The sequence below is a fragment of the Scomber japonicus genome, chromosome 3, assembly GCF_027409825.1.
Source record: "Scomber japonicus isolate fScoJap1 chromosome 3, fScoJap1.pri, whole genome shotgun sequence".
Taxonomy (NCBI): domain Eukaryota; kingdom Metazoa; phylum Chordata; class Actinopteri; order Scombriformes; family Scombridae; genus Scomber; species Scomber japonicus.
This window is the reverse complement of record NC_070580.1, coordinates 20,923,675-20,985,327: the sequence shown is the minus strand read 5'-3', so window position 1 is coordinate 20,985,327 and position 61,653 is coordinate 20,923,675. Positions and strand designations below refer to the sequence as shown.

Sequence of the window (61,653 nt, the reverse complement as noted above, 5' to 3'; positions counted from 1 at the left end):
CTTGTAAAAATGAGCTGTCTCCAAATAATTACAAACATCTGTATTTGTGTATAATTATTGTTCAAGTTTATAGTTACATACCCAGACTTGTGAGATTATTGCAGGAAAACAAGAATTCAAGAGAAAAACAACGTATGTCTCACATTAGTTAAAAGAAGAGTAATCTATCAATGCCCTTCATTTTATAATGGGATGGAGAACATAACAGGGACATCTTACAATGTAAATAGGCTACTGCAACAGAAGTAGCCTGGTCAACAATACAAACTTGCTTAATGTTGATACTGTAGAAACCACTTGGTATTAATAGGTCTGTCCTACCTATGTGTTTGATTTCTTTACATTTTAAGGAGTTACTGGCATTTTGTCCTTCAGCCTCACAATATTTACAGCATCATTTGGCTGGTCGGGCACCACCCCTCACACACCTCTGATGGGCCCCGCCCCTCACGTGTGCCAAGCAGCTCGGTAGAGTTTGGACACTGTCCCATGAGTGTGTGGGAGTGTGTGACTGTAAGCATCTCTTTACAATGACTGCAAAACAGCTTTCATTACTTACAAGTGCACATAAGGCCCATTGCTTCAAACACAGCAGTCCTCGTTCACTCTGGGCTTTGCATTTTCAGCATTCATACTGAACTGTGGGGCTTATATGGGCTGCTTGTGAGTTTCTTGTCAGTGCTGTATGATAAATTATTCACAGTGACACGTTGCGCCTGCTTGAAACCCACCTAAAATTGCACATATAGTCTTTACATCACATCTCACACACTCTGCCAAAAAGCCCTATACTGCCAGGAGCCCTCTTACCAAGCAGATGTCCTAAAAGCTGCTTCCTATATAACAGACGGCGTCTTGACTGTCATAAGTTGAATTGCAGATCACGTTGGTAAGAGAACAGTGACTGATTTTATGCTGCACTACGTCCACAGACGTCTGGTTTTCTTGACGTCAGGAGAAGTCTGAGCGCACCCAGCGCTGCGCACAAGCACAGCAACCACATCGCTCCCAGAGGGAAGGAGAACGCATCATTGCCACAGATCGCCATTTAGGTATGTTGGGTTTTTTTCTCCTGTTAAATGCTTACAAAAATGCACAACAACCGTGTAGATTATCTTTCGGTAATATAACTGTTTGTGCTGCGCTTCCATGTCGCATGTCTGCAGCCTCCTGATTTCACCTAAAGATGCTGCCTTCTTTTGACTGCCATACCCTTGAGCGCTGTAGTACACCCACACCGCCTTTTCTCTCTGTAGCTTACATATGCATGATCACCATCACGAAAATCCTACTAATTACAGTGTAGGAAACACCGTTAATACATTTTATTTCCGTTCAGCCTCATGTTTTCCATTCACGCCCTGCAGCTTTAATGCAGAGCAGGTTGCCAAATGTTCCTCAGTGGAATACCGTTTCCATTTGACCAGAGCTCTTGTTGTATTTGTTAATTTTATTTTTCCTCATTATGATCTGATTGTTTAAATCTTCAGACGTCAAATATCATCCTCTCCACTGACCATACCTTTGTCTTTGCGACAGTGAATGGGCCCATTCTTGCCTCTGTCTCTGCTGCACTGTTTGCCCTACTTTCAAGCGGTTATTTGTCGCTATTTATTGTTGCCTGCATGGCCAGTTGTCATCTAGTCTGGTTGTTATAAGTTGTGGCTTTCTTTTTGCAGCAGTGCTATCTTCTCATCAGTGAACAACTTTATCCTATGTCTTGGTCTATTCTGTATTAATACTTTTGTTCTTGTTCATAACATTCATCACTGTATTTTCTTTAACATTTATCATCTCTGATGTAATAAAGAATATAAAAAGTGCAAAGATTGATAAAATAACTTCACTATTTTTTTGTTCAACTTTGACCATGCTTAAGAGGGGGAAAGCAGCAGCTTGAGCTGTGGTGTTGACTTGTCTTCCTGTCATTCAGTGCACTAAAACTTTGTGGTCTTAAAAAAAATGCCAGCATGTGCCACAGTAACAAGTACTTTTAATCAGGACAATCAATAGAACAACGACTGAACGCTTTATGCAACAATCACACCAAACAGCCAAAATGGTAAAGGATCTATTAAACTGATGCATAAGCAGAATCAAATAGTGCAGACGAAGTGTCCATTGATTGTGGTATATCATTAAAAGACCTGTTTTATTTTTGCCTCTGTGGTCTGAGGGACAGCATCAAAATACCAGTTGTAGAAAAACTACTGTAACATGACACAAAACCACTGCTGCCTTTGAATGAACTTTTATATTTTTATCACTTTAAAATTTCATTAACAGTGACTGGTTGAATCACTATTTTCATCTGTGGTACAATTCAGAACAATCCTCCTGATGAAATCATTTATCAATGTTTCTATTACATACCCTCATGTGGTTGTAGTTAATTGTGCATGCTCTTGAGTCTAGTCACTGTTTATAATTTTGTTTTTTTTGCCCCGTAGCTGTAGTGTGGCGAATCCCATCAGCATTGTAGGATGCCTCTTGGAGAGGATGGAAATGGATGGAAAAAGAAGACATCAGACATCAAAGAAAATTATGACTTCAAAGAAGTGCTGGGAACGTAAGTTGTGCTGATAGTATTTTTAGGGCAAGGTGCCCTAGACCTATGGGGGTCCTGAAAACTCCAGATTCAGTTAGCTTGTCAATTATAGTGAGTAACTGGGGACATTGTTTCTAGAAAGACACAATGTTGCAGAGTTTTCCACAACTATATAATTTGTAAATGCTTTGGCATCGCACTGGTTCCTTTTGCCTCCATTGTACTGGGCTGCAGCAGTGGATGTCTGGAATCCCTCGGGAAGTGAAACAGAAACTATCTGCCTAATTGAACACCACATTTGGGTATGATTTTGGTGAACTGACCTGACTTTTCCATGTTGTTCAGCCTTGAAGCTCTGTGTTGTTGCACTTTTTGGAGTTCAAGGCCAAATATAATTATGCTGCCATGTGTTGTCTGCTGTGTATACTTTACCTGACGGGCACTTGCAGGGAACAGAGCACATGCACACTGTACAGAAACTAGGAGACACAGGAGGGTCAATACGGGCCTGCAGCTTATTTTTCCCTCAGGGACCAGTGTCTGCACTTTCCAAAAAACTTGACTGACATTTTGGACGTGCCTGTCACTATATTGTCTGTTTTTGACTTTGACTTGTCTTGTTTATGGCCACTGTTGGATGCTGACTCAGCCACCCACCGAAAAGTATTCAAATAGTCTTTTTTGCCCACTCTAGCCAATTTGAAGGGTCCTCTGAACAGCACAAAAACACATGAAAGTGATCACAAATATGGATTGATTGGTCAATGTCAATGCAAAATTGAAGCATCTCACTCAAGTTTATTACAGTCATAACTGAGCTGCAATGTGTTTAACATGCATGTTTTATTTTCACATGCAAACATACGTGTGCAGCAATGTGTCAGTGAAGTTATTCTTTCAGCCTTGGACATTACATTAGTAATTGTGAAAAAAGTAAAAAAGTAACTAAACTAAGATCCCACTTGCTACCCAGTGGCAGAGTCATGCTAGTGGAATTTATTCTAGCTCTGAAGTAGTTTTCCATCTGTGGGGACAGTGAGAGAATGTGTGTGAACTTGTAACTTTTGGCTTAAGATGACATGAACTGATTACTGCGACTGTTGACTGAAATCTTCCTTTTGAAGCTCAAGCTCAATTCATTGAGGTGAAATCTAGTAGGAACCTGTATTTCCTGTTGTCCTGAGACTGACCCTGATTACATTTTGTTACAGGTGCATAGTCTGGAATCCAAAATAGATTATTTACATATAGATTTGGCTCTAGTTCTGCAGAAAATTAATCTTCAACTAGCAGAGTAAAGGTTGGCTTGCAGACTGTTATGGTGAGGGATGGATTCTCACAGACCGGTGACTGTTCTCTACAGGGGGACAGGATTGGACCCAGATGGTTGGGGAGGGCACCTCTCCACCCCCCAAACTAAGTACAAGTGACCTAGCACACATCCACCTGTGATAACACCACTGTGCCATATGGAGTGTGGTTGTTTTCTTTCTTTTTGGAATCACACCTGCTTCCCTGGAGAGGATGCATAGAATCTGATATTAATGACTGCATAACTCTGGTCCACATCCAAAAAAAAGTGAAATAGCAGTGGGCAGATGATAAGACTGTCTGGTTATGTTAGTGCTGTAGGAGGACATCAGATAAGACTCCATCAGTCTGTGCAATGCATTTGGTTAAGCAAACACTATATTTGAAAATGTGTGACTGCTGCCAGCATCAAAACTTAGAACGAACTTAAAACAGTGATTGTAATTTCAAGTATGATTATTAGGGGTTATATAAGACGGATTGAGAGAGTGAATTGCTACGATCGTATGTTCTCATATTTCAGAAAGAATGGGGGAAAAGCTGTAGTAATATTCTTTTCCTCCTGTCACTGTAGCTGGACCTGGCAGAGGGCAGAATTAATGTGTTGACGGAAAGCTCCTTATGCTCGGAGAGAAGATTACAGAGGAGCTGTATTCAGGAATTCAGTGTGTGAAGTTAATTGATTTATGTTGAAATATTATATTCAATTCTGACTAATCCTCACAGTGTACCTGTGTTTGGAGTCCACTTCAGGACAAGCTGTCCTCAACGTAGGTGTAGCAGATGAAAAAAAAAATCCCCCCACTCTACATCTATCGTATCTGTCACCCTTTGGTCATATCTCTATTGACTCTTTGCTATCCTCATTAACGCTTTTTAACAATATTATTACCTCACATGGAATTGATGAGACAGGAAAATGATATGTAGCACTGATATAATTCTCTTTACAATCCTGAGCTATGAATTTAACATGGGGTGAAATGAATTGCAGAACGTGACTAGTCATGTTTCTTTTGAAGTAATGAATAATCTTGAAAACTGTTACAGGAATTTGCTTTCTTGCTGAGAGTAGGACAAAAAAAGAATTGATACCATGATATCAATAGCTTAGCACAGTAACTGGAAACAGGAGAAAAAGGTAGTTTGGCTGTTTGAAGGTAACACAGTCTACCCACCACCACTGCTAAGGCTCACTATTTAATATGATCATTTGTTTAATCTGTGCAAACATGAGAGTGGCATCTATCTTCTCATCTAACTCTCTGAAAGAAGAACAAATGTTTAATATTCACTACTACCAGGGTCTTGTTTTCTCAGTCACATCCTGTGTAAGGGCTCTGAGTGCCACTGTGACCTCCAGGGAGAAGCCAAATTCCCTGTAAACTACTCTTGAGGGGCATTACAACACTTGGGGAATAACGCTCACTAGGAAACAAGACTCCAATGTTCACCATCTAATTGGCTGTAAAACACAAAGTACAGTCAAAGTATTGGACAATTTACATTTTTGGCCCAATAGTGTCTCTAGATATAAAAGTAAGGGAATCATCAAAGTAATTACTAATCATTCTGAGAGAGACATCAATATGTGCACCAAATGTCATGCCAATCCATCCAGTAGCTGTTGAAACCATCTAAAAACTTAAAACCACAGATTAACCTCTTGGTGGAGCTATGGTAAAAGTCACCAGTGTCATTAGGATCCTACGGAGCCCCTCTGGTGACCTAGTAAAATTTTTTTAAATTGTGGCCACAATATAGCTATAATGTGCGAACGAAATACTAATTTGTGGCCAGGAAATAAGTATAACGTGCGCACGAAATACCAATTAATAATATTAATATCATTCCTGGACAGCTGGGTAAGCAAATCGAGCGTGCCTTCTCTAGAACCTGGCTCTCAATATCCTGTTTAAATGTCTCTCGGTAATGATGGTTCCTTGCAATGCCAGGCTTTTCAGAATGTCTTTGTAGCTCATTCCCAGCCTAAAATAAAACTCTCTCATACTGTCCCTGTCCATCGTGTAGCTTTAGCCCCTCTAATGTCTCTACCTTAGACCTTAGAGAAGGTGCGCTTGATTTGCTTACCCAGCTGTCCAGGAATGATATTAATATTATTAATTAGTATTTCATGCGCACGTTATACCTATTTCGTGGCCACGAATTAGTATTTCGTGTGCATGCTATAGCTATGTTGTGTCCACAATTCTTTTTTGACCATGTCACCACAGGGGCTCCGTAGGATCCACCTTCTGTGGACCATAAATGTCTGTACAGAATTTCACAGCAAACATTGCAGTAGTTGTTTAGATATTTCAGTCTGGAACAAACAGCTGGAACAGCAGATCGACTGACAGACAGACCAACATTGTTATTCCTAGAGTGATGCCGTCAGCAAGTACTGAATGACAACGCTCATCTTAATTTGATTCTTTTTTTCTTGTATTCACAGTCAGAAGCCTAGTGAGCTGGACTATATGGAGCCATACTTCTGTTGTAGTTTTTTCATCACATTTTCTAAACGTTCAGAGGAGTGATTAGAGTAGTTTGCACATCACCTAACCCTTACCCTGCAGTTGTTATGGGTTAAAGTCTGTAACCAGTGTAATGACTTTAAGTGTTGTGTACCAACTCTGTCATTCATAGATCTCTTAAATTTCATCAAACATTTGGTTTGTTTTTGCATGAAATATTATGATTTGGAGGGTTAATTAGGACTCTGGGCATGGTAGTTATTTATTGGTGATATTATTACTGCATTATTGGACATTAGCACAGTTTACAAGTTCTGTGGAGAAAGATATCAAAGCAGCTTGACTGATATAAAGGAAGAGCTTGAGGCCATTAGCAAAAAACATTTCAGACCATAGTAAAAAATGTTTTAACCATCCACAGCACAGTCTCTCAGTGCCTCTGATGCTTGATTATCCATGGCAGATCTATCTATTATGGTACAATCTAGCAAACAAAATAGTTACACTAAACAGAGCAGCCGTACAATAAAGCATGAAACATACAGTTTGCAAGGCCTGCAAGTTTTGGTTTTGATTCTCAGTGGGAGCAACAGTAATCATTTCATCCTGTCACACAAGAGCAGCTTGACTGAAAAAGATAGATATTTGACATGATGAAAGATAATAAAATGCTGCACTCAGAAACAGGATAATTACAAATTGAACTTTACATTTCACGGGGCCTCGAAAAAAGAAATAACAAAGTCACAGATGTGGCAGAGCAGAGGAGTTAAGAGGTTTGACCTACCCGTGACTTTACCAGAGTCAATGGAAAACATACAGTTGTACAATAGTGAATGGTCCAGTCCCTTATTTTGTTGATATGGACATAAAATGTTATTTTTCAAAATGACAGCAGTGTAAAAATGGATCTGGAGGTGTGTCAGAATGGGATTAGAGTATGTCCACACACACTCTTCTTTCTTTCTCCCTCTGTCAAACACCCCCACTAACCCTCCCACCCCCACACAAAGACAAACACAAACACACACACACACACACAAAATGGATTAGGCTAAAAAGAGAATGCTTTTTTTGGGCCTTGGAGTCGTGTCGGGCTGGAAGGGAGCACTTGCATCAGGTGAAATCAATAGATTGATGGATGCTTGTAGCTGTCCGCTACAGGTCTGAGGGGCCTTCTCTCCCTGATTGATAGTGCAGTCTTTAAAACAAAATGAAATAAACAAAAACAAATAACATTATGAATAATACTTACCTTTGCAGAAAACATCCATCATTTTAAGCGAAATGCGATAAGCTTTTATTAGGATGCACCAGCTCCTAAGAATTCAAACTTAGCCTACTGTAATGAATTCTTTGCATGGAGATTTATGCACCACTAAATTAAAATGGGTTGCACCTTGCAAAACATATTATACTTAAATATTTACAGCCAGTAACTGCCGGGCGAGTGACAACATTAGCCTGCTAATATACGACCCATTTAGAGTGAGGAGTAAAAACATAATATGGTCAACATTATCTGACCTGACACAATACTAATTATGTAAATTGTACATTTTAAATCATGTTTCCCAAAAATAACACAACATACACAAATTACAACACAGGGATTGGCAGTTGATTTTAATATATGATTTGTCCCCCAAAAACAACATTTTTTGGAAGTTATTCTTTAATTTGTGATGCTACAGTGACTTCCTTTTTACATAGTTTATTGCTTTTGATTAGATGGAGCTGCAAAAGGTTCCTCCTCTGCTTGGTAAGACATGTGACATGGCAAGACATTAATTGTGCAACCTGATTTATTAAATCACTGGTTTGAAACTATTTTAGTAGCCACTGAGAACATATGAAGGACTTTACATCAAAATGTAGTGATGGGTTTACAAATAGCTATTGCAGCCCAATTGTGGACCTCTTGATTATGTGTCTGCAACTGACATTGTCTGGTGAAGACCACAGTGATCATAGTGAAAGCAAAGAGCACTGATACTGATATGAGAATGTGTGAATAAATATTTGCCCGTATGGACAGCTGGGATTACAGTTTCTTCAGCAACTTTTGTGTGTGTGTGTGTGTGTGTGGTGTGTGTGTGTGTATGTGTGTGTGTGTCTGTCTATCTATCTGTCTATCTATCTATCTTTGGCTCAGTATATCTGTAAAAATGTGCAGTGACAGCCTTGTTCATGTGCACAAAAACAGCCGAGCTGGCAGATGCGTCAGCTATGAGTCTTGAGACAAATGACTCACATGAAACTTATTTATTTCAATTTGTTTACAGCAAGTTACAACATTGTAATTTTTATTATTTATTATTATCAAGATTTCATGATTAAATGAATTGCCAGAGGAATAAAGAATTTCATTTAATATCTTAATCAACTGCAGTGAGCAAACCAGTCTACCCACTGGCTCAAATTGGATAAGAAATATAGAAATATATAAAGACGTATAAGGCTGGACCATAACATAAACATTTCTTACATTCCTTTTTACTCATGTCAAGTCCAAACATGTATACCGACACTATTAACTAAATCTCACCAGTTCAGAATAGCAACTGTAACTTCCACTCTTCCTCCAGTTACTGCTCTTCTCTGTGCTGAACCCGCTGAGTGCCTACCCCTACTACGTCTCCAAGGAGAAATGAGAAACTGGATGGTTAATTACAATGTGTCTCAAGGCAAAACTGTGTGTGTGTGTGTGTGTGTGTGTGTGTGTGTGTGTGTGTGTGTGTGTGTGTGTGTGTGTGTACATCCATTACTGTAACATCCTTCTCTAGCTCTCTCATTTGCTCTCAGTGATGCTGTCACTCACAAATATTGTGTAAAAGGATGCAGATGTAATATTTAAAAGTACCATTTCATCCATCAGTCCAGATCAAATGCTAAAACCAATAAACACAATCACTGCTCACAATATGTCAACTCTTGGCATATAAATTACAATAACTAGATCTTTTAGTGTAGATCAGGTTGCATACAGAATAAACACAAGATCAAAGTTTGTAACCTGATATTTACTGTAGTACCATAAATTGCTCCAAAGGACATCTTTGAGTCCAATGAGAACATTTGGTTTAAATGATCATCTTTCCAATTGACAAATTTGACAATAGGAGTGACAGCAAATGATAAAATAATGTATATTGTTATCTTGTTAAACTAAAAAAGGCCATTATTACAGTAACAGTAATCATATCAGTGTTTTTTATAAGGGTCTGTTACATTTCCAGAGTTAGCTGGATTCTTTTTTTTCAGGGTGGGGGGTATTATTATTGCACCATATTGTACTTCTCACCACTGTTTCAGAAGCAGCTGGGGGCTGATGGAGGATGTGATCATTTTCCTTGTTTCAGACAACTAGAGCTGAAACCATTAGTCAGTCAATGAGTTGATCAGCAGAAAATTAATCAGCAACCATTGGATAGTGTCAAGCAATCTCTGGACTGATATGTGAATATAACATTTCAATGGTATATTCACATATCAGTCATCTCCTTGTGTGCATTGGCTTCACTGTGCAAAACATTTCTGCTGCGCTGGTTCATTGAGCACAACATGGCCACAGTACAAAGCCATCTCAAGGATTAGTACAGATCCACACTGAGCATTTACTCTGACATGATGATGGAAATGAGAGGGGGTGAACTGAGAGACCATTAGGTTGCACAATAACTCTCCAGTTCTGTAATTAAGTGTTAATAACCATTAAAAGTATAATAAACATAAAATGAGAGACATTTGCCATCTTATCACATGGTTGCTGTTGGCAACAGCATTCTGAAGTCTGCATCCTTTTATTTAAGGTCACAGACTCAAGTGAAGTTATCCCCCTTCCATATTGAGAGCGACTCTGACACTCTGCTGTGTGACTGATAGAGAAGCAGAAGAAATATTTACTAAAATGTGTACATTGACTGCCCATTGTGTATTGCATGACAGTGCTGTTTCACCGACACGTAAAGGATCCCTATGGTTGCTAACAATGTTTGTGTGTTCAGGCCTCCTCCTGAGCTCCCTCCCACGCTCCTGTGAGGAGACTGTGTAAATACACACTATTCTCCCTCTCATCATCGCCACACCATAATCCATAATGCAGTCTAGTCTCCCTTTAGAAACAGCCACATTACATTTACTGTATCTATTATTGAATGGATTAAAAATAGTTACTTTTCCCCCTTTTTTAAGCATATATGTATGTGACTGTTGCTTCACCTCCTCCTCCTTTCGCTCCTCCAAAACCTCTTGGTAATGTCACCATTTTGAATTATTCATCTAAATCCCACTCACACACACACACACACACACAAACACACAAACACTCTCACTCACAATTACAAACCCAGTCCATATAAACACAGCCAAATGGTTGAATGAAAAGTATTAGAGGATCATGTTTAACAGCTCTGGTGTTGAGAGACATTTTTTTTATTTAAAATTTAACTAAAAACACACCTTTGTATTGAGAGAATATTCAGCAAATCTTAATTTTAAAAGATGTGAAAAATGGTTTGTGTCAAAATGACCTTCACTCCATAATGTTGAACACTTCTCAATCCATCATGGTCTGTATCTTAAGAGAAAGGAGTCCTAATCTTTCCCTTGCTTTCCAATCTTGTCCATTTCACCCTGCACTCCCACATTTTTCTAATGCTCTCTCTGATGCGTGCATATGTGTGTGTGTGTGTGTGTGTCCATTGCTTGTGTTTTAGGGGAGCTTTCTCAGAGGTGGTTTTAGCAGAGGAGAAGAGGACCCAGAGGCTGGTAGCCATCAAGTGCATCCCCAAGAAAGCATTGGAAGGCAAAGAGAACAACATTGAAAATGAGATTGCAGTACTACACAGGTGAGGTCACCAAAGTCTACTCTATCACCATCATCCCCACCCACCCGTGAGCATCAGCTGTCGCTCTGTGTCCAGCAGGAAGAATTAGTCAGCACAGCCTGTTACAACAATGCATGTGCAGATGCAGAATATATATGTAGGGGTCAATTGAATGGGTGACTAAATGCATGGTGTCAGTAGAAACAGTAGGATTGTGCACCGGAAATGTCAGGAGTAAAGAAGATAGACCTATTTTTAGTGTCCCTGTTGCCAGGGCAACAGCACACAGAGGCGGAGATGGTGTGGAGTTCCCCGCAGCAGTGTATTGAAGAAAGAGAAAGAGACATGGGGAGGAGAGGTGGAGAGGGGGGTAGGGTATTACTGAAGGAAAAACGATATGGAGGAATGGGAAGAGTGGAGTTTAACCAAACATTTAAAGTCACTATTAATGAAATAAAAGACATCAAGAAAGTTAAAAAAAACTAAAAACAAAAAAAAATAGAGATCCCCCCAAAAATCAGTCCCTCTCAGCTGCACTGTGTTATAGTGATGGTGTGCTCATATACTCAACTTGACTCGAGAGCCAATACAGATGCTTGACTGTCTGTCAACTGGTGTCAAACTATCTCTTTTTTTTGCATGAGAATAGGATTTTTTTTTTTTTAGTTTTCATTCAAGTGTTTCTTTCAGTACCAGCTATCTGTGTATACAGCCAGTCAGTCATTATCATTCCCAGAAAGAGATAGACATCCATCATAAGCTCTGTTTGATGTGGGAGATTTTGTTATGGAGTATTTCAGGAGAATGAGAGAGGGTTGATCCCAGTTTACTGCAGGTCTTTCCATAGAAAAGAGAAAACCGAGCACTCTAAATGTGAAATGCAGCAATAATGCCATCTGGTGACCAATTCACAGCATTAGAGAAATGTGGCTCATTTTCAATGCGACATGTTATGGTTTTGTTCTATTTCTTATGGTTTCTGTCCACTTATCTTCCTCAGAATCAAGCATCCCAACATTGTTTCGCTGGAGGACATCTTTGAAAGTACATCTCATCTATATCTTGTCATGCAGCTGTGAGTTCTCCTTATTTTTTGATGCTACACAAGGACTATTCATAGAAAAGGCATGCATTTTAGAAATATTCAATATAGAGGTGAAAGTTAGTTATTTAGTTTTTCTTTTCTGTTTCTCCTCAAGTAGCTTAAGGTAGTGAAATCATCTTATTCCACATTCCGGTATGACATATTATTCATATATGTCATATCCAGTATGTATCATATAGTTTGTTTCAATGGAAATATTCAGATACAAAACTGCATTTTTATTATAGCTGCACCAAATATTCTTGATGCTTTGCCCTGTGCATCATTGTATACACCATTTCCCTACAATTCAGCCTGATGACACATTTGGACACAACTTTGGTATTTGAAATATTAAATACATTTCTGTGTTTTAAGCCATATTTGGCAGTACAGCATGAGACTGTAATAACCTGCCAACTTGTAGGCCGCTACTTGTTAAGGAATTAATTATTTTTTTTATTTATTTTTTCTATTTGCGGCAAAGTGTTATAGGGTGTAGGGGGTGGGAGGGTACAGGCTGCTTTTGTTTATCAAGTTTTTTTGGTAATGTAAAGATCCTGAAAGGAGTAAGTTGTGATCTTATCTTAAGAAAAGTCCTTTTAACCAAAACATTGACACTAAATAAATCAGTGCAGAGGTGATATATGCCCTGGACAGAAATGTTGATCTTGATACATCTCTTGAGTTTTTGATTCACACGAGTGTTTATTCTTTCTCTGACATTTCCTTTTTTTGTTGTGTGCTCTGGACCCGTACAAAACAACATAGGAGAAAAAAAGCTATAAAAATGTTGGTCACAAAAAGTCATTGCCAGTACTCATTGCCAGTACTGTTTTTCCTTGATATTTAATCATCAGGGTATCTGGAGGCGAGCTGTTTGACAGGATCGTGGAGAAAGGCTTCTACACGGAGAGAGATGCCAGCCAGCTCATCCACCAGATCTTGGATGCAGTCAAATATCTCCATGATATGGGGATCGTCCATAGAGACTTGAAGGTATGGTCCAGGGAAGACAGAAATGTAACAGCTCAATCTGGCTTGCAGTTGGTTCGTCAGTTGCAAAACCCTCCTCTTTGATTATCTGTCCTGTTTTTTTGCAGCCAGAGAATTTGCTGTATTACAGCATGGACGAAGACTCCAAGATTATGATCAGTGACTTCGGACTGTCAAAGATTGAGGGAGCGGGCAGTGTTATGTCCACAGCCTGCGGTACTCCTGGTTATGTGGGTGAGGCATTCATTTCTGTGGTCAGGCAGACTCTCATCACCTCCCCCCTCTCTTTTATGTTCGCTCAGCACTTGCTGTTTCAGCTGATATCCCCTCTTTATTCACTGCGTTGTGAGAGGCTCTTTCATCTACTACTGAGTCAATTGCAAGTGTTTCAGAAGTGCTCTCTACGTGTTTAACATGACCCACCGGATCACATGGAATTACCGAGAGGTCAAGATTACTTGAATTCAGTCTCACTGCTGCTCTGACTCATATACCCCCCCCCCCCCCCACCACCTCCCAATGTCTGTTGTTTATGTTTCACAGCTCCTGAAGTGCTCGCTCAGAAGCCGTACAGCAAAGCAGTGGATTGCTGGTCCATAGGAGTTATTTCTTATATTCTGTAAGTCTGAGCTCATTCATCCCTGAGATGTCAAGTGATCTCTTTATTGTTCTGAATATGTTGTAATGTCACTCCTTCAGGTTATGTGGATATCCTCCGTTCTACGATGAAAATGATGCCAAGCTGTTTGAGCAGATCCTGAAAGCAGAGTATGAGTTTGACTCTCCATACTGGGATGACATCTCAGATTCAGGTATTCCTTAAATATCTACAGCAGATGCAACAATAACAAATGAAAGTATCTTTTTAATGACATAAACTAAAAACTGTTTGCAGCCAAAGACTTCATTTGTCACCTGATGGAAAAAGATCCTTTGAAAAGATATACATGTGAGCAGGCCCTCCAACATCCATGGTAGGAGAATCTAATTCCTTCTTCTCTTTAGATATTTACTCATTAGCCGAAATTATCTTCAGAACAATATTTTAAAGACTAAACAATTATCAATTAATTGAAAAAATACTGAAAAGTGATCATACAACGTGACATATTTATGACTGTTTTTTCTGATGATATTGAGTTTATTATTATATGTGACAAAAATAATTAAATCCTCATATTTGAGAGGCTGGAAACCAGCTAATGATTGGCATTTTTGCAATCAATCGATACTCAAAATAGTTTTAGTATTTAGAAAATTTTCTGTCAAGCTACTAATCAATGAATCAACTACATTTTCAATTGACAATCAAAATAAGCCCAAGGCAGGTGCTTCAAATGCCTGTAAATTAACCAATTCCTGTTGACCTTGCAGGATCTGTGGAGACACAGCTCTGGACAAGAATATCCACGAATCTGTCAGCGCTCAGATCAAGAAGAACTTTGCCAAAAGTAAATGGAAGGTCAGTGCTTCAATTGAATCACAGAGCATCCTGCTGAAAAAGCAGAATGAATATTGGCAGGAGTAAGAGCGCATTCTGTACACCTTTGCTGTTTTTCTTCTTCAATAGCTGTCAGACACAGAAGGGTCTTGTTTTTATTTCTTTTCCCCCTCCTCTATCTCTCCATGCAGCAAGCGTTTAATGCCACAGCGGTGGTTCGCCACATGCGCAAGTTGCAGCTGGGCACTAGTCTCGAGGGACCCAGTCAGATTACTCCCACCAGTCCCTGCCATGGACATCTGCTCCCAGAGGAAGAGGAGGAGGAGGAGGAGGAGGATGATTTGGGGAATGGGGAGGAGGAGAGCTGTAAGTTTTGAGTACAAAGTTTTTTTGATTTATAGTCAGAATGGCCACAATTATGAAATTAAAACCCCATTTGGAGAGTTGATAAAGCAGAGGAGCTGCTTCTGTAATAGGCAGTGACATACTGCGGGAAAATCATGTGACCTTCATTACTAACAGGCTTTGTATTCTTTTTAGCATCTGTACTACTTACTCATTATTATTTTGCTGTAAACTTCATCATTACACACTTTCAAACGACCTAAATGTTTCTTTCTGAACACTGATTGGTTTATGGTTTTACACTAAAAAAATGAAACACACCAGCTCCCCAAGAGAAATAAATTCAGACCAGTCCAGCAGTTGAATAATAGTGAGATTTCCCTTAAGCCTCATATGTTCCCTGTTTTGCTGTAATATCCAGTGTCCCACTACGAGGACGGTCGTCGTGGAAGCACAGAGGGCAGCACGGATCGGGACAGCCTGAGAAGCTGCACCTACTGCTGCAGGCCAGCCAGTCGTGTCTGAGCACAACCTCTCGTTGTCACGGTGACATTGTATCCCTGGAGCGCCCAGAGCCCACCCGCCCAGTCTGGCCAGGATATGCAGAGTAGTTATCAGGCAGTGTCCACCAGAGTTCATCCACAGTGAGCCCATTACTGTCACAGTGTGGAGAAACATGCTGTAAGTCTTTGTTCAAATCTACATCCTGACTCGAGATACCAACGTTTTAACTTTGTTACGGAACTTGTATGCAAGGCTTCTCCAAGTGGATAGAGAGTTCGTGATATGATTTTCTCTTTTAAAAAGGCCCTGTTTGCATGATTACACTGAAATAAATATCATAGAAACTTAACTTGGTTAACTTTGACTTAGTTTTCCTTTGTGCAGCTATAGCAGATAATTTGGAAACTGGATCAGGAAGGATCTAAGCCTCAGTAGTCTAAATCAAAGTTGAGGCAGTGGTATAAAGGCAGTCCTCTTTATTATTTTTGTTCCTACATTATTTGTCACATCTACCTCTAATCACAATTACTGTTTGCCTGCATCCATCTGGCCCACATGCTCTACATTTCTGGCAGCTTTCTCCAAAAAAAAATCTGGCCAGACAGGGCAGAAAGAGGGAAACCGTGCTGAAAGCTTCTCCTGCATGTCTTTATACTCTTCACCCGTCAATGTGACTCAGTCCAGTTCAGTCAAGTCACTGACCAAGTAGCTGTTTACTTAAATAAAGTTCATCTCCACTGCCGGCACCACCTGCCCATTCATTCTGGTTGACCACTCTTGTCTTTGTTCTCATAATGTCATTAAGTGTTTCTGTCTTTTATAAGTATTTACTCCTTTTGTTTAAAATCTTTTTGGAGAGGAGATACTTGAAAGGGAAGGGTGATTCTGGGGTGGGTTTTTTGGACTCTATATTCTGGCTCAGACTGGGTTTGTGAAGAGTGGTTCTGACCTGAAGTGTCTGCATGCTTCTGTTTGGGAAAACATCGAAATGTATGAATATCAAAAGGAGACTTTTTTTGTTTTTGTTTTATGGCTATTCTGTTAGAGGCTCAAACTGAGATCCCCATAAATCTGTAAATCACAGTTATCTGACCTTCCTGCACTTGCTCTCATGTTGTCATGTTTAGGAGGCGTTATTTGGAAGGTTCACCCCCCCCCCCCAATTTGTCTCTCCGAGGGATCTCAGTCTGTGCGCTCTGCCTGCTCTGTGCTGTGCACCTCTAGTGGAAGAAGTTTTGGTCTACTGTTTGCATGACCTGGTTAAATATGTTTACATGAATGATGATCAATTAGTATAAAGACACATGATTATTATTACTCTGTTGTATTGAAAATGATGTAATACTGTAATTTTGAGCTATATAATGTGAAGTGAGTAACACCAGAAGTAATGTTGTTGACAACGTACAACACAGCACAGTGGACTTACTGTATCATTTGCATTGACTATGACGGTCAAGTCTCTACCTGAGTGACATTTCTCCTGTACTATGTTTATTTACAACTCAAATTTTTCCAGTGTTTTTTTGTGCAGTTACATTGTTTATGTAGAATCTATCAAATATGTTTTTCTCTCTCTAATACCCAGGCACAGGTTAAAACATTCCCTACTCTTACACAGGTGCCACAGAACAAAAAAATTTAAAAAAGGATCAGAGTGCTGGAAACATCATCTGTTTGCAATGGGAGTAGCCTTCAGTGTGTATGATCTACATTAAACCTCTGATGAACTACAGTACTAAAGCCATACACTGAAGTGGGAATGTTTGACTGTAGATTCAGATCTGTCATCAACTTTTAATACATGACTCAGATGAAGTATGGCTGTAATTCTGACTCAGATGGAGTATGGCTGCAATTCTGTAAGAAAAGAAGAATGACACAAAATTCTCCCTGCGACAACTGGCGGACAGTACTTAAATCCTGATATTAATCATACCATACCATTATTAATTTAAGGTAGGTCACATGACATAATGGCACATGACATAATGCGGTATTTTAGTTGGCTGTAGTGAGCCAACCCATTCATACAATATTTTGTTGAATTTGAATACATGTAGTTGCACACATTGAAACAGTTCCCTCAGTCTGTCGTTGATACATACTTGTCCATAGTACAGTAATAGAAGGCAATCACTCTGGATTTACATGACTGTAATTGTGGAAAATATGCAAACTGTGTGTGAAGGGCTTCATGTTAATTGTAAGATAGCCAATGTTGATGACTTTGATAAACTGGCTATTATTTGTCTGGTAATGACCTTATGTTGAACCTTACCTGGGATTTGTTTCCACTTGGCTGTGTTTTTATTTTTCTTCTTTAAAAAAAAAACTTGTTTTACCCATTACAAACACATCTAAATGCATAAAGAAACACGTGTATATTATATATATAAATATAAGTATATATTGTATATCCTTTTTTGTAAAGCTGTTTTGAGCTACAAATGTATGGATGCAATGCATCATGGGTTATTGAACAAGCTGTAAGAAAATACAATGATTTGTACCCACAGAGAAATGATTGCAGGAAATGAAATAAAACTTCCTTGTCTATGCATTGTGTGTTCTGTCATTATACTACAACTTCATTTTAGATGCAGGGTACAAAGAAGGTATTGTAGTGTGTGAAGTACAAGTGAACTCCTTCAAAAAATATAAAATAATTACAAGTATTGGCCAGCAAAGTTTCTGTACTACTTTACTTTTTCCTTCTATTATCACATACTCAGTATTGTCATACCAAGGGAACAATATGCAAAATGCAAAGCAAAGCAACTATAACAGCCTCAAAAAATACTGCAATGAATCACTCTAATAATATCATTACAATATTCGGGTGTGTAGTCTACCCCATGAAGATTATTCAATGTTCACAACTTAAAAGATAAAATATAATATGATATATGTCAACCTTATTCCTCTAATATATATTCATTTGCATAATATATTATCTTTTAATACAAGTACCTGTTCACAATAACTACTTTTACATGTGGTTAGTTGTTGAGACCTTACTCTGTTTTTCTCTTTGCTCTTTTTCACTTTGACTGTATGTTCATTACTATGTAAATGCACTTATATGTAATGAGAAAACATTCAAGTATCATGTTCATTTATTTAATGTAAACATTATCAAAAGGCACACAAAGGACACAAGAGTTACCTTAGTGCTAATCTTAAATTTACAGTAATTCTCAGTGGTGACATCACTCACTATACCTGACATCATGTCAATGTTTTCTTGATACTTCGTTCAAATATATCTGACTTTTTGACTAGTGTTTTGATGATAGCTCATTTTCCAGTATCACAATATAAATCACACCTAATTTAGCTGTAAGATAATAATGACAAGTGCATGAAAACTTAAAGCAAGTATCCAAAAACTACATTGTGAAATTGTATTTGAAGAAGGCTCTGTCACACATCCATCACGTTAAAGGTTATGGATTGAGAAAAACATATGTTACACATGCATGTGACATGTTACATGTACATGTTTAAGTATTATCACTTTAGTATAAAGCGCTGTCTACATAATGATCCAGCTGTCTAATTCAGCCATATAGACTTAAAAAAAAATGTCATGAATACTGATTCATCTATTCATTTTACAGGATTTAAACAGTGGACACTGAACACTGCTCCTACAGCTCAGACTTTCATGTCTCAAACCAGTCACTTATTTCCAACAGTTCACTCTGCCAAATAATATAATCATCTATCTTAACATGCTTTTTCTTCTCCTGTATCCAACACTGCAGTTCTTCTCAATCTCTCTTTGACTCGGAGGAACTCTGGTTCATCTTGTTGTTGCGCTTTGCTGCTCTCCAGCTGAAAAAAAGAAAACATACTTAAATTTAGAGCTCATATGTGAGGCTGCAGTGACCAGGCACAATTTTCACAAGATTACTGTTTAATTCCCAAACGCGTGAATGATTCACACAATCCTTAATCCCTAATACAACGGCAAAACCTTTGTAAATAGAGCAGCATAGTTAATTCTCTACATGTGACGTCGTTCAGTTCACATAGTTTATACACTCAAGAGGCATTAAAACAAGTGAGTTGGTCAAAGAGCCAAGACTGAAATTCTGTGTCTGCACTGCCCTCCACTGGCCAAGTATAGAACAACATGATACATAGTCCTTAATACAGTACCTTATACACTAATGCCATCTTCTGTGAGGAAATACTGAACATTTTTATATGATAAAATGATAAATGAGATGTAGCTTTCTAGTGTTATTCCTAATATCAACCATTATGATGTTTTCCCATTAGATGTGACAAGAATATTTGTGAAAAATGTAAAAACCTGTCTTTTATGTTACCTTGTCTAGCCTCTGATGTCTTTTCAACAGCTCTTGATGAAGTGGTGATCGGTTCTTCTTTGCCTCTTCTTGCTCCCTGCTTGCTTTCATCCTTTGTTCCCATTTTCTCTTTTCTAAAGCTCTCTGGAGTTCAGTCCTCCCTTCTTGAGACACTCTACTGACAGACATACACAGAAATACGGTCATCTTTTTGAACATGGAGACTGAATTGTCTATCAGTGTCTAGTGTGTCCAACCTCTTGTGGGTCATCCGCAGTTCTTTGTGGAGCTGCCTGTGGCTCTTGGAGGCAGTTAAAGGATTGAGAGGTTTTTGGGGTCGGATGAGATTACTGCTCTGCTCCTGACAGTCCTCACTCTGTGGCTGGGATGAAAGAGCCTGAAGCTCTGGGAATCGGTCTTCCTGTTCGTTTTGGTGTGTCTGCATTACTGAAACCAAAGGAGAAAACTTAGCAACACACCCATACTGTATACCTACTAAATAATAACCATCAGGATGAAAGTAGGCCTACAATTCAGCATAATGGTTAATGATGCACTTATAAACATGAGGGAAATTTGCACAGAAAATCATACAGTAGGAACACAGATTATTGTAGACTATTGTCTCACTGATGAGATTAAAAATGATGACACAACCCTGCTGTGGAAAATAAGCTGCAGACTTTACAGTTTCTATCCAACCCTTGATTGCTTGAGTGCACACCATATGCAAACACAAGCTGAGTTAGTCAGAGCAACTGTCTATGTTGCACAACAATGCTCTCAGTGGTATTAAGAAACATTGGAAGTACATGGATGGCATGAGTTTCCCCAAACACTGATGTCACAACCGTATAGTCTCAAAGACACTCAAAATGCCTTGGTGAACCAGGAACCTTGGTGGCACATTATTTTCAGGTGTCCTTAATGAGGTCACGCTATGGACATCTCAGGGACTGCCAAATAAACTTAGCAGACCATCAAGGTGATTTTATACTTAATTTTCTCATTCATGTTTTTCAAGTTTTATTTATTTAGGAAAACTTATTGAAGTCAAGATCTGAACATTACCTATACACAGCATCACAATAAAATGGTTAATTCATATCATTTATACACACTCACAGACACTACTGAATACTTAAAAGATCCCAAATATTTTGAAAAATATTAACCAGTAATAATTTTGAGTCCCTGAGATAAACACGTCTCTAATTTCATGCTGTGTTGCAGTTTATTCCAGTATTAAGGTGCGCAGTATGAGGAACAACATGCTCTGTGATATGGTGTCATGGTTATTAGCTCTGAGCTCAACTAAGGATGTTAAATAACTTAGATAGCAAGGCTTTATAAATGAAGAAACAAGTACACTGATGCCTTCTAGATGTCAGTGACAGTCATCCAACATGTTCATATAACTCACAGCTCACAGTTGTGAGTGCGATAACTGTCTTGGGTAATTAATTGAATGGCAGTGAAGCATCCAGTGACTTAAGGGTGGTGGGAGCAGCAGGGAGCATACAGGATATCTCCATAATCCACTGTGGACAGTAGATTGTATTGTGAGTTTTTTGTTTTTAAAAAAGAAAAGGGAATCTAATTTGAACCTTTAGTTTTTGAGCGAGGTGTTAAGTATGAGTTTTGTAGGACAATCCGCTGTCTACTCAAAGTCACAAGTATTTACAGTGCTATACTATGTCAATTAGTTCTCCATTTAGATAATGGATAGATGTGGGAATATAAATATTCTTGTTGGCAAGACACTAAATGTAAGGCAACTTATAAAATACTTAATTGGTCTCCAAAAATGAAAATACTTTTTTGGATGTTGATTGGATGTCCAGCAGTCCATAAACCTGCAGCATTTTCATCTGTAGAGACTCGTTCAAGTCTTTATGATCAAAAGAAAGATCAGTTGTAAAACCTGAACCTGAAATGAGTTTAGAGACTTGAATGTTGACCACAACTGGGCAAATGGTTTATCGACAGCCCCATGAAAGTTGAATGACTTAACAAAATCTGTCTCACCTTTCTAGACTTTAATGACACATGTCACAAACAGTAAAAAATGTCTACTGCAAACAACTACAATGTGTTTTTATAGCACCATCCATATCACTCCTACCTCCTTTCATTGTCTTCCCCGAGTCACACAACTGATCACAAGATTAAACTGCCTCTTTATGATAATGATGATGATAATAATCAACTTTATAGATGGCAAAGCGGCTTAGTGGCTGATACCACACTCCTTAACAGCAAGAGAGCCATTGGAAGTGTAATAAATGAATAAATAAACAGTAGTCTGACGAATAGCAAGTCGGAAATCTCTTTTTCAACAGTCACCACTTAGATTGAACTGAAAATACAGCAAGAAAGACAAGTAATCACAAGGTGACACAAAAATGAACAGTATCATCAACTCACTTGACCCATTCAGGTGTGTCTCACTTCTACCTGGAAAATATTGAAGATCCGTCTGTCAACAGAAAAAAAGACAAGTGACATGAATAGGATACAAATTGATTCATGTTGTAGTTGTTACTAACTTATCCGTAAAACATGTTCCTTTTATTTCAAAATAGTGCACATAATGAGAAAATATATCATGTGAATCACAATAGCTATCAAAATATAGATAGAACTCTCCCAGTCTAGGCAACAATGTAATTTCATGCAAATGTCAGCGAGCGTGGTGAACCACACAAAGCCGTATTATGATGCTGACACACAAAACAAAGTGTCGGCTCTGGTTCCACATCTCTAGTGAAGCGAGTGCCCTTAGTGGTGAGGTGGAAGGCTGCCATCTCATTAATGGCAGGATCAAACAAAACACAGTTTGATTCCCAGTGAGGTACTCACTTGCTGGAGCAGAATTAATAGTCAAGACAAGAATTATTGCCCTGTGGAATTCAGTCTGGACTATCGAATAAACTGCTTCACTTGTTTCCTTTCTGTTTTTTAGCGTTTGATGAAATGTTAGATGAATATGTAGCTAAATGCAACATGGCAGAAATACATTTTTTATAGCCTTTGTTTGCATTTCAATTTCAGCCACAGCACGTCTGGCCTTTGTACAAAGAATATTAGGTGACAGTGCTAAACCTACTCTAAAAACAGTATCCAGTATGACAGTGAATGGTAAGAATGAGGAACAATACAAACTAGAACAGATATTTTAATGACAAACTCTGCTGTTGGCTCTGCTGTTTGGATGATGAGCAGAGACCCCTGCCATTTGGCTAAATCTCACACAGTGGATATTGTGTGGAGAAGAATTAATAGGACATGACGGGATAAACACTCTCCAAGGCCTACTTTTCAGTGTTGGCAAGGATTTTTTTATTGGATAATGACCTGTGTTTTGTTTGAGCATTTGCTGTCTTTCAGAAATGAATGAAAAAGCATGCCAGGAAAACCAACAAAATAGGAAAACTAAGGTAAGCTTCCTTGTGATAAAGTATACACAAATAATACAGTGTTTATTATGACAGAAAGCCCTAAAATTTACAGTGTATTCTCTCGAGTGTATCAAGAAAGTACTGCACATTTGCCACATGGATACATCCACTGGATCTTCTTACAATTAGACTTCAAGAATTTTACCTGAGTGCTTTGCCTGACAGTAAAAAAAGAAACAATCTTACCTTCTTTCCATGAGTGACTCCCATGTCCTCAGTATGAATCCAGATTAGTATCTGCACAGACCCCTCCCAGGCTCACAGTGGACAGAGTTTCAACAATCATCCAAGCTTACTCTCTCTCCCTCTCTACTCCGCCAACCCAAAATGCCAGAGAGAGGGAACTCCCTTGAGAGTAGGCCCAAAGTGCTCAAAGAATATAGTACAGCAAGTGCAAGGTGCCACAGCATGGAACAAATAAGAAAGGGAATATTGAGAAGTGATGTGAGAAGGACAAAAGAAAGGTGACTTCCTTCTTGGAAAGTACTGAAAAAAATGAAATATGAGATATCACCTGGTCTTGAAATGGCAAATGATCCGTGACTTCCCAGGAATCAGAAGAAACGCTGTTCATTTATCCCAGTGAGACAAAAGTGTCGGCTTGTTCTTCCAGTAATAGATACAGAACATATGCTGTCCTAAGTTTACCCTTATACCTTGTTTCACACCTTACAACACACACACACCCCACCCATCACTCATGCACACTTACACCACTGACCCTACCACCGTGTCTCCTGTTTGTTGTGGCCAAGAAGCTGGATCAGTACAGTTTCCACTGTGACAGTGAAATGTTACAGTAGCACTATAACACACGACTTGACTGATTATATTTTGCATACTCCATACATATTAACAGTAAAAGTCAAGTTTATTATTCATTCAGTAAAAAAGTACAAATGATATTTGCCTCAGAACATTTTTTAATATTTGTGATATAATATATGACACCCACTGTCCTTAGACCATTAATTTGGGATGAAAAAAATACCCCCAAATACACAAAATAAACAAAAAAGAACAATTTTGCAGTTGAAACATTTTATACAGTTGAATAAACTGTGTTTTTTAAATAGTTCACACTGAAATAATGGTTAAAAATTATGTGTTTCACTGTAATTGGAAGAATTCAATGAAGATGAATGATCAGTTTAAGTGTCAGCGCCGGCGGAAATTTAAGTACCAGTTGAAACCAAACTACTGAAAGGAGTTGAGGAGTTAAAGTTCAAGCACTGAAAGGAGTTGACATGTCAGTTGAAATGAAGGTGAACTGAGCAGGAAGTGTCAGGCGAAGTAAAACCAGAGAGGCATTAGTGGCAGTTCAAGTGTTTAAACTGAAAGACAATGTCACTCGACAGGCAACGTGTGAAATCTGTTGAAATGTAAGTAATGAAAACACTTTGATTTAAAGTTTTAGACAGTTGAATCTCCCGTGAAGGTCTGGAAAGAGCACAAAACTATGAAAGGTATGAAAAAGCTGAACTGCTCTGATAAAGTACAAAGGCTGGTGGCTGGTAAAAAGTCTGAATGATGTTTCTGGGTGAAAACATGAATGAGTATGAAGAGGTTGAAGAGAAGCTGAAAAGGTCTAAAAGATGAGCAGAATGTTCAAAGTTTAATTTGAATGAGCAAAAAAAAAGTGGAATATTTTCAAAAGTGTAAAAGATATAAAACATCTGAACAGATGCACAGATGTAAGCCATAAGCTGAATGTTTTAAAGTTAGAATCAAAGAAGTATAAGTAAGTTGGAGAAGAAGAAATAAGAATAAGAATAATGATATAAATACAAGTTTATGAGTGTGCACTGCTGGGCAAGCACACTCATAAAAGAAAAACATTAAGCGAATATTAAATGCAATAAATTGAAGCGTCTGAGGTGTAAAACTGGAGTAACCTCATTTGCAGAGAAAGCTCCTGAAAGCCTGAAAAGCAATAAAAAAAAGAAACTTTAATCATATTTTCCAGCCCATCACATGTCGTTCAAGGTTTCGGTCCGTCAGCGCCTCGGGGAAAACAGCCGCCCACCTCCACCGCCATAGGCCATCCTTCATACAGGTTGGTCTTCTCATCATTAACAGCTTGCTGACAAGTGAACAATGAAGAAGAAATCAGTTTTCAGTTAATTATCATACTTTTTTACTGAAACAAACAGAATAAATATGATTGCAGAGCGGTGTCACTGACCTTCTCAAAGGAGCTTCTGTTTCCTGTCCCTGTTCTTCCTACAAACACCCAGTTATCTCTGCTTTGTACAGACTTGATCAAAGTGCTTCCCATTCTGACAAATACCTCCCTCATGTCATTTGTCAATCTGCCACAAAGAAGCACAAAAAGGTCAGACTGTGTAATGTGAAATGAGTTTAGCTGTTGAATCGTTGTGATATGGGCTTACTTTTTTGTCATGTCATCGAATGATGCCACCATAACAATCCTTCCAGGTTTAATGTCATTCAGGTACTTCAGGATCTCATCTTGTCCTTATGTTAAAGTTATTACCATTAGTTAAAGGTTGCAATAGACTTGAATGAAAACAAGGTTAAAAGATTTTAAAAATCAAAACACTTACTTCCAATTTTCATATTAAGATAGCCAGATTTTTCCACAACTCCTTTTTCACCTGAGATGAAACAACAACAACAACAAAAAAATTATAGACATTTCACACAAAATGCCAACATAACAGGGGTCTGGTCTCATCAAGGTCTGTTTATTAACTATTCTGGAGCTTTTTATTATATCACATGAACTTCATAGACAAGGGATACACCCATTTTAAGGGTTTTACTTCTAAACTAATCCTAAATCCTAATGAGGATCATGTAATATGACAGAAAGCCCCAAAAGATAATAAATGATGGTGTCCTTGTTTTGTCAACTGCTGTTTCAATGTTACAGAATTAACTCTACAGCTCAAAACTGTTAATAATATATTATTTTTTATAAATCATAATTCAAGTGTGTCTTAGTCAGGTGCCCAAATGAATAGTGAAATATTTTCTTACCATTATCATTCATCCTGTTCATACTGGTCATTATAAGATCATTTCATAAAGCACTTTCAATTTAAGTGATGGGGTCAAAATACAAATGCCTCATTCTGTACAAAAATGTGTAAAAGTGTATCTGAAGCTAATATGAAGCTTCAGTCATCCCAATTAGTCAAATCAAGTAGAAATCCTTAGACAGTACAAGTCCCTCTTTTAGTTACAATACTTCCACTGCAGTTCAACAGGGAAACACTGTCAGAGGAAACACAAAGAGATGCTAAAAAAAAGAAATCCACTTATCCACTTGATATGACTTGTTTTAAGACAGACTTGAAAAAATTGTGAACCTATCTTTCAATCATTCAGCGTATACTTCATAGATCTGTTTCTCAATGTGCTGCAGAGGTATCAGACAATATTTTACTCACCATTTATGATAGCAATGTTCAGTCCTGGTCCCACGTTATTCAGCATATGACCTATAATACTGTTGAGATACCAATAAAGTTTAGATTCACTGCACTGTCCCAGTATTTCATTCATTCAGGAAAAACACATAAACACATACATTTTATCCTCAAAACAGATCCTTGGCCCAACAACATTGGCTGCTCCACTTTTGACATGTAGAGCAAAATGGTTAGGTGGACAGACCTTGGAGAGGCCACATTTTGTCACAGGTGCAGATGTTGCTGCAAGTGCAGAACAGAGTATTTGAAAAAGCATTTATGATCAAGCAGGTGGAAAAACAGTCAGTAAATGTGTCATAAAGATTAATTCTACCATAATTGAATGACTTGTTACAGATTTAGCATGTTTGGCTTACTTATTTTGACTTTGGTTTTGATTTGATCTGCATTATTCATCCCTAAAATGACAGAATAGAGATTATTAAGAGGAGGAAAATAAAGAGTAGTTCAGAATTTAAGATCTAATATAAAACAAATGATCTCACCAAGGACCCTTCTTGCTTTCTCATGTATGTCAGGTGAATTGATTGTGATTCCCCATGTTATAAGGAGGACAGCAATTATAGCGGCAATGTGCAAAACAGCTGTCAACCACAAAGTGCAGATAGATGTAAATGAGCAGCCAGAGAATCAACATTATCTGTTTTTTAAATAAAGAAAATTCTCACCTCGGTATCTCATGTCTGCAACAAATCACAGCTCTCTTTTCCTTTCAAGCAAGACCTTTCAAATGCACTGGAAGTATTTTCCTATCAACAAGATATACTGAAGACACAGCAGAGCTTCGGTTTCATCTTATCTGTCCTGATCATTCCTAACACCATAACTTGTGGGAACGGCCTTTGGATGTGCAGTAAATGTGACAGTGCTCCTCCTTGTACTACATTACAAACAGGATGTGGAATTATATATACACACACCCACAGTGAACCAGATGATCAAGTTTCTCTCTTTGACAAAGTCAAATATGGGGAGGTGTTGACCAGTAACAGATACAGTTTGCACCACACAATAAAGGCTGCATACAGCACAGTTTGTATAGGTGGTGTGCAAACAAGCATCTGCAACCTGGAGAAAGAAAGACTAAAAGGAGAATATTTCAAATAGGATGAGTAAATGGAAAAAAAGGTTCAAAGAATGACTGTCATTTATCAGACTTTTCTATTTGTATGTAAATTTGAGTAAATCCCATATGATGTGTGGAGTTATCTGCACAAAACTGCTGATACACAACAAATGCTGCAAACCATAAGGGGGGGGGGGAATCAAAGGATGACAAGCAATACACATACACAATGATAAAAAAGTAAAAATTCAATAGAATCAGATTTAAATTAATTCATCAAAAAGTTTATACATGTAATAATTACTGAGAATACATTTTCAACTGTAACCTGCCTAAGAGTGAGCACAGATGACAAAGAAGGTCAAACATGATCTATGGTGTTTCTGTAGACATAAGGTATTCTAGTTAAGACATTAAAACATATTTCTGATGGACAGGCAACACTGTTTGCACAGGAACAACAGATTGGTGAGGTTTAGATGGTAAAAGGTATAATAATCCCTTAAAGAAAAGGTCAATACCAAGCAGCAAGCATCCGCCTTACTGATCCTCGTAGCTGAGTTCAGCTTTTCACCTGCCCAGAAATAAAAGAAACATTCCCCTATAGGGAGCAATGGGGTAATATTATATAACATATCTATTATACTATTAAATACTAATACTAAAGTTAATGTGGTTAATATGTTCATATATCATTTTATCCATCCGGAAAAGGTTGAGTAGCTGGTAAAAGAGTCAAAGTTCAACGTGATTGACCACACATACAAATTTAGGAAACAAAAAATACGGCACAAAATGTCTGAGTAAGGTCAGCAGTAAGGTCATCAGTAAGGTCGGGTTACCACAGGCCTCCAGAACTGCAACAGTGCTCCTTGGCAAAGATTCTTCAAGTTTGTGAACCTCTGCTGTAGCGATGAACAAGAGATATTCCCTCAGTTTTGATGATGATGGTGATAAAGAACAGTGTGCAACACATTAATCCAAAATCTGTTACAGGTGTTCATTTATTGAGATCTGGTTAATACAAATCCTGTAACATCACCGCCATGCTCATTGAACCATTAAATGACACATAATCAAAATTATGCTAAACTTAATTTGTAGTCTTTTCCTATTGAGATTATATCAATGAGTCAGTCCTGTAAGTAACCCTGCCTTGGTTATAATAAAGAAATTAAACAGGAATTAAAAGTTTGTGAAGTAAAATTCAGGTTGCTTAGACACAGTAAAGGCAACAAAATGCATCTCCTGACACCTGACACCAACTATTAATATACATTAAAAGATAGACTAGAGGTAAATAGTGGTGCAGTAATTCTCTCCATTTCCTACCCAATAACACACATTTAGGCTCAAGAGTGTAGTTATGTCTCCTTGTCATGTTTTAGATGTCAGAGCAGTTTCACCGAAGAGACATTTTCTCCCAAATAACATAAAACTCTCTAATATTGCACAAATCTGCAAAGACTAAAGAAAAAGATTTGATTTTTTCCCCCCTACTCAATCCATCATCTCACAACTATCAGATTTATCTTACCAAGTAGTTCAAACTAACTCCACCTAAACCAGCTATAGTAAAATATTGCTCAACAGTGACTATTAAATAGATTTCATATATCAGACACAATCCTTTTTTTGTGCAAAACAAACAGTATTTTAAGTTTATTAAGCTGGCCATACTTTTATACCTTTACTTAAATAGGATTTTAAATGCAGACCCTTAACTTGTAATGAAGTATTTCACATTGTGGTATTGACACTTGTTACGTAAAGGATCTGAATACTTTTTCCACCACAGGTTTATGGGTTGCTTGAAAGTCACAAACACAAGGCCATTATATGACAAGGACTTTATGACAGCAGATGTTTACAGCATATGAACCACTTTAAAGTCTTAACATGGTGTAATAATGAAGAGAACCAGCAGAGGGTCTTTGTGCTCTACTGTTTACTGATCAGAATGAATGCAGTTGCAAAGTGGGGATACTCTTTAGATAAGAGAGAAAATAAATCATTAAGGTCATGAGTTGGACCAAACAGGCACTAATCCAGAAGGTGGCAACACATCATTCACTTTTCAGGATGAATATGTTTAAAAACATAAATATTCAAATGCACCGATACGTAAAATGATGTACGAACAGTGTGCATCATTAACATCATTCACTCTGTCATCAGTGACTGCACTGCAAACCCCATCGTAGGATGTTTGTGATAAACATGAACTTAAAACTGCTATCAAGAAAAGACTGATGACAAAAGACTGATTCCATTGCTTACATTTTTCATCCTTCTTTCAATAATTGAATGGGAAGGCATAGCAAAATGATTTCTGATTAATGATTCATCAGTTTGAGCTGACACTGGCATCCTGTGACAGTGATGTTCTTTTTTTCCCCCTCCCCTTGGTGGTAAATGCAGCTGTCAAAAAAAAAAAACCCATCACTGGGCTGCTGCAACATCACTTAGCCTCGAAGTCCATTAAAGAGTGGGCTTCTGATCTCTACAGCAAATTTACTTTAAGTGGGTTAATGTTAGCATGAAAAAGAAAATATGTTTCAAAGGGAAGTGGCCAACTGGTAGATAGCTGCCGTTTCAGTTGGACTATTTTTAGCTGCGAGTCAATTAGGGCATTTGAAACATCTGAAATGTCAAATCACCATGTGATGCTTTGTAACAGCCACTTATTTCATAACTGCTGGATAATACTCAGTCCTGTTCTGTGACCTATTCACACTGAAAAAAATGTAAAAGTGCACAATCTGAATGAAATGTATTACATTGACGGTGAAAGTATGCTACAATATCTTTTAAAAAAAGTTTTAGTATTTGTAACACATAGTATATTTACGCAAATTATAATGTTGTTGTTGTTAAATTATTCTGGAAACCACATTATTCTTTGGTTTATTTATTCTTTCATTTTCATGTGTATTTATGTGCAACTGACAAATTACATAGTGATGTGCTCTCTTTTTATTAGATTTAGGGCATTTTATCATACCAAACTTATTCTCATACTGACTGACAATGCATTTACCTATACGACAAGTTAAATAAAAACAGGAGTGAAAAGTGAAAGTTGCAGGCTTTTTACATTAACTGTAGTCTTTTGATGCAATGTTAATGTAGCTTTAAAAACATTATATGTGACATGTTACAGTATGAGAGGTCCAAAGCTCAAAATCTCAAAAAACCTCAAAGTGTTCCTTTAAATGATCTGGTTGAGCCATCATTGTCAGTGATAATACCAATGCATAGAGCTCAATATTTCACATTAAGAATAAAGAAATAACACTGCTAAGAATTCAAACGTTCATAAATACAAACCCAGAAACAATCACACATTTCATCCACAATAAACTCTTCCCCAGGCAGACCAGCAGCAACGCAGCCACAGATTTATTCCAGAAGATCCTGTCGCCAGAAAAGAAAAGCAAGCAACAAATGACATGTGATGTGATGAGGACGCTTACAGCTGTGTCAACTTGTACTGTGGTATAGGTGACAGTGAGAGTGAAAGCTACAGTGAAGAGAGTGGTGATGCACTGACCTCGTCTGACTCCTCTCCCACTGTGCAGGGCCCCCTGTCGCCATCCTCCTCCGTCACGGATGAACCATGATCCTCCAGCCGCCTCAGCACTGAGTATCTGTATGTCGCCTCACTGGAATAAAGTAACATGACAGGCCAGGGTGATGTGTGTTCACCATACAAATGATTTACATTAATCCTGTTAAGGCTCATTAATTAAAATTGCTTACTTGACTGGGAAGCAGTATTTTCGGATGATCAATACAGCAGCAGCTATTGCCACCACACAGACGAAAATCACTGATGCAATAATACCAGGGTGAAGCCTTTCCCCAACCTGAAAAGACAAATGAATCCAATAAGATCTAACAGTGGGATAGTTAAAGAGCCCATAAACCTAACAGCTCAGTTCATGATGTGTGGCTCAAATAAAAAGGAGATACAAGCAGGAGATTTGACTGCTGAACAGCTGTATTATGGATCATACTGATGTGCAAACCCAAAAATTCCAACAGCAGGGGTGTGAATTTCAGGGCCAAGTCAGACTCACATGTAATGCGTAGGAGTAGCAGAGTGTGAGAGTACTAGTAATAGCCTTTGGAGTGATAATTCACGGAGTGCGGCCAAAAAGTAACAATTCAACAGCAGTGATTAATTAAATAGGTGAGAAGGTGTTAGCACAGAAAAAAACAAGTGATGATGTACTGACACAGATTTTATCACCACACTTGCAACATATTCACATCAACGTGCCTTTGATTCATCAGCTCACTCACAATCTGAAAAAACATCTGGAAACAAGAGCTGGAATGATTAGTCAAATAATCGTTTTAGTCATTTATTGAACAAAAATAATCATTTGCTGGTTGCAGCTTCCCAAATGTGTGAAAGTGAAGCTTTTCTGCATCATACATGATCATAAATTGAATATTTGTGGATTTTAGACTGTTGATCAGTCAAAATGTCAAAATCTACAGTTTTCCCTACAAACTCTGCAGCCTGTAAAGAGACCCTCATGAATGGATTTGAAGCCAATAGCCTGACACAACAATGACTCCTTTATGAATGTATTTAGGTTTTAAACATTAAAATGGCCCTGAGAGAGAAAGCAGTGGGCATGGTAACTTGAATGACTCCAGATATCTAAATGGTGAGTTTTGTTTAATAAAAGTCGTGACAGTTAGTGTATTCAGTGAGAACACCGCCCCTCCCCTCTCTGAACCAAAGTGGTGCTTACTGTGTCAGTTATGCTACTTGTTATCAGCTTTGTTTGATTCCTCCAGGGACTGTCAATAGGTTCTGTATTATAGACGTAGTTCAGTGAATTACGTCAGCTCAAAATGACTGATGATGATTATTCTTTTGTACGAGCAGGTTCATGTAAACAGTGACAGACAAAATTAAATGGATCCGACCATATGACGTACCTGTTTTTCTGACATCCTGGACAACTTTTAAGTCGAGTCCCTCTATTATCTTCCTCCATAGAAATGACGCTCAGTCAGTGGCGTCTATATAATCTAATGTCCCCGTTAGCAGTGGAGAAATGTACATTCTTTAGTACAATTTCTCTCCGTCTGACACTGGGCTGAACGCCATTTTTACTTCCTAGTTTCTCTCACCTGTTGCAACAAAACTACTTGCAGCGTTTCCACGCCCACTTCCCTAAAACATGTAGCAGCACTGTGTCACATGACCTAAAACCATCATAAAGGGAACCTATGATGATTCTTTCAGTTATGCATAATGTTTAAAGTATACAACTCTGAAACGTAGCCATTAAGTTAAGTGTCAGCTACACATACAACACATACACATACAAAGACTAGAAATATGCTATATAAGTACAGTCCATCTACACATACTGTACTCAAGGGCACTTTGTTTCAATTATTTTTATATATAAGTTTTGGCTTGTTCACAACTTTTAAAACTCAATTATTTACACTTTCCCCCCAAGTGTTGATCAAACGGTTGCGTCTGACCTGAGTCTGTTATGCTGTCTGGACCAATTGGTTGGCAGCCTCTGATTAAAACTAGCAGCAATCACAATGTGATGAATACATGCTATTTGTTTTAGCCTCCTCTTTTTGTTTTTCCTTTCCATCATGAAAGCAACAATTCATCTCAGGCTGAAAATGATGAATCAATCTCGTATCAACCTCTCATCAGGTGCGATCAGTGTTTTGGCAAGATTGATGAAAAGACCTGCCAGCCTCCATTCGCATCCACTAACAACACACAGTTGTTGCTGTTGGTTACATTCACAGGCTGTTAAAAAATCATACAGGGTTTATTTGTGAACGCAATTAGAGCAAGGGCCAATTTTAGTTTGGAATATGCAACATTTCAAATGCATTCTACATCAATCAGCATCTTTTTTTTTATTGTTTTTACATGTCAGGGCTATTAAAAACATGGGGAAGCACAACTCTATCCAACCTTCATTAAAATCCAGGTACACACAAGTAGATACTTAGTTCTGACAATATACACACATCAATGAATTTTCTTTTTTACACAAATGATGAATAAAAAACACAAAATGACATATATTCTGATACAAATCCAGAGTAAAATTGAAATGACAGAAATAGTCTTGAGAAGAAGCAGCTCCAGGATGTTCTTTCAGAAGGCTTACATATTATTTTGCTAGCCAAGACTCCATAAAAGACCTTTTAACCATCACATGTGCAACTGTTAGTAAATGGGCATCAACTCAGTTTCTTACAAAAAAAGGTTCCATCTGATTCATTGAGTTCTACGCCCTTATGACACTACTTATGGGGACACAAAGCATCATGTTAGTTTCTAAAACAAAAAAACAAAAAAAACAAAAGCAGCAGCCATGAAAAGCTTCCTGTCATGGGGTATTCAATCCTGATCAATAAATTAGGCCAAAAAAAAATAAATCCTGCAGTCATTCATTTGCTGTCTTTTGACTGCTAATTTAGGTTCTTATGAGCTTCGAGTCAAGCTAGTTCATAGTACTTCCCCGTCTTTGGATCGAAATAGCAGTTCAGGCACGGATCATAGAGCAGATTTAAATACTCATTCTCCTCTTCATTCGATGACTCATCTCCTCCTGCAATAATATAAGAAAATCACTGTGCAACAGTTACAAGCAATTGCTCAAAACATGCGTAGATAAAATTGCTCAAACTAAAGATGAATGGAAATTGCACAGATATAAATGTAAAATGTATATTGTATTTTCTATGTAAATTAGCACAGCCTTGGCAGATATGAATAAGATGCTAATCTATCAGCTGTTACTGGAATTAAATGAGAATCGTGGGTAGCAGGGTGACCTTCAGATTCAGGTGGATTTACATAAAAGTTTTTCGCCAGTGCCACTTTTTTTGCTCATCAATTAAGACCTAAGACACCCAGACCGACTACCACATTACGAAGCTGTAAAGAGAATCTCTGTAATCCCCACTACTTTAAAGCACAGGAATTTAGCTGTTAAACTGACAGGCAGTTAAATGCTAAAAAGGTTATGGAAGGCTCCAGGAGGAACATTTTATCTTATCAGAACTTTGGTGACGATAATGAAAACTAATTATAAGATACATTGTGTAGGAGGTTTAAAAATGATGTTGTAAACTGGAAAGGTTTCATCAATTAACCTTGTCGATGTGTCTAGGGGGTACAGACCTGTAATGAGCCTGTCTCTCTTGACCTATGGAGTTATGTGGAGGACATAGACCTTCAGCCTCATGTTTTGTTTTGTTTTTTTTTACCCTTAATTTGATACAGTTTCACATGTTTTCCCACCATGCTGTGAGCAGTCTTTGGAAGAAGTGTACATTTTTGTAAGCTCTGACACTGGTGAATGTTTCCATCAGTTCTATGTGTTTGTGCAATTATGTGTTTTTCTGTGTGTGTGTGTGTGTGTGTGTGTGTAATGTTAGACCATTGGATTGTTTGCCGACTCCCTGACTTTAAAGGACATAAAAGGGTGTCTGGGGGCAAAAGGACCAAAATTAAGGTTACTCCACCTCCGATTAGACCTTCACAATGGTTCCCTGTGTTGTCTGACCTTCTCTGCTGGCTGGGAGGCATAATGGGAGGGCTGAGCACATCCATCCACTCCCTAGGGAAAAGACCATAAAGGAACACAGTAATGACAACACATGCCATTAGGCTCACCATGCTACTACTGCACCCAGCACATCAAATTGTCTCTACATGACATCTTAACAAAAAGTCCCCATTATCGTTTGCTCACAGAGACCTAACCAAACTTCCACTGTCCTTGCACCACTTCTCCTACACACTTAGCCTCTCAGCCTTACGGTTTTTCGCCTGAGGGATCATTTATTAGATTCTGACTCAAGCTGCGACTTCCAAGTGTCCACGTTCAGGCCTTGCCTGTATCTGTGAGAGTAAGAGTTCTTTTCTCTCTACATGAATTGATCTTCTGTGTCTCAGAAATACGAAGGCTACAAGTATACATCAGGCATATTCCAGTAAATGAAAACAATTCTCCTTTAGTACGGAGTAACAGATTCGATTAAGAGAAAAAATGCCAGAAGATGAATTATTACTTGAAAGACTTTGTTCAACATAATTCATAATCATTTTGGGCTATATATCAGCTACATAATTATCCATTTACATCTTTTGCCTCTGGGTAAACCATATTTTATCAGCACATCATAGCATATTTAATGAGGAACCATAATCTTTAGCACCATATTCGACCGACAGCAGGCAATTCAATTGTCTCTGCTCAGTCTGTCTCACCATCAAGAATGCAAATGACTGATGATGTCACTCTCTCGAAAAACAAAGTGCATTCATCATTTTAAAATTGATAAATTACGTTGAATTATATGTAAACATACAAAAAAATACACATCTATTGCTGAATGTAAGATAAAGTCAACTTTCTGTTTTTGTACAGGAGAAATTTAAAAAATGGAAAATAAATAAATACATTTTTTTAAGTAAAAAGTCTGGCAGCAAAAGTTCCCAAACTGTTTCTGTCAAATGACAGTATAGTAAACCTTACACAATAAATAAAGTTACCTGAAAAAAATTCTTAACCTTAACTTATTCTACAGATAATATTTGAATGATAGTGTGTCTGTGACTGGGACCACACTACAAAACATTTCCAGTTTGTCTACCCTCTTTGACTTAACTACTGACTTATAAGGATGCTGGTTTTAATAGGCATCAATACATACCCCTCTTAATTATATGAAAATGTTGAAACGTGGTGAAATGAATACAAAGTAACATATTGCAGGTACACTTAACTTTAGTGATGTGGTATCTTGAGCTAAATGCATGTAAACTATAATGTCAACAGTAGTTGAAAGAGCTATTTCATAGTCTGACATAGTATGTCAAATGAACATTATTGCATGAAATAGTAAAGGAATTGCACAGATTTCTATTGAATAACAGTTGAAAAGCCCTATGGATACATATTTAAGCACTATGGTTATCATAGATTAAATTCAACCCACTGAATACCAAACAAACAGGACGATTCAGATATCAGATCTCTTCAAACATTTAAGCATTAATTTCTATCCTCATGCCGTTAGGTGACTAAGTGCATTGAGGCTCAGGTTTCTTTTTCTAACAAAAGGCATTTACACCTCTCTAACAACACCTTTTACTGTGTGGAACACGGGAACATAGTACAAAAGTTAATGGAAGCAATTTTCAAGGACAAGGGTCCTCTCTACAGAGCTGCAAATTGGACTTCAAACTGTTAAGAGGGACTTGAAGAAAGTGATTAAATTCTTAGGTTTTAAAGTCATTGTAATCCTTACATAGCAGAACCTGTGATAAAACGAATACATTAGTTTGATTTAATTCAAGCCTTACACTTTTTTTGCACAGCGATGAATTATATTGAAATGAAGCGTTCCAAATATCTCCCAGTGAATCAGGGTTTGTCTGACTCTCTGGCGACTGTATTCACAGCAATCTTTATTGCTAAACAGTTGAATTGCTTCTTGAGGTCTCTGACAGCTTTATTTGCAGTTTCACATTTGATATGTCGATGATGGATGCTCAAAAAACAAACAAACACAAACCCCACCATGATAGAACTGACTACAAGGGTGTCTGAAAATGCAAAACCTAAAAGAAATAAAATGAAAACAGTGATTAATCTTGTGCAGCTGTTCTTCAATATGTTAATCAAGTTAGCACAAGAAACACTATTAATCCGGTTTATTAAATTTAACAGTAAAAATCAAGTTTTATATAACCAAAAAAATGAAATATTTAAGTAAACACAAGTCTACACATGTTCACACCACGCTAACTTGCTTTTCATCAATAAATCAGAATTGTTAGAGGGGAGGAGGCTGCATAATTTGAGTGAGCGAACTATGATGCAATTTCTTTGTCGTCTTTTGTAACATGCCGCATGGTTGTGTACACCCAGAAAGAGATGGAGATGTTCACAGACAAGCTTTATAAAGCATTTGCATGCGCTGAGGCTATACACAGGGTCTCCAGAACCCCCTGTGGTCCATCCATACACTGCCAATTTGTGGAATTACAGTTCTTTTTGTGCCAGCTTTAGATACTGTCCAGAATTCACCCAGTGAGACTGCACTGTATACTGTGTGATAATCAGTGATTTTTGTATTATTAATGATAGCACTGAAGGTATATAAGGAGAGCTCCTTCTACCTCATCCTCTAAATCAACATATTAAACTTGCCCTCAAGAGCTATTTGACTCAAGCCTTGAGCTATTCCCCCCTTCTGGAACATCACAGGAACAGATCTGACTTAAATATCAATGAGGATTACACTGTGCATACTTTTATTATGTCTTGCCTTGACTACTACTATGGCCACTTACGTTCTTTTTTTAAAATCTACTATTATGTACACTTTCATTGCTGAATAATAACAATCTGTAATGTTCAACAACATGACACGTTTTTTGATTGACCTTTATGATTGACCTACTTTGTCAACCTCTGCATCATTTGGTGGCTTTTCTGCAGTGTGTAATATGTGATCTTCATAGCCTGAAATTGTATACACTTTCCCAAATACTGAAAACAGCAGTTGTAAGTTCCTCCTGCTCCAGTCAGATTCCTCCATTCATCAATGTTTTCTTTTTGTGGTTAGAACTTTACCTTTGTACTCTGGTTTGAAGCTGTTGGTAGGTAAAATAAGGTGAAACATGTCTCGTGGCTGCTTTGCATTATGAATCACAGAAGCTGTGCAGACACTGACCTTACCTTATCAATGATGGACTTCTCCCTGTAAGGCTGCTAAAAAACTGTGCTAAATGGTGAGTCTTACCCTTGTTTTTCGGGTTCTTATTTTTATTCTAGAGGCCTTGAACCAAAAACCTGACGTCTACCAGAAGTTTTATAGCATATAAAAAATGTTTAAAAAAATTGCAAGTGATGAATCTGACAAGCACAATAATGAGTGAAAAAAAAAGTGTACTTGTGAATATGACAACAGCAGTTAAGGGAGAAGAAAACTACAGTGCCTGGCGTACACTCAATTTATTTGTACTCATCTGTGAGGGAGATAAGCTCCAGTCTGCAGATCTGACAGTTGACATTTAGCCTTAAATCTGCAGTCACCAGTTACCAGCTGTTTATGAATTTCAGAGTGTTGTTTCATGTAGATGCAGTCAAAAAAATGGTATAAATGCTATTATCATTGCTACTTGCCAAGACATAGTTAATAACAGTCTGTACCAGAAAACGTCAAATCTTTCGACTCTCTTTAACACTGTACTGTAAGTACTGTAAGTATTTGGTACTCTTAGACCATGGCTAATTTTTACTTTTTTATTATAAATGTACAAATCTGGAGATCAGTGACATATTCTCGCTGCAAGTGTGTGTGGCACATGTTGGCTTACCTGGGGTTCGAGCACAGGAGGGGGTTCATTTCCTTCTGATAATGGTGACCCTGATTAGATGGCTAGATCAGTAATAGAAGAGAATAATACAAGGTTGCATTAAAAATGTCCCCAAATACTCATATCTCAACAACCTGCAAAAATGTATCAAAAAATCTTATTCAGTTATTTCCGGGATATTTACTAAAAGACCACTAAATGATCTGTTGAACATAGAACATAACATAGACTCAGAGCACATCAAGACTGACAATGTTCAGGTTCAGTAATGAAGGCCATCGTGTCATTACCATCAGACTAGTATCGAAGCTTGATGGCTTGACAAATGATGGTTATCTCTCAACAGAAATGACAGATAAGAGTGTCACCGTTGCACACATGGAGAATTTTTTAGAGTCAAGGCAACTGTTGAAGTGTACTGTAATACTGGGGGCATACAAATGTACATTCCATTTCTAAGCTCATCTATGAATAAATCTGTGCAGGCTTGCCAGAAGGTCAGTCATATCATCATGCCGCTCAATAATCTCTTTTTACGAAGTATCAGTGAGGTATAAATACAGACAAACAAAATGTCACCTCATTTACCAAATACCACATGCAAAACTTTAAAAGTAACAGGTGCAGCAGCAGACCAACTGTACGAAATTTTCACAAATAACCTTAGCGCAGCCACAAATTTAGCATAAAGCTCCTGCAATTCACTCAAATTATTGTGCAACCTGCCCAGGTCAAGAAAAAGTCCCTGTCTATTATTGAATACCTTGGAAGCTGGCTAACAAGTCAAGTATGAAAGATCCAACAAAAGAAAATACCACAGAAAAATGGAGAGAAAAGCAAGACACACAAACCAAAAATGAACAAACTAAGATGGAGGGATCTGTAAAATCTTATCCGTTCAGAAATTTAGATGTAACCACTGTAGGGAAACAGAGAATTGCAGCTGTGTTTTATTTATGGGTTTGAGACCTTTTATGACAGTGAGCTGTAAAAATGCAACTGAGACAACGTTAGAGGTAAAAGACAAGAACTGTTTCACTGTCAATATAGACATTCTTCATCTGAGAAAGAAACACAAGTGCATTACCCTCTCCATCTTGTCAAAGCTAAGGACCATACTGTAGCCTCAGGAGGCTATTTAAGCCTAGTGCCTATTTAAAGGCTATTACATTACATGACTTTGATGAAGAAGCAGTCATGTCGACACTGTAGTCCTTGCATTGCTTGTGTAAATTTTAGTTATCAGTGTGCTCCAGTGCCTACTTTAAGTAATCCCCTTCTAAAATTGTACCTTGTGGAATTGTGCAGGTAATATGTCCTGATGATGATGAGTTACCTGTAAGTTGGAGGAGAATTTTGTTTTGAGGAGTTAGGAGCTGAATCATTTCAGTGCTGTATCTGTAGAATTAGACCCAGTACCTCAAACTTGCATTAACTACAGACCACCTCAAAGGAGTCCACATCCTCCATAGCATCCCACAACCCAGAATAAGTGTTGGCTGAGAGGTTGTTACACACCAGGTATGACAAAGCCTAGGCATTCACTCCCTGGCTGATGCTAAAACATTTAGTTATCCTGGTTCTTAGATTTTAGGGAACAAAATTCACTATCCAGCCCCTTCTACACACCCACCCCTCTGCATCATCAGAAAACCTGTAAGAGCTTTACTTACTCTGATCAACACTACCTTATACTATGTATTATTTCTGGCCCTTTGTCTGCTTTGAGACGAAGGGCCAGAGACTCAGCAGAAACCTGAAGCAGTAGTTTGGTTGTAAAATGCTCTGCAGTATTCCTGGGCTGCATTCATCTGTTTGGAAAGGATGGACTTCAACCAAACAGTGATTGTGACTTTCTTTTAACATTCACCTTACTGCCTTATTTATCAAAGTTGTTTCCAAGTGACGATGGGTGCATCAGTTCCACTCCAGTGGATGTTTTACTACTTTTTTCTTCTTATTCTGTGTATTCTATCCTGGCTGTTTACCCCCACATCATACAACTGCCCTGCAGAATCACAAGTTGAGCAGTATTACATTAGTGAAACTCAGACCTATCACTACTCTTCTGCTTTATTTCCTCAGCTAAAACATCTAATATTAATAATCCTTTGATTTTAAGAAATGTCACAGACTCAGCCTTGCACACCTAAATATTAAGGAGGTCTCATCCAAAATTGGACTTTCTACACGTGTTATTAAGTGAAACTGCACCAGACATTTTTATCCTCACAAAACCTGGCTTAATGCCAGTGTTTCAAATGAAGACATAGCTATAGCTGGATATAACAAGATGTGACAGGAAAAGCTAAAGACCGTGTAAAGTGAATTCAGACATTTTCTTCTAAACATATTAAATAGGTCATAAATGTATTTCTAAAAAATGTGTAAAAAGCATTTCAACCATTTAGATTTGAATTGTGGAGCTAGGCTTCACAAACTGTGTTTCAAGATTTCTGTATTCAGGATTTAGTGGGCGGGTCTGAAAATCATAGCGGCATTACGTAACACGGCGGTGATTAGCATAAACCTGGCCCTGCTGCTGTAGAGGTATAAATACATTCAGCACACACTACTACTACTACAGTCTACAGTTAGCCAGTTAGCTGCCGAGTCAGCCGCCGAGTTAGCCGCTGAGCTAACGGCAGAAAGCTCTCAGACGTAGCGTCCATGTTTCTGGTAGAGGTGGTGACTTTGATTGACAGGTGACACTTGGTAGGGGGCGGGGTTTCAGCAAACTCCACGTGCATGCCCACAGCGTTTAGGAGCTGAGAAAGAGGCTGACTTGAAGCCTAATTTCATATATTTGGCGATTTTTTTAATCATTCAAATATGTTGTGGTTAACAACACACTTTTCTGTGGTATGTCAAACTCAGAACACATATTTATTTTTACTTTACACAGACTTTAAGGTTGGTGTATTGACTCATGTTAAGAACTGTTTCACTGTAAAATTATTTAACTCTTCTTAATAACATTAAGATTGCTGTGAATATGTTGAGGGGATTCTGACATATTTTCAATGCTTTTGGTATTTCTGGGAATTTCTGACCAACCTAATCTCAGAAAAAAAACTTCTTAGTCCTCAAGGGTGAGTATAAACCCAGATTTGTACTTTTATAGATGTACCCTCATTGCAGTCAATCATGCTCTGTTCAAAACATCTAGAGTAAAAAATAGATCAGATTCCTATTTTTCTTCTGAACCTGCTCTTTCTATTCGAAACAGACAGATATTATCCTGCTGCGAGAACTTCTGGCAAAAAACAATAAAAAAACAAAACAAATCTGAATGGCATTATTTTAGACAGCAGAAGAACTGTGTCATCATCTCCTTATACAAAGATAAATCTGATTATTATCTATACACATTTTCAAGGTGCAATGATGCTAGAATTTGCTCTTGTTAATAAAAATGATATACTGGCTGAAACTTCATAAACATTTCATCGTGTCATTAGATCTATGTGATAAATTGCCTTTATGTGAAAACCAAATATTCAACTATTCTCTGTGAAAGAAGAAAGTCTGTTTGAAACCCAAGAGGGCGTGAGAATTCCACACTAAAACTGAATTTGGTTGCCGTTTTATTTATTGTGTGTTTTTATTCTTTTTCTTTGTCTGACTCAATCTGTCTTTTTTTGCTGTAATCAGACATCACGATCCAACTGAATAAAATCAGCTCTTACAACAGTCTTGTGCCCACAGATGATACAGAATATGTATCAAATATATGGCCACATATGTGGGTGTCTGAACTATAGCTTCATATATAAATCATATAAACTACAAGATGATTCTTTTGTGTTCAACCTAGTAACCAAAGCAAAACTATATCTGGGCTAGTACAGTTGCCGTAACAACAGAGACAGCAACAGTATGGATGAAAACAAGGAAGATAAGAAAGACAGTACCTATTCTCTTCTTACAGTAGGTCCCATAACAACCTCTTGTGTCCTTGACAGACACTTAATAGGTCCCTTTACTATATTTAAATTTGACACATGCATATGTTTGGGGCTGGTGTCTTTATTTATTCCTCTTCCTTTCATTTCATTTATTTTTCTTACTGGACAACATGGTAAGCATTTCCTTAACATGCTGATGGTGGTGCTGTTGCCATTTGTATACTTAAAATTCTAAAACTCTGCAGCTGATTCAAATACAGCAATGGATGAGTAAATCTCATCCTGTCCCTGTGGAAAACTGTACCTACTGTAAGGTCTATAGATACTGTACATGTTTTTAATGGTGATCCCATTGCTGTCCTAAAAAAAGAACCATGTAATGATAATCCCTGTGGTAATACCACTATTCATTGAATCTCAGTATCCTGTATGTATAGAAAAGGTAGTGGGCCTATATATGCTGCATTCATTGGGGATCCCACAGAGGACCCAGTAGGGGTCAGCCAGGGCATTGTTCTCTTCTCCTAAGTGCAGTGTGCTTATGTTAATGGGCTATAGATCCAAATGACCTTCAATAGCCAAGAACAAACTATACTATCTTTGATTTCTCAAGACTTCAGGGGATGATTTCAAATGACCTAAATATTTTTTAGTCACTGGGGAAACTGTGGGTATTATGCCAATGTATTTTTGCTGTAAGAGGCCAATTCATGTGTTTCTACCTCCATTATCTTTTGTAATGCAGAAAACACAGAGGAGAAAGAGGTGCATTAGCATTAAATGGTGGCATAAGTTTGTTGCTTTGAATGGAAATTAGCAAGAGTGAGGATCAACCAGGGTCACTTAAATTATTCTAAATAGGACATAGAAAGAAGATCAACCTACTAATGATTGTAAATGGTGTCTGAGTAATGCTTGTTAGTAAAGATTCTACAATAAAACATAAAGAATAGCCAAGCATGCTAGTACAGACCATTGAGATGTGGGTCCAGGTAGAGGTATCATCGCTGCTTATGCTGATGCTGACATTACACTGGTGGATCTGTGATGCACTGAATCCTGAGGCTCTACACTCATCCTCCTCCTGCTCCCTTTTTAGACTTGCCAGCATTCGGAGCTCCTCATCATCATCATCCCCATGCATTTGTACACTGCTGCTGACCAGACGTAAGGCACAAGCACTGGAATCAACAGGCTTCAATGTCTTGTCTTCTTTCATCTTTGAAATTATTATCCGGGGGAAAAAAAGAAGAAAAAAAGACAGAGATAATAAACAACTCAAGCCACAAAGTTGACAATGTAAAAAGTTGTGTAAATCTTAAAACAACAAACCATTGTGCCAGACAGAGCTCAAGGCAGTGCTGGACATAAGCCATTGTTTTGACTGTCTGGGGGAAGTCTTTTAACAGTGAAGCTATTGATTTAGGAGAGTAGTATGCAAGTTGATTTGTCTGACAAAGTGCAAGGAAGCCTAGTGTTGAATCAATTGCAGACAATAAGCCAGGGCTGCAGGGAGGGAAACAAACTCCTTGTCATATTTCTTTGACAACCTTTCAGTCAAAGCCTTCACTGCATGCTGCCTGCTGGAGTTGGCACAAATCAGTAGGCAAGAGCTGCACTGATGAAGGATGCTGGGGTATGTCTCAGCAGTGAGTTGTGTAAATGCAGAAACAAACAGCCAAGTGACAGATCTCCCTTCAGGCTTTGTGATCACTCCAGTTGACTATCCTCTCTGATCCTGGATCTCAGGGCCTACCTCAATTTGTAACACACCACAGTCTGATCCTTTTCCGCATGGCAACACAAACCTTTTCATAAGTCTTATTTAGCTGTCCAAATCAGCAGTGATCATCGCAGATAAGTATGGACAAAGAGAGACAGCCGAACAGAATAATCAGAATCAGAACTTTTTAGCACTGATAATATGAAGAAGATAATTTGGATTGTACATTACAAAATTTGAGATAAACACAGTATTAAAGTATAGGTTAAACAACATATTTTATGAAAAAGAGCAAGTTAGATAAACCATTTCTGGCCACTTGAAGGCAGAAAAACATGAAGACTTATACAGTCATCATGGGAAAGGTGTTACTTTCACATCCAGCAGACATCAAGAAATATTAACTTTCTCCGCTAACAAACATGCCAGGTCTGTTAAATGCTGAGCTTTTGCAGCCACTAAATTTAGTTTGTTGTTTGGTGCCAGACAAATAGTGTAGAGTGAGTTACCTACAGGGATTTATGGGAACAGCTCTGATTCAACTATTCAATAAATTCCCACGCCATAAAACCAGAATAATGGGGCAAGGACTATGATTTACCCCTTTCACAATCTTTTGGTTCAAATATCAAATTGCTAATACAGAAAACAAAAACAAAACAAAGTTTGTCATATGAAAAAAAGACATTTCATTTAGAATTTCTTTACATTCAAATTTACAAGAGTTTTTTTTTTCAATAGGACAAAAATGTGCTTATTTGCTCTTTTCCTCAATATTGATGCTAAACTTCAAAATCAAAAAGAATATTGACAAAATCTGTAAAAATCTGTTTGCTTTTGTCAAGCTTGTTTTTGAGGATAATTGAGACATCTGTGTGATAAATAAGGTGAGCTTTGTGAGTGTTGACACAATAAGAAGTTATCCAAATTTGCAATCTTTTGCAGCAGTATAATGGAACATCAAACATAGGCTTCTCACAGTGAAGGTTATTAGGAGCGATAGCAAATCGACAGCTATTCAGCTAATTAGAGGTGGAACGTCAAAATTCATTTATATGCTTCAAAAAAGTCATTCATACACTTGTCACAAAAGCTTTAGACAAACACTAACACTCTGGATGAAGGCTGATGGTTCTTAAAATTGTAAGCAGTACCTTGTGCTGTGAGTTATCCAATTTGATTTCTTGCAGGAGTCTCCTGGATAGTGATACACTGCTGGTCCCATCCAGAACCTGACTCACTACTTCTGGTCCAAGTGGGCCACACTTGTGGTCCTGTCTACGATCACTGGGTGAGAGGCAACGTTTGGGGACCATCCCAGCAGGTTCCGCTGTCCTGCTGGATGGAAGCTGATAATGCATATTGGTGGTAACTGGACTAAGCTCTTTTGGAGACATTTGGTCCATGTTATGGTATTCAGGTTGCACATCCAAAGTTAGATCAGGAGATGTGGGAGTATCAGGATTGGGGTCGACAATCATTCTTTGATGCTGGAATGTGGCAGAGTTCTTATCCTGGAAGAAAAACAAGAACTAAGTGTACAAAGATTGCTTTCAAGTGATTGTATAACACACTGCAAAAGGATGATTAATCATGGCGTCCGGGTATATGGTAGGCTCTTTCTAATGTTTCCAATGTTTCCTGAGCAATTTTAATGTTGTGCTTTGCCCTTTAGATTGGTGAGTGTTAAATGAAACATGATAATGAGATGTCAAACAGATTGACCAAGCATTGATTGCTTAGCTTTAAATTAACCTCATGTTAAAAAAGGCTAATGGTGTTCTCTTTAAGTCTGCTAATCTTTTACACCTTCAACTTCAAAGTCAACACTCATGTAATGTCCTGTATCAAATATATACCCCAGCAATGACTGTATATCAGTATACAATGTAGTATATAATGTAATGTACTAATAATGACGCTCCAAAGCAGTTTGTTTTGAATATCAAACAGTCATCCCTAAAGTCTGGAAAGTTGGCTCTTAAAAGGTTGTAGCTTGCTCTTTCACTGAGGGCGACAGCTATAGTCAGCTTCAATTCCAATGGATTCCAACTGGTAAGCAGTTTCACAGCAAAGAAAAAGATATTTAAATGGAATAAATGTCACGTGAAAAAGGGTTCAACCTCAAGTGTCTTGTTTTATCTATCAACAGCCCACAACCCAAATATATTCAGTTTACTGTCATAGAAGACCAAAGAAACCAGAACATATTCACACCTTTGTTTTTTCCTGTTTCCTGTTCCTTTCACAGTACTTGGTGATTAATTTCTGTCAATCGATTAATAAATTGACAAATTGTTGCAGCTCTACATACAACAAATGTGAATTATATTGTGATGAACCATGCTTTCCACTGAATTGAGAAGTTCAATTGTAAAATGAAATGTACAGTACTAAGCTACAGCTCTTCTGTTTGGAGACCAGTTTTTTCAGTTCCCCATGGAGGATCACAGTGTGACATTCTTCATCAGATTGCTAGCACATCTGCATCTGTGAACATTTTGAAGTGAACTGGTTAAAGCTTCCCTTAACTACTGCAAGACAATCCTTCTCAATTCACTACCCTCAGTTGTCTCTCTTTGTGGGTTTCTCTTTCATCTCTGAGCTTTGTTTTGGGGTGAAAGGTTATCAAAATCCCTGCAAGATTTCATCTTACCTTCTCCATATGTTATTTGTTTTCTGTTTTCTATCTATATTTTATCATTTTCACAAGTGCAAGTGAATAAACAATGAAGAACATATATTATTGAAATGCCTTATACGGGTGTGACTGTGAACATGTGGGTTTATAGTGTGTGTATTAGTTTGTTTGTTGATGGCATGTTGCAACACAGTGCTTGGAAAATATTTGAGTGTAATTGTGCACAAGTGCATTTTTCTGTGCTATTGTGTTAGTTATTATTGCATTTAAATAGATGCATATCTCTAAGAGTGTCATATTTTTATCTTGGATCTTATATCTTTCAAAATAGTTCACTCACTGCTTTGTTTTGCTTTTAATATTTCTGTATATTTAAGAACAAATGTTGGCTCAAAAGAATTGCATGAACCTGATGCAACACCTTGAAAGATGATATTGCTTCAAGTTGAGAAATGAGCAACCTGCCATAAATGACTGAAACTCAACATGACTGAAACCCAACTTGTGTCAGATGGCAACTAACCAGCCTGGCTTATCAATCTAACCATGGTGGCAGAAAGGTCTCCAAGCTCAGAGCACCGCAAGAGTTAGGTAATACGTTATAAGCTGTCTCACGAGCTGTATTGCATGTTTTGCACTTTACACTGTACATCTGTTCAAGCAGAGCTGGAATCCACAGCCTCAGTCAAACAGCACCAGTCAAATGTTTGAACATATTTTCTCATTCAAGGGAATGGGAAAGTGTGTTCAAATTTTTGACTGGTGCTGTATGTTCATATATGTTTGATTTGTCATCCCCAGTTCTACAAGGACGGTCAGTTGACTTTGTACTGCTGAGTGCAAGGAGCAGCAAGAACCCATTAAATAGCATTTGGGCTTATTTTATTTTAACCATCATGCTCTTTGCTAAAATAATTATTGCCTTCAATCTGTGTCTCCCTCTCTTTGGTCATGGCTTTAGAGCCATTTTAGACATTAGGACCCTAATGTGTTTGTGATGGCATATTTGTCAACACCTATGTTTTTGGACATGTACAGTTTTCTGAAAGTCAACATTCAACAGGAAAAAAATGTAATTCCTATATTTTCTTATTTTCATACCTACACAGAGCTGTAGAACCTTGCCTTTCATTTTAATTCATTCATTTGAATCCGTAAGGTTTAGCTGGTTGTCTAATCTGATAGATAAGAATGTTTCCTTTCCGCCATTAACACTGCTTAACATAGTTCGAATGCCATCACAACTCGCCAGTGTTTAAATTGGAACATATTAGATGTGTTTTCTCTTGGTATTATATGCAAATAAATAATGCACACTTCATTAACTATGGTACTATTTTCAGTGGTGTGTGTATTGCCACACAGGCAGAGCAAGTCTATAGTCCAAGCTAGTGCTGGTTGTGTAAGGAAAACATTTAGATGTCATACTTATGCCAACTGTATTCTATTACTTTATTGTCAAGAACAGAGCTGAGCAAAGTGAATAAACTCTGACAAGTAAAGCACAGCATTATTGTTAGAGACTGCAGCTTCCTCCTCTCTTTGCCTCCAACCTGTTTTAGTGAGCCAGCAGTGGCCAGGCTTAAGCGAGTGTAAGAAGTACTAATAAATACTTGGGGGGAAAAAAGTGTTTAGTACAATTATACTTACAACTTAAATTACCTTTTCAGTGGATGTTAGTCATCTTTTCCTAATGGGAATATATTACAGTAATAGAGAGCATCCTGCAGTACTATATATTTTCAGTATATCTGGAGCAATATGCAGTTTGTAGCTTTAGTGCTCTACCACATATAGTTTTGCTCCATCAGCCATCATAACATATATCACAGAGAAACATTTTGATATACCTCAGCTTGTTGGAGTATACATTATATCTAAAAAAAGGTTGTTATCTGAAATGAACCTTTTTGATACCAGAGGGAATAACTATTGTGACTTTGAAAGAGACTGTTTTCTTTAAACATCACAAACACATGTGGCTTTCCTATTTTCCCCTCGGAAGAATAGTCCCTTTTGCATCCAGGTATGGTTTACATATATTTAGATACAAACTATGTAACGAGGCATAGGAAGTGTGGCAGCACCTAAACAAGTAATCAGCATGCAGGGTAGAGAATAATTTTGTCAAACATGCAGCACATAGTGTTCCACTAATCAGAACCCAGGCAAATATTTTTTTTATGGCTGATGGTTTTTTGTTGCTTTTAGTGTTTTGATAGGCTCATTATTAGAGCAAGGGGTAATCTCTATCACAGCATTTGAAAGGGCTACGTTATCATTCAAACTCCTTGATGTGTTTGTATGTGCAGTGTGGTGTGATTATTTCACAGCCTGTCAAAAGCAGCTTCTTCTTAGCGTCACTGTCTATATTTTTGTTTTTGTAAATAGTACCAAGAGACATCTCAAAGCCATGTTTTGCCTTCCAAACGATGTAAAATGGCAGCCAAAAAATGCAAAGGTCGGGCACCTTCAACAGTGATCAGTAACAACAGGCAGGCTGAATGTTCAGCAAAACAATAAGAAATACAAAATGTATTCTCTGCAGAAGACAAAGACTGCAGTTAAATCTTGAACCTTGAAAAGGTCAAAGAAAAAAAGAAAAATAGGATCACATATTTTTTCACACCAGATCACCCTGCTTTACGTTTTAAACACAAACACCTGCACTTGCAAACAAAGTTTAGTTTCACCGAGATGGAAACATGGCAACTATAACCACACGCCTCACTCAACACACAGTTATGCAAGATTGTGTACAACTGAGACTACTGATGTTGCAGAAATTGGTATACCCTTATCTTTGAGGACTTCACACTGTTGTAATGAGTATTGGTGCACAACAGTGAGGCTTGAAAGAATACCTGTTAGAAAACATGACATTGACTATTGATGTTTTTGAGATTTTATCCTTTTAGACTCCATTATAAGTGTTTTGACAATAAAATGAATCAATGGCACATTTGTTGTTTTGTCCACATCATGGAGGAAGGAAATATCTCCAGATGTCATAAATAAACAAGAAAATAGACCACACAGAGCTAGATTTTTCCAGCCTTTTGTGTTTTTTGTCTTTAAGGTGGTGCATTGAATTAATTTTATGCAAAAAACACATTATAATATATTAAATCTAAACTAATCATCTGCACAACAAAACAAGGTCCTTAAGTCTGAATTATCAGACTTATTATAAAGTTTTGAATAAGTAAAAGCAATTAGCATTTCTTTGAAGACAGTCATCTTTATACGCATAGTTCAACAAAGTTTAATTTCCGTGCTCAGCATAAAGAAAGCTGCTATTCTTTCTAAGTCTCAGAACCATTAATAAATCATCTCATGATAAATAACTCCATTGACCTTTTAAGTTGAAGTACTGCATATTGAATACTGTGAAATGTGCAATATAAAATTTGACTTCAAAATATACTCTCGAGATTAGCACCAAATCAAACTGCACATATTTACTGATGAATAAAGATTAGATTAGAATGCTCTTAGATTAAATTGTTCCACACACAAAATGAACAAATCATAGTCTGAAATATGTTGTTTTTCCAAACTAGTATGTGTTTTCAAGTTTTCCTATTCCAGGCCGATGGTTATTTGTTTCAAAGCAATGTGCTGTATCTTACACGAGATGTACTTCAAATCTACAGTGAACTTGTGTCTCTCCCCCGGGGCAAACGCACCTCATCACTTTCACTGCCGATAAAGTCATCCTCAGGTTGGGCCTCGTACCGCCTCACACTTTTGCACTGAACCTGATTATCTCCCATCTCCATCTTCTCCTGGTCACCCTGGACTTGCCCTCGTTTGGGTGAGTGAGGTTGGGATGAGAAAGTGAACACCACTTCTGGCAGAGTGAGCTGGGGCTCGGACCCTTCATTACTCTCCCAGCTACTCCAGACCTGCAGGTCAGAAGACAAACCTGGCCGGATTGAGCAGGAGAGCGTCTCTGCTGGTGTGTCAGCGTCTCTGGAACTTTTCATTAGTGTACTGAAGCAACACTCATCTAAAATAACAGATTATAAAACAAGAGAGGCTCATATATCAACATTTTTAATCATTTCAATTTATGAAAAAGAAATGGTTGTACATGGATGTTTTAAATGAGCAGAGTTTGGGGCTCCAAGTGAACAATTTCTACAATACAAGATTAAGAATACACAAAGAGGAGTCTGATTACAATGAATAATGAATCATTATTTTTAAAATGGCACAGCTAATGTCATTCAAGTTCTTAAGATTATATTCACATTAATGGCAATATGCAAAACTGCAATGAATTGCATTGCTTGCTTAAACGAGTAAATTAAGAGTATTAAAAGAGTTAATTTTATCGTTGTGTATGTATGTATGTTAATTGCATTTTAGGGTCCTTTTTATTTAGTTTTTAATTTTTATTGTTGTATACATTTGTTTTAGGTTTTTTGTTTACTGTTTTTTTAGAGCTGCTGTAGCAATGAATTTTCCCCACTGTGGGATCAATACATTTATCTTTATCTTTAAAAGTGAACATTCATTTTTCCTGCACAGACATTTTTTGTAGGTTCGGTTAATTGCGCTGGTATACTAGACTGGCTTAGATGCCTCTTTTCCAAGCTAATATTGCTTCCATTGTCCTTCTGTTTTCTGGTTTTAATAGCGAGACTAAATCTTACAGCAGTTTGATTCTTTCCAAGGGTATAAAAGTTATTTCAACCCTAAGTAAAAGTTACATGCATTCATGTATGTATGTAAGAAACACTGAATCCTTAAAACTCCATGATAAGCCTGAGATCAAAGATAGAGGCACCCCTTTCGACGTGAATGAGTGAGCACATTTCAGCCTCTCGACAGTATAATCACTTTCTCTAATTGCCCACTGTGTGGCAAACCCTGGGCCCAGGAGATGTCACTCTGACTTTTATTTAATGTACCACATTACCATTAATGAACTAACTACTTTCCGTCTGTGGGCAGGGCTGCAGCAAAGGAGCGTACTGCTGTGCAGAAACATCCATAAATGAGCTTTCAGAGCACGTGCACTCAATTTGTGAGGACAATGTGGGTGTAGGTGAGCGTGTGTGCGTATGTGCAGTGAGAGAGTTGGAATAGGGGTTGATCCAACAAAAACCCTGCAAATGGCCTTGACGTAGGTTATGCAAAATTAAAAAAGGGGAGCAAAAGCAATGCAGCATAGAATGAGGCTCATTAAAATTAATGCAATATTTTGAAGTGATCTAATTTATAAGTTAAGAGTAAGAATAGGTATTCTTCTCAGGTATAAAGGAGCTACTTGGTGAAATCAGAACATGTAAAGTGCACATCAGTATCAATCTCTTTAGACAAATTTTTCTGTCTCTCACTTCACTTCACGTTGTTTTATCCTGAACATCATTCAGTCTGAAAGTGTGCATGTCTTACTGCTGCTGTTTCCTGCTGTTCTGCTCCCTCTCCATTCACAGCAGATCTAAGCCTCACCTGCTGCTACATGCTCTGTCTTTCCTGTTTGGGTCAAAGGTTGTTGGCTGCTCTCTTGTCTGCTTGGCGGCAGCTTCTCTCTGGTCTTAGTTCTCTTACTGTGGCCACCAGACACAGCATCTGGAAGGACTGTTAACCAGAATTAAACAACACCATAACATATTAAACCTTGGCCTACTTATCATTACAGTCTACTATGCAGACAGAAGCATGCAACGTGTGTTACCTGGTGATACTAGCCTCTCTCCTCCAGCACTGTAGACCCGTAGCTTCTTAGGTCCCTGCTTGCCAAACACTCTCTCTTTTGGGGGATGGGGCTGTAAACTGCCAGGTATTCCTACATACAGCACAATACATTCAAAATTATAACACAAAACAGTTAAACAACAATATTATTAAAGAGTGCCAGAAGCATATCTGTGAACTGATTATGCACTGTGAAAATCCCTATTAATGAAGGAATTTGAGTAACTGAGCTTCTTACATTCATTCGCTGCATAGAGAATACATCCAGCCACATTATGTCCAGCTAAATTAAGGAATTTTAATCATCCGTTTTTACATTCAGTCATGCTCAAAGGATGTTGCATTATCAATTGTAAAAGCTGTTGGGAGGATAGTATATTCGGTCAGAGCTGGGATCTGTGCTTTGAATTGTTATATGCACTCTTTAAGCCAGGAGCAACTCTAATGAGCGAAATACTACGTGAACTTTTTATAATTGACAGTAAAGATAACACAATGAGCCCAAAATTCAAATTTACCCTCATGAGGAAGATGGGAAGATTCTTCATTTGATAATTTCCCAGTCAGAATAGCAATGCTCTGACCTTCTCCAGTAACATTTTGGCGTATTTTACTCACCAGAGATCCCTGTGGGACACAAGAAAAGTAAAGAGAATACACTACAGCCTCAAAGACACATTTCAGTTTGTAATTATACAGACGTATTATACGATTCATGAGAGGTTACCACATTCTGGATACAGAATACACTTCTATCCATTTCATCTGAGGCTGCACTGCTTTTTCTTCCAGTTTGAGGAGGTGGTCCTGAACCTCTGGAGCCTGAGGCTGTGTGTAGGAGACCCTGGAGCCTTGTTTTTCGATAAGTAGCTGATCTGGCAGTTGTAGACTGATCAGGAACTGCAAAAAGATTCCCATTACTTATTGACCATTATTGATCACTGTTTGGTTGGATATGATTTTACTTTGTGATTTTTTTCAAATCTTTTTGATACTTGTGGAGACCATGCTTGATTTACTGAACACCATCTCCACATCCTTGGTTAACTATTTGCCAAGTAGGGCTGAAATATTAAGCATTATTCTTAATCTCAGAACAGTTGAAAATTAAAAGCTAGAGTGCAGGACTTTTGTCTCAGAAATACAAAAGCACTGGAGTGCCTTGATAGTTGAGTGGTTACCACACATGCCACATAATTGCAACGTCCCTGGTTCAATTCTGACAAGGGACCTTTGCTGCAGGTCATTCCCCTCTGTCTCCCTGTTTCCTGGCAGCCAAAGTACTTTCAAATAAAGACAAAAAATAAATCTTAAGAAAAAAAGAGCTATTGAAACAGGTTTACATCATAGGGTCTGCCATAGCCTACTCCATAGCTATTGTTGCAGCTATAAAACAGTGGATAATTTGTTTTAAATGTCACACATCCCGTGAAAAATGACTCACTTCACTACCAAAATTTGATCCATGTAATCGGATAACATTTGGACAGTCCAGAGGAGCCACAAGATTAAATTTATTTTATCCCCCTTCAAGTTAGCAGGAGGCTAACCAGAACTTAGTCATAGGAAGTCTGCATTTATGCATTCATCCAGTCAGTGCGAGAATGTCAACGTTTGTACCAAATTAAAAACTGTGATATACTGTGAAATACAGGGAGAGATTCTGGCAGTGATAGGTTCAATTAGCACTGTGTGAACTCTTTTGGCAAAGAGTTGAATGTAACGGATGTTCATTTATATGTTAACGTTCCACACTGCAGGTTTAAAATCACCCTGCTGCTAGTGAGGGCTGTGACACTGCAACAACATTAAAGAGAGAATTAAGAGCGACTTCCAAAGATTATGTTTCTGATTTTCTAAAGTCGCTTTCACCTACATGAGAAATGCAGGCCTGAAATCAGTTCTACATGACAGGCACCTTCTGTGAATAAACTACTTTAAAAACATGTATTTTGTAAATATTATTCACAGCACTGTGTTATTACAAAGTGTACAGTTCAAACGTTAAAACAAACTAAAATACACATGTGTTTATCTCAAGTCCAGCTGCTGATCAGCTGAGCTGAGTACACAATTCAATTACTTTGACACCTTGATACCAACTCCAAACCAAATGTTAGGAATGCTTTTAAATGCGGGACAAACCAGACAAGACTCCTTTACGCTTATTCTCTTCTGTCTATGGTCATGTTTTTTAGAAGATACGTCTACATCAAAAATATCTGTAATACTTTAATTTTCTGAGCCAACATTCAAACAATGGAACACACTGAAATGATACATGTTATGACATCTTCAAAAGCTAATCAGTGTAAACAAAATCTTGTGTGTGCCAGTTGAATATTCAGGATTTTTTACACATGATCTTGTAAGCTGCAGCAGACAGTTTGAATTTGAGCCTACTGATCAATTCAAGCAGTCTGCAAACAAATAAAATAAATGCTTGAATATGAATTAGACTCTACTACTGAGCAGAATGAGTTGATGTGTTTCTGTAATATATCAATCTGCTCCTTATCATTGTGTGAAAAAATATTGGCTGCAGTGGGAGTCGTGATATGGCCGTGACCTGACCCTGCTGTATCTGTGCCAGGGCTCATTAGGACCACCTCGGCTGATGCTAACAGCAAAACACACTTTCTGGCTGATCCCCATCAGAGCAGAGAGAAACGTTCACTTCACAAAACACAAAGGATTGGCACGATGATACAGACAAAGCTAGGCTAGATGAAAAAAAGGCATCCTTTAAATCTGTAGGAACCCATAAAAATATGTGTTAACAATGAGGGGAGGAGAGGGGGCTATATGATGATTAATAGACAGAGAAATACTTTGAGCAAAGATTTTGATCTGTAAAAATTCACTGACCTTGAGCATTTTTAAACACCTTCAGTGTAAGACTGAGACAATCAGGGTTGTTTGTTGCTACATGGAAATTACTTTGACTAACTTTTAACAGTTTCTGACAGGTTGGTCGCTGAAGCAACAATATTCACCAAGCAACCTCGTCACAGTTAAATTGGATGCCTACTTTAATAGCAGTCGTCTTAATTATAATTAGGAATGTTATGCTAATAATGCAGATGCTAATTATGATAAGCTATGATCTTGTGTGTGGTTACTGCTCTCTTCCATGGGCATTGCCAGTTGACTCAACATGACTTAGACAGCTGTCACAACAAATAAATAAGCGCTGATAAAAAAGGCCACAGAGTCGGCGGAACTGGATTATTGGTGCATGTCTTTTTATATGTGGAGATAATTGCAACTCTCTGAGTACAGGTGAGGTGCAACTAATGTTAAAATGAAGACCACGGGAATCTCACACTTTGAAAACAAATCGATTATCATTACTACCATCACTGCACTATAAAGTTTTCTATATATATTTCCAGTTTCCTGGGTAGATTATGTTTCATTTTGTACTGTAAGCCTTCACTATACTTGTCATAAGCAACTCTCTAATCAACAAATTCCTTGCCATACACGAAAAGGACAAAAGGTATAGCATGTGGACCTGAATACAGTATTACAGTCACAGGTGTTTTTTTTTCTCTCTCTTTCCAAATTTATGAGCATTAACATCCACTTATTTGAGATAGCTGTCCACAAGATTTTGGTTTAAGATTGTTTTCCCATTCAGCCTGAAGGATAAGATCGGTTGCAATTCATCCCAAAGGTGTTGGATGAGATTAAAGTGAGGGTTCTGTATGCATAACAATTCTCTAACATCAGTCACAGAAAAACATTTCCTTACTGATCTAACTTTGTGCATAAAGGTGATGTCATGCTGAAACAGGAAAGGGCCCTCCCTAAATTGCAATAACCTACACAAAAGTACATGGACCACTTTTGGCCAAGTAATTAGAGTGTCTGTTTTGTTAACACATAACAAATGTCTTTTGTAACCTGAAATGCATTTCTTTCATTTTTATTGTTGTTATTTATTGATCCTGTGATATAATCTTACTCACCACAGTCAGGGTTCACATGTTCGCTCCTCATATCTGCCTTCTGTAAATTCTCCATGTTCAACACCTGAGTCACATGGTTTACATCTGCTGGAAACTGGCAACTACGAGGGATCAAGTCTATGAGACCAGCTCCACTGAGAAATACATCTAGATTTAAATGAGAACAATCTCAGATTAATCCAAAAACACATTATATCACATAACACAGAGGTAACACTTTGAGCAACTGAAAAATACAAAACAACAGAGCTGACTTTACTGGCAGTGCAACAGTTACGCCTCAACAGCACTGAACAGAACCTACCACTGAGCTCTTTACCAAAAAATAGCCACCTGTCTGCCTGTCTTCCTACACACACACAGTTTCATATAAACGAACATGACTAACATATCTGCTACAAGTGAAGACTTCCTGCTCTGTTCTATTTCTTCAATAACGAGTCATCGTGATTTTTAAGGGAAAAGAAGACATTTTCAATCAATAAATGGATATGCCAAGGGCAATGTTTTTGAGGGAGAAGCAAATATTTATCTTGTGTGATCCTGTGTGGTAAGGTAAGCTGATAAAATTCAGTTTTGACATTTATCTTTTATATGTGACCACTTGCATTACCGTCATCTGACTTTTCTGTAGGCTCTGTTTTCATAGTGAAGATTCTCCGGACTTTGCAGGTGGCAAATAAAGTGATGCCATCCAGTGTCAAAAAGCTTGTGTCCTTGAACAGTTCGCCAGTGAAAGATACAAGGTCGATGCACATAGTAGACCACTGAGACAACAGAGACAGTATGATTTTGTAGTACAAGGATCCCTTGGAGATAACAGCTCAATACTAACCATCAAATATGAACACAAACAATAAAAGAGCACAAACCTTAGAAGCAAATCTAAAAATAATGACAGAAGGCCAAAAATGAGTCAGATACTCACAATATTGCGTTTCAATCCTACGAGAGGTATTTTTGCATGCCAAAGTGTGGCAGATAACTCTTTATGCACTGTTGATAAGTACAGTCTTCTTTTCAGGTGCCCTAAATCAGTAATCCTGTGATTAAAAGACAACAAGACAGAACATTAATTATCATCAGCATCAGTGGTGTACTAAGAAGCTCTGACCATGAAGGGGCCTCACGCTTTATTGGTCTCTAAGGTATGCTCTTAAGAGTATTTTAATTTCATTCTAGTGCTGTGAAATCAGCTGTCATACCACACACACAGGAGAAAAACAACACTGACATCAATAATTCTCCAGAGTCTTAAAATGATGTAGTCTAAGAGTAATAAGTGGCTTTGTTAAAATAATTTCTTTTTCTGACAGTCCATCTTCCTAGTTATTTCTTTCTTCTAGTTCCCATGACTTCCCATCTAAACAGTCGCACCTACCTACAACAGCAGTATGTACCGGTTACAAATTTAATCTTACCATGAGGTGAATTCACAACAAAGACCCCATAGAGACTTTACATGTAGACTCCTGTAGAGTCATTATTGCATACACACTGTACTTATTTATCATACAACTCGGAATGAAACTCAGCTAAATGCAGCTAAATGTAGACGTATCAATGCAAGCACACTTGAGTACATCACACAATCAGGACCACCCCTCAGCAACATATGAGGAAAAAATAACAAACAGTATTTGACATTTACAGTATGCATTTAATAATGTGCTTTATTCATTCATTTTCAGCATTACATAACTTACTAGGGCTGCCGAGATAAAAGCCATTTTATAGCTAAATATCTTAATCATAAAAAATTTAAATTATTCTAGCAATTATATAATAGTCATTGATAACACAATGCATTTTTTTTCAGGTAGCTCAAGGGACTTACCAAACATAGAAACTGGAGGGAGACATGTTTTCCTACTAGTTAAAAAGGGTTAGGGTTCGTTTTTTACTCATTTTGTAAGTGGTCTGAAGGGACTTTACTGTGAATCAAATTATATTCTGCATTTTATTGTGTGATATAATACTAATTCTACTCTTTTATATGAGAAAGGGTTAATATACTCCATTTAAGGTAATAGTTGCAAACATATTGTAATTCCTAATTTTATGAACCAGGTAATGAGTAAAGGATTTATCAACATATACAACTGCGCACGCTCCCAGAAATGGTGAGCTTCCACATTTTTCTGACTGCTGTACTTACACAAGCTCAATGGAAAAATCTTTGAACTGAGGAATTTTCACTTGAAGGACCAAGAATCTTTGTAGAAGCCCAACTAAGCAAAAAACAAAAAACATTTCTATCAACGTGAAAATAGGACATACAATTTACAAATGGGTGCAAAATATGACAGTGACTTACGAGACATTTTTCCATTCTCTGGCATTTGCATCTTAACTGTCTGGCTGCTACCCTCCAGACAGTAAACAAATCCTTTGATTTCTTTATTATATTCCTAAAGAAAGAAACAATACAGAAGACATATCTTAGAATACCTTACTAAGTGAAAGTTCTTGTGGAGTGCTCCTATGACTGCAAATGTCTGTATGAGCATACAGTGTATAAGAGGTTTTACTATAATTGGAAAGTCTATGTGTTGAGAACAGCTGCATGAGCTGTGAAAATGTACAATAAGGGATAAGTTCCTATAGGCATCTACAGTACTGTTATCACATTAAGGACTTTCTGTTTCCTCTCCCTGATAACATAATTCAGCTATAACATAATATTGTATTTTCCCTCATTTTGGGCAGCTGTCTAGAATGACACCCAAGTGAACCTGTACAACCTGTATTTATTCGTTTTATCAATTAGTCAACTACTGACAGAAAATCAATCAAGTATTTTGATTGTCACCTCATCATTTGAGGTCAGATGTCTTTTCTTTACATTGTAGACTGTTGGTGCAGACAAAACAAGACATTTGAGGATGTCACTTTGAGGTGTCGAAAACACTGATCATCATTTTTCACCACTTACTAACATTTTTTTTTAGGTCAATCGATAAATCAAGTAAATAATTGACAGACCATTGATGATGAAAAAAAACACTAGTTGCCGCTCTATTAACCTACAGTAGCTCTATTATAATGTACCGCAATGAAGCTTACAGTCTCTTATTCATTTTCTGATGGACAATTTAATTCAGGAGGTTAATTCAGTTCTATGGTTATCATTGAGCTATTTGAACTTACAAACAGTATGTTTATTAGACTGCATTAGATTGCATGTGCTGCTGCTATTCAGTCCCTAATTACTAACTTAAATTAATAAAATAGTTAGACTTCATTTTTTAAAACAGTGAGCATGTCTTTTAACCACAGGTACACAACAGCTCTGAGAACTCACTTTATGTATGGCTGACGGTCCTCCACAAAGTTTCCATTTTGCTACAGGGTCTTTTCCTTGTCCACTGAAGATCTCAACCACAGCTCCACCCTGCAAGAAACAGAATTTGTTTTCACCAGTGGTGGAAGAAGTATTTTATCCTTTACTTGAATAGAAGTACCAACACAGCAATGTAAAAATACTTCATTGCAAGTTAAAGTCCTGCATGATTAGCAGCAAAATGTACTTACTGTTTTGCAAAAAAAAGCATGCTACTGTTGTAGCTGCTGGAGGTGGAGCTGGTTTGAAATACATTATACACAATTAGTGTAGTAATTAGTAAAAGCCAAAAAGGTTGGAAACTTTAACATGTTATTGGCTCTGTAGGAGAATAGCAGAGAGCTGGCCGGGTGTAACATTAGCTATAAGAGCTGGTGGAAAGTAAATACTTTTACTCAAGTAGGCCTACAGTTTTGAGCTACTTCTATTTCACTATAGCATTTGACGTTTGGACGTTATACTTCCACTTAACTCCATTTCAGAAGGAACATATTGTACTCTCTACTCCAAATTTACTTGACAGCTTTAGTTACTTTTCAGATGTAGATTTGACATAATGGATAATATAACACGCTTTTAAAATACAACACATTGTTTACACATAGCTTTAAAAGAATAGAAAAGGATAATAAGCTTACCTGATAATTATTCTTGAACATTCTACGTGACGTCAACGGTAGAAAAAATAACTTGACATGAGTGTTTAACCCAAGATTTTTAATAAATGGCTTTCTGGATCATTTCTTTCATTAGATTACCTCGAAGCGTTACACTGAAAAGCCACTTATCTTAACTGTATGAACAAGCGAGAGACGGTAAAGCGGGTGCAGTAGTTGTAGGAAACCAGTTTAGCTAGCACAGCACCTGTCTCCATGGTTACCTGACGCTACTGTAGCAGTCAACAGCCGTTGACGCAGGAACCACAAAGAGCACAGCAAAGCGGACAACCAAACCATACAACACATGAGGTGAGGGAAAGTCTAACTTTGTGCATGCTGTGGCTTGTAGGTGCTTCATTTTCTTCTCACGCGTGAAATAGAAACGACCTCATAATTTACTGACACCTGCTGTATGTAAAGCAACTGACTGTGATAAAGAAAAACTCACCGTGT

At 37.7% G+C, this 61,653-nt stretch overlaps 4 protein-coding genes across 4 annotated transcripts; 1 reads left to right on the top strand and 3 right to left on the bottom strand.

The window, feature by feature from the left end:
- Nucleotides 1–1,091: 1,091 nt before the first annotated feature.
- Nucleotides 1,092–15,833, top strand: camk1a (calcium/calmodulin-dependent protein kinase Ia). The gene is made up of 12 exons (XM_053315531.1): nt 1,092–1,121; nt 2,457–2,569; nt 11,055–11,186; nt 12,166–12,240; nt 13,110–13,248; nt 13,353–13,479; nt 13,789–13,864; nt 13,945–14,057; nt 14,141–14,219; nt 14,620–14,707; nt 14,878–15,052; nt 15,453–15,833. The coding sequence occupies exons 1-12, from the start codon at nt 1,092–1,094 to the stop codon at nt 15,554–15,556; spliced, it is 1,251 nt and encodes a 416-aa protein (XP_053171506.1). The 3' UTR covers nt 15,557–15,833.
- Nucleotides 15,834–19,267: 3,434 nt separating this feature from the next.
- LOC128355284 (actin-associated protein FAM107A) lies at nt 19,268–20,299 on the bottom strand. Its single transcript, XM_053315530.1, has 3 exons — nt 20,112–20,299; nt 19,876–20,029; nt 19,268–19,375 (listed from the first exon to the last, which is right to left on the bottom strand). The coding sequence occupies exons 1-3, from the start codon at nt 20,297–20,299 to the stop codon at nt 19,268–19,270; spliced, it is 450 nt and encodes a 149-aa protein (XP_053171505.1).
- A 4,997-nt stretch (nt 20,300–25,296) lies between these two features.
- Nucleotides 25,297–27,454, bottom strand: si:dkeyp-67f1.2 (uncharacterized protein LOC556106 homolog). The gene is made up of 8 exons (XM_053315529.1): nt 27,442–27,454; nt 27,259–27,357; nt 26,872–26,995; nt 26,732–26,790; nt 25,883–25,933; nt 25,709–25,793; nt 25,501–25,627; nt 25,297–25,398 (listed from the first exon to the last, which is right to left on the bottom strand). The coding sequence occupies exons 1-8, from the start codon at nt 27,452–27,454 to the stop codon at nt 25,297–25,299; spliced, it is 660 nt and encodes a 219-aa protein (XP_053171504.1).
- A 6,889-nt stretch (nt 27,455–34,343) lies between these two features.
- On the bottom strand, nt 34,344–61,200 carry cfap20dc (CFAP20 domain containing). The gene is made up of 17 exons (XM_053315528.1): nt 61,180–61,200; nt 60,503–60,592; nt 59,516–59,609; nt 59,357–59,429; nt 58,127–58,241; nt 57,812–57,965; nt 57,199–57,345; nt 53,952–54,124; nt 53,743–53,851; nt 53,205–53,315; nt 52,979–53,098; nt 51,205–51,527; nt 46,029–46,388; nt 44,125–44,370; nt 39,244–39,305; nt 35,376–35,470; nt 34,344–34,456 (listed from the first exon to the last, which is right to left on the bottom strand). Exons 1-17 carry the CDS (start codon nt 61,198–61,200, stop codon nt 34,344–34,346), a joined length of 2,406 nt encoding a protein of 801 aa, XP_053171503.1.
- Nucleotides 61,201–61,653: the final 453 nt, after the last annotated feature.

Coding starts and splice junctions, on each gene's coding strand:
- camk1a (XM_053315531.1), top strand. CDS start 1,092: ATGCACAACAACCGTGTAGATTATCTTTCG. Junction 14,058..14,140: donor GGATGACATCTCAGATTCAG/GTATTCCTTAAA, acceptor AACTGTTTGCAG/CCAAAGACTTCATTTGTCAC. Junction 14,220..14,619: donor CAGGCCCTCCAACATCCATG/GTAGGAGAATCT, acceptor TTGACCTTGCAG/GATCTGTGGAGACACAGCTC.
- LOC128355284 (XM_053315530.1), bottom strand. CDS start 20,299: ATGCAGACACACCAAAACGAACAGGAAGACCGATTCCCAGAGCTTCAG. Junction 20,030..20,111: donor CTGCGGATGACCCACAAGAG/GTTGGACACACT, acceptor GTCTGTCAGTAG/AGTGTCTCAAGAAGGGAGGA. Junction 19,376..19,875: donor GACATCAGAGGCTAGACAAG/GTAACATAAAAG, acceptor TCTTTTTTTCAG/CTGGAGAGCAGCAAAGCGCA.
- si:dkeyp-67f1.2 (XM_053315529.1), bottom strand. Junction 26,791..26,871: donor ATCTGTTTTGAGGATAAAAT/GTATGTGTTTAT, acceptor GTATCTCAACAG/TATTATAGGTCATATGCTGA. Junction 25,628..25,708: donor TTCGATGACATGACAAAAAA/GTAAGCCCATAT, acceptor TCTTTGTGGCAG/ATTGACAAATGACATGAGGG.
- cfap20dc (XM_053315528.1), bottom strand. CDS start 61,200: ATGTTCAAGAATAATTATCAG. Junction 53,316..53,742: donor TTCCCATCTTCCTCATGAGG/GTAAATTTGAAT, acceptor TGCTGTATGTAG/GAATACCTGGCAGTTTACAG. Junction 46,389..51,204: donor TCGGCAGTGAAAGTGATGAG/GTGCGTTTGCCC, acceptor TTTTTCTTCCAG/GATAAGAACTCTGCCACATT.